The sequence below is a fragment of the Dromiciops gliroides genome, chromosome 6 (genome assembly GCF_019393635.1).
Source record: "Dromiciops gliroides isolate mDroGli1 chromosome 6, mDroGli1.pri, whole genome shotgun sequence".
In the NCBI taxonomy this organism is placed as follows: Eukaryota; Metazoa; Chordata; class Mammalia; order Microbiotheria; family Microbiotheriidae; genus Dromiciops; species Dromiciops gliroides.
The window spans coordinates 269,590,504-269,662,592 of record NC_057866.1 but is presented as its reverse complement, the minus strand read 5'-3'; the positions used below and the strand labels follow the sequence as shown (position 1 = coordinate 269,662,592).

At 37.9% G+C, this 72,089-nt stretch overlaps 1 protein-coding gene across 1 annotated transcript; it reads right to left on the bottom strand.

Annotated features, from left to right (window-relative positions):
- Positions 1-22,889: 22,889 nt before the first annotated feature.
- LOC122732308 (60S ribosomal protein L39-like) lies at positions 22,890-68,281 on the bottom strand. Its single transcript, XM_043972378.1, has 2 exons — positions 68,161-68,281; positions 22,890-23,056 (listed from the first exon to the last, which is right to left on the bottom strand). The coding sequence occupies exons 1-2, from the start codon at positions 68,279-68,281 to the stop codon at positions 22,890-22,892; spliced, it is 288 nt and encodes a 95-aa protein (XP_043828313.1).
- Between the last annotated feature and the right edge of the window lie 3,808 nt (positions 68,282-72,089).

Below are 72,089 nucleotides of genomic sequence, written 5' to 3'. Positions count from 1 at the left end.
TAATGGTACATTCCCTTTGACTGATGATATCGCATTTAGGCCTATAGCCCAACAACATCAAAGAGAGGAAAAAGAACCATATGTGCAAAAATATTTATAGCACCTTTTGTTGTTGTTATTGTTTTTGTTGAAGCAAAGAACTTGAAATGAAGGGAATGCCTATCAATTGGGGGATGGTTGAACAAAGTTGGTATGTGACTATGGGGGGATGGAAAATGCTAAGTCAGGTTAACTTACATGTGTAGCAAGCTGAAAGAAGAGAAAGTGTGATTAGAGCAGTCATCATAAGAACAATAGGCTAGGTGGCTCAGTGGATAGAATTCTGGACTTAGAACCAGGAATATTCATCTTTATGAGTTAAAATCTGGTTTCACACACTTTACAAGCTATGTGACCCTAAGTAAGTCACTTAACCCTGTTTGCCTCAGTTTCCTCATCTATAAAATGAGCTGGAGAAGGAAGTAGTGAACACTCCAGTATCTTTGCCAAGAAAACCCCAGTTGGGATCATGAAGAGTTAGACATGACTGAAATGACTGAACAACAACAAAAAGAGAAGGCACTAGGTGCTGTGGATACAAAGAGAGAAATGAAACTATCCATGATCTCAAGAAGCCATCTGGGAAAGGATATGGACACATATAAGTAAATATAAAATACACATATTTATACTAATGGGGAGGTACCAATAGATAGGAGGCATAAGAGAAGACTTCATGTAGGAGGTAGTAGATGATCTGAACTTTGAAGAAGGCTAAAGGTACTTTGAGGTGGGGGGTGACGAGGATGGGCATGGAGGAAAGTCTGTGCAAAGGCATCAGGACTAGAAATGGGATGTCATATGTGAGAGGCAGGAAGTAGACTGTTTTAGCTATACTGTGAGACAGGAAGTAATGTATAATAAGTCGGGAAAGGTAGGATGAAGCCAAATTGTGAAGGCCTTTAATTGCCTCATAGAAGCAGGGGTATTTGAATCCAAATCAGGGATTCTTAACCTACTTTGTGTCATAGATGCCTTTGCTAATCTGGTGAATCTTATAAACCACTTTTCAGAATAATGTCTTGAAATACACAAAGGAAAATGATTATATTGAAATAGTTCTTGAAATACGTTGTTGTCTGTCCTTCATTTTTGGAGAATACCGATGACATCATGAGGTGATGATATCATGGGATCTTCACTTTTGTGTGAATTGGATTTAAGTAAGGCAGAATTGCACAAAGTTGTCTGCCTCATTCTCTCTTCCAGTGGTATCAATGTCCAGCAGGAGGACAAAAGTCAGGATGACTGGAGGTGGCTCAGAATTCAGTGAATGACTTTGATGTCTTCCATGTCTGACCAAGCTCTAAGCACTCCCCACCATGTGCTTCAGCCTCCTTCATGACCTTTGGAACAAATCGTTCCCATCCACCCATTCCTCCAGAAGAAGTCTTCACATGCTTAGGTAGACATCCCCCTAACTCACTGATGGGTTTTGAGGTTTGTTGATTACCTTCAATATGGTTTAACTTATTGGCAGAGGTGGTTTACCGGGGTGTGGCCACTGTGCATGGTAGAGCTTCTTGGAGACACAAGCTAGAGTTGGGTTCCAGGTTGACTCCAAAGGTGGCTAAGCAGTCCTAAAAAGGGCTTGGCAAGCCCTTACAACAGAGGTGCCAGTCCTCCCTGAACACCCCATGTTGTACATGATACTTTAAAAGGGAGGAAAAAGTCAAACATTTCACTCATGCTCTTGAAGATCATATATTCTAGTGGGAAAGACTGTATTTAAATGAGAATTATGTGATTTATTAATAAATATTAATAATGACTAATAACAGCTGATTTTGTATATTGACTGTTTTCCTTTCCTATTATCTCATTTGAGTCTCAAAGAGACAATGTGAGGTAGGTAATAAGGTATTATTATCTCCACATTTTAAAGATGAGGAAATTGAGGCTAAGAGGGATGAAGTGACTAACTCAGGGTCACACAGCTAATTAATATATGAGGCAGTGCTCGAACTCAGGTCTTCCTCACTCTGCCCCACCCCATTCTACTGTCTATTCATACATATAACATCTAGAGCCTAATGGTAAGATAATATATAAAACATCACTCCTATGTAAGAGAACAACCAGAACAGCATGGAGATCTTGTCCTCTCCTCACCCCTACTCTTCTTCTTCTTCTTCTTCTTCTTCTTCTTCTTCTTCTTCTTCTTCTTCTTCTTCTTCTTCTTCTTCTTCTTCTTCTCCTTCTCCTTCTCCTTCTTCTTCTTCTTCTTCTTCTTCTTCTTCTTCTTCTTCTTTTGTGGGGCAATGAGGGTTAAGTGACTTGCCCAGGGTCACACAGCCAGGAAGTGTCAAGTGTCTGAGGTTGGATTTGAACTCAGGTCCTCCTGAATCCAAGGCTGGTGCTTTATTCACTGTGCCACCTAGCTGCCCCACCCCTACTCTTCTTATGAAAGTCTCTTAGGAAGACAGTAATTCTAGTGTGTGACTCATTCCATTATTTTTATTTATTGATTTCCACTCATTATTTATTTATTCCATCATATATATATTTTAAGCATTGAGAATGCCCACTGTTATGTCCCTTGTCAGTTGGCATAGATGCTTTCTTTTCCTAAAATTGTTTTCTTATAATTTTATAAAGAGCTCAAAGATTAGTCTTTGAATATTTTTTCCAAGTGGACAAAGGTCAAGATGAAAATTCTTCATATACCTCAAAATGTTTGCATTCTCATTGAGTCAGCCAAAAGAAAAAAAAAGTACGTATTCCATAGAAGGGTCTGGCTAAACAGTCTGCTGAGCTGTGGTCTTGGCTGGGTTGAAATTTCTACTGGGAAGATTTACTGTTTATAAGGGTAGACTTCCTATTTAACTTTCTTGGATCATGTCCTTTCTCACCCATATACACTTACCTGTCATTACCTCTTCCTGTTTACTGAAGACTCAGTGAAGCAACACTTCATTCCTCTTTTCAAACTAGTCCTTGTGTGAAATAAAGCAACATCTTAGAGCTGAAGGAAAACTCTTTTACTCTTCTCCCCCGCCCCAATTCTTCCATACGTAACAGCTGTTGGAATCATTGAACTCTTTGCTCTCAAATTGTGAATGAGAATTCAGATTCCTGGATGTTCCCTCCCCTGGGCATTGAGAATTAAGAAAATAGATTTCTTTGGTGACATCCATTTTGGTAAACACGGGATTTAATTCCATCTGGCAAAATTTTAATCCTACTTGACATGACCTGTGGTTTATTCTGTGGTCTATGTGGCCACTCTGCCTTTACTGCAAATGACAGTGCTTTAAGAATCTTGTCTTCATGTATTATTTCATACCCTAAGGTATTAGATGATTATGAATCACTAAAGCATGTTTCAAAGCTACCTGCCAGTCAGTATTTAGAGCTAAATTCTATCTTCAGATTTTTGCTGGAGAATGGTCAGGCCTGTGTATTTTTATCATTTCCAGGAGAACATTTCAGGTCTTGAATTATTTGAGCTAGAAGAGACCTTTGGCCTATCTTTTTTGCTTTGTTTTAGTCTTTTAACATGGTACATGGCAGTAGTGAGATCAAATCTTATCAGTTTGATGTAATGAATACAACATGGCAGAAAACCTGACACCAGAGGATAGAGATGACTCAAAACAGCTGACAGCCAATAATGACAACAGAATGAAAGTTCTACAATTATTTTATCCCTTTGCCTGCTTATAAAAGTCTTATTGATTTTTAAAGACCCATAATCATTTCTTATTTACTAAGTCCCTTTCCTCTTCTGAGGGCAAGGAGAGAGAGAGAGAGAGAGAGAGAGAGAGAGAGAGAGAGAGAGAGAGAGAGAGAGAGAGAGAGAGAGAGAGAGAGAGAGAATGAGATAGTGAAAGAGAGAGAGATGGAAGGAGAGATAGGGAGAGATAGGCAGGGAGAGAGAGATGGATAGACTGATGATAGATGGATAATTGGTAGATGGATGGATTGATGGATGGATAGAGCATTTGTTAAGTGTTTACTATGAGCCAGGCACTAAGTGTCTGGGAAACAAGACAGTTCCTACTTTCCAGCTTACATTCTAATGGGGATGACAAAACATAAAGAGGAATTGGAAAACATATGTGTGAATGAAGGGTATCTGTACAGGGATATGATGTGGAAGTGAACAGAGCAGAGAGTGATCAGGAAGTGAAGTATCAGCTGAGGCTCTTCAAGATAGGGTAGTACCAGGCAGGCATGTACTCATCATTTACAACCCCTCAGGTTAAGTTAGCCTGAGGTGGGCCAAAGCATTTGGCAAGGATGTGGAGCAAACTAGAGAGTGAGCAGGTTATGAAGGGAGAAAAAAAAAGCCTTTCTGGGATGAAATCTCTGCTTCTGTTTCTAGATATTCACTAACCATCCCTTTCCTAAGAGTTGTCTTTGTAACTCCTTGCATGTTATAGGATCTTCATAATCACATTATGCATCCTGGAGCTACTTTCCCAAAGTCTTCTTGTGGCAAAGCAACTTTTCTTTATTCCCTTTCCCCTGAGGGTTCCCTGAATGACTGGGTGTGGTTTTCAAGTGCTATCATCGTTCATAAGCCCCCACAACATATTTTCTCTATTATCTATCAATCAATATCAATTACCTAACTAAACTTATGTTTTAGAAACTGGTATTTACTAAGGTGGGGCAGCTAGGTGGCACAGTGGATAGAGTGCCAGGCCTGGAGGCAGGAAGACTTGTCTTCCTGAGTTGAAATCTAGTCTCAGACACTTACAAAATATATGACCCTGGATTTAACCTTGTTTGCCTCAGTTTCCTCATTTTTTAAATGAGCTGGAGAAGGAAATAAGCAAACTATTCCAGTATCATCACCAAGAAAACCCTAAATGGGGTCATGAAGAGTTGGGTATGAAAACAACTGAATGACAACAACAAACTTTATAAAGGTTTTAAGAATAAGCAAGATTAACCTGAAGGCATAGGGGAGTTAAGGAATTCATTTTCAAATGATTCAATTCTCATGTCTACATGGAGGAACCATAGAGAATCTGGTCAGAAAAATCTAAATTACTCTCCTCTGGGAAGGCTAGTGGGAGAGATTAGAACATAACTTTTTTTTTTCAACAGTGCCATGCATATAGAAAAGATCCTTAATAATTTTTGGTTGACTTAATTACTCCAAAATTCCATCTCTCTCTGTGAGGTAAGGATTGAGGAGTTTAAAAAGCTATAGAAACCCAAAGATTTGCAACCTGGCATGACAGATTCTGGGTTCATTTTCCAACTTTTTCACCGTTAGTTGATTTTATTCTTCTGTACCGTAAAACAATAAAAGATTTTCATCTTTCTCTAACTCTACTGCCTATTGGACTTCTTCCTTTTTAAATAAACCATATGAATAAATAAATGCTTAATTAAAATTGGGAGTCCGTGGAGTCTTATGCTGGATACTGGGGTACTTGTTAATAAATTAGGTCAACAAAAATTTATTAAGCACCTAATTCTTGGTACACAGTAAGTATATCCTTCTTATAAACTTTTTATTTTTTCAGGGCAATGAGGGTTAAGTGACTTGCCTAGGATCACACAACTAGTAAGTGTCAAGTGTTTGAGGCCAGATTTTAACTCAGGTTTTCCTGAATCCAGGGCTGGTAATTTATCTATTGCACCACCTAGCTGCCCCACTGTGCCACCTAGCTGCCCCCATATAAACTTATTGATTGATAGACTGACAGATCCATATGTTTCTGTCCTTAGTTATTTTCCTAATCAATGGATAGTAATTGTACATCTTATTTATGGAAAAGATTCAGAAGTACTGTGTAATGAAAAGAATAGAGGGTTTTGTCAGTTAATAAATGAACATTTATTAAGCACTCAGTTGTATTCCAAACATAGTGCTAAATATAGAGGATAGAAAGGCCTAAATGTTGTCACTAAACTCAAGAAGCTCATATTCTAATAGGGTAGAAAATATGCATACTTCATTCCATTGTGCTTCACAGATATTGTACTATTATTATTATTATTATTATTATTATTATTATTATTATTATTTTTGCAAACTGAAGGTTTGTATTGAGCAAATTTGTTGGCTGCATTTTTCCAACAGTATGTGCTCACATCACGTCTTTGTGTCAGATTTCGGTAATTCTCGCAATGTTCCAAACTTTTTCATGATTATTATATTTGTTATGGTGATGTGATCAATGATCTTTGATGTTATTATTGTCATTGTTTTGGGGTTCCATGAGCCTTCCCCATATAAGACAGAGAACTTAATTGATAAATGTTATGTGTTCAGACTGCTTCACTGACTGGCTGTTCCCATCCCTCTTTCTCTCCTCTTATTCCATGAGACACAACAATATTGAAATTGGGCCAGTTAATAACTCTACAATGGCCTCTGAGTGTCAAGTGAAAGGAAGAGTCAATCAAAGCTGTAAACTTTATTGCTGTTTTAATTTCAGATTTTGGCATAGCCACTCCAACCTTCCCCAGTCATCACCTCAATTAGTCAGCAGCCATCAACTTGAGACAAAACCCACCACCAGAAAAAAATTATGAATTTATGAATGCTTAGATGGCAGCATTTTTAGCAATTAAGTAACATTTTTGTGTGTGCACTTTTTTATTTTTAAATTTTATTTGTGATATATAATTAAATTTTATACATATAACAAACACAGACATAATATACACATACACATGTATATAACAATATAATATCTATTTTCTATGGCATTACATTTAGATATACCTAGATATATTCAGCACATATTGCTTAGTATTTTAAAATCCTTCCCCTTCCTTTTTTATAATAAAGTAACTTTTAACTAAGGCATGTATATTTTTAGACATAATGATATTGCACACTTAATAGACTACAGTGTAGTGTAAACATAACTTTTATTTACACTGGGAAGCCTAAAAATTCATGTGACTCACTTTATTATGATATTTGCCTTATTGCAGTAGTCTAGCATCAAACCCATGCTATCTCTGAGGCGTGTTTAATTATAGAGATACAAGATATATAAAGTATACACAGAAGGTGATCTCAGACAGGATCTGGGCTCAAATCTATCTGTTAATCTTTTGACAAGTTCCTTTGCCTGTATGAGTCTGTATCCTCAATCTACCAATCTGTAAAATGATAGTCAGACTAGGTGATCTGTGATGATTATGTACAACTTTATATCTTAGTCCTTGGTATACAGAAAGCGCTTAATAAATGCTTATTCAGTTATTCATTCATTCATTTGTTCATTAAATCATGGATGACACATCCTACTCCAGTTCAGGTGACAGAGAACTCTTTGATGTATTTTCCATGAGCATGGAAGAACTATGACTAGTAAATGCCTGTAACAGAACATCCAGCATTTCTATATACAAGTAAAAAAACCAGACCCTGAACCTGTACACTTCATTTTATTGAAATATCCATGCTGTATCAGAATCTCTCAGTCAAGAAACATCACCATTTGTCTAACTGTAGAGTTAGATGTGTGATTGAGACCTGTTCCTGACCCCACTGTGGGCATATCACGTAACCTCTCTGAATCTCAATCTCCTTATCTGTAAAAGAAATTTGACAATATATGTAGTATCAATATCATTAGGTTGTTGTAAAGCCCAAGGCAGCTAAGTGGCATAGTGAATAGAGCATTCAGCCTGAAATCATGTAGACCTGCATTCAAATTCTGCTTCAAACACTTACTAGCCATGTGATCTTAGGCAAGTCATCTAACTGCAGTTTCCTAAACTGTAAAATGGGGATAATAGTAGCCCCTACCTCCCAGGGTTGTTATGAAGATCAAATGAGATAATATTTGTAAAGCACTTAGCATAGTGCCCCGATGCATAGTAGGTGCTTAATAAGTGTTTATTTCTTCCTTCAAGTGAAATAAAGTATGTACTGTACCTTGCAAACTATGGAAATGAAAGCTACACAAATGATAATTATCATTTTATTTCATTGGTATTTGTTCCTCAATGCTTTCTCTCATAATGAATGGACATACATTTGATTCTTGCCAGTTGGCACACAATAACATCTGCCTGGAGGAAAATGGTTGGTGAAATCAGTGGCATCATGCCTGGTAAATGCCCAGTGATGGTGGTGTTGAAGTGCTTACATCTGGAAGGCATCGTCAATTTAGCCCAGAGTTGATGTGATTTCCCAACAGTCATATAGGTCCTCTGATTCCAATCCCAGCACATTCCCAGTACACACCACTGCCTCTTAGAGTTTGCTGATAAAATAGAAGCTTTTGAACAAGATGCGCCCACCTGTGCACACACACATGAGATACACACACACTCACACAACCTCCTGGGGCACTTATCCCACCTAGTGTTCACTCTGTTTTCATCTAAAGGTCTTTCCTCTTCCTCTCTAGGCTTTTTCAAATTCCTTCCTAACAGGTGCAGGAAACAAAACAAACCAAAAAACAAAACCTCAGCAGTGGGGATTAAGCATCCATGCTTGACAGCCTTGCTGGAAACGGACAAACCTTCTTTTCACTCCCCAAAGCCTAAAGCTGGATTAGAAGAGATTCTGTGCTACACTGGTGTTCACCCTATTACACAAAAGCAAACAGAAAAAAAATAATTCTATACAAGTGATGTCATGACCTTACTTTATATGGAAGGCCAGACTCCATGGAATCTTCCATTTGTGGACATAGGAGCCTTTTCAAAAATGCTGGACCAAGTGGGTCCTCTGACTCTGCTTCTCTTTCATAGCTGAGACTGAATCCATGCCTAGTGGGCCCAGATCCTACTAAATGTTTTTAAATGTACTTAAATGTTAAAAGTACTCAATGTACTTAAATGTTTTCACCCTCGGTCTGTACATGAGGATATGGTGCTTAATAGATGTTTATGAAATTGAATTGAATTATGGGAGCTAGAGAAAGTCTCTAGTCCACCATCTTGTCCCATGACCTGGAAGTCCCATATTGTTTTTATTTTTTAAGTTAAACAGATGAATTTAAAGCACACATTTATACGTGTTAATAGAACATCTATTTCTACTTAGTATGCAAAGTAACTCATAAAATCAAAGAATATTAAAGCTGGAAAGAACCTTAAAGATTATGTAATTCAACTCACTGATTTTTTTTTTTTGCATGGGACAACGAGCATTAAGTGACTTGCCAAGGGTCACACAGCTAGTAAGTGTCAAGTGTCTGAGGTTGGATTTAAACTCAGGCTCTCCTGAATCCGGGGCTTGTGCTTTATCCATTGTGCCACTTTGCTGCCCCACAACTCACTGATTTTTACAACTAAAGACCAGAAAAGATACAAGTCTGCATAATTAGTAATGGAATCAAAACCCAAACTCAGATCTTGTGATTCAAAGCCTAACTGCTCTCGATAGCATAAATAGGAAAATATCAACAAAGGGAAGTCACTGGAATTAAGAAGGGTTGGGAAAAGCTTCCTGTGGGATTTTGTTTGTTACTTAAAAGAAACCAGGGAGGCCAGTAGGCAGAGGGTAGGTGGGAGAGCATTCCAGGTATGGGGGACAGCAAGAGAAAATGACCAGACCTGAAAGAAGTAGAGTCTTGTTCATGGAACAGCCAGGAGGTCAATGTCACTCCATCAAATTGTATGTGTGAGGGAGGAAGGTGTTGTTATTGTTGGTCCAGTGGCAAGATATAGATCAGGTTGACCAGAGATGGTCCTGGGGAGTAAGGTCTAAGAAGACTGGAAATTTGGGAGTAGGCTAGGTAATGAAGGACTGTGAGTGTCCAACAGAACATATTTTATTTACTCTTGGAGGCAATAGGGACCTACTGGTGTTTGTTGAGTAGGGTAAAGTGTGTGTGTGTGTGTGTGTGTGTGTGTGTGTGTGAGAGAGAGAGAGAGAGAGAGAGAGACATGATCAAATGTGCATTTTGGGAAAACCACCTTAGTGACTGAATGGAAGGTGAATTGGAGTTGGGAGAGACTTAAGGCAGTCAGACTCACCAGCAGCTATTGCAGTAATTGAGTCATGGAGTGATGAGGGTCTTCACTAGAATGATTACAGTGTCAGAGAAAAGAAGAAAGTATATTTGGGAGATATTGCAAAGGTGAAATCAGCAGGCTATGGCAACAGCTTGGATGTGGGGGATGTGAAATAGTGAGGAATTCAGGGCTCCTAGTTTGAGAACTAAGGGATGGGAAGGTGGTGTTGTCCTCTCCCCGTCCATACCTTCCTCCCTTGTTCCCAAGAGAAATTATGCTCCAGATGAAGATCAGTAATAGGTGAATCCACAGGACAAAAAAATGAGGAAATACTGACCAGGTAAGACCCTTATAAATGAACCCTGGAGCATACTACTCACTCTTCACTCTGACCCCAGCCTTGATGTTACTAGCAACTGGGGCAAACTAATAAATAGACTGGTCCTCAGGCCCCATATTGAGATTTCCTTCTGAGGAGATTTATTCAGCAAATTCTAAACACTTTCTCAATCCTCTCCACCAGAAAAGCAGTAGACACCAATTCTGTCTAGCCTTTAGATGAGGAAGGGGGAGGGAAGCATGCTGTTTTCTGCCTGAGGCCACTTGTAGATTAGCAACTCCCAAGTCTGCAGAGACTGCCCAGAATACATTCCATACCCTCCCCTTACTCTGAGAAAAATGGAATAAACTGATTTGGTTCAGCCATAAAAAGAGAAGAAACAAAGAATGAAGGGTCAGGGGCACTCTGGGTATGGCTATGTCAGACCTGAAGGAAAAGATGACTAAAACCCAGATGAAGAATGTTCTGTTCTCTCCGAGAGTACTCATACCCCAAGAAGAAGCCTTGTGAACCCCAAGCACTCCCCTCACAGTGGAGAGCAGGCTGAAGAGGCTTTTCAGATGAGGGCTTGGGGAATAGACTCAAAGGAGGAAGTGTCAGAAAGTGATAGATAGAAGAAATAAAGAAAATAAAGAAAAATGATTATATTCTGACAACTACAGAAGGGAGAAATCTAAAAACAAAAGCAAAAAACCCCAAATTTCAAAACATAAAAACAAACTATCACACAAGTAAATAAATTAACAGAGAGAATCCAAAAAGTAGAAGGTAGTTAAATTTAAATCCTTAAAGAGATTACAAAGCTCTTTTGACTAATATTATTAAAAAAGGGAAAGTGAACAATTGCCTGTTGAAATACAGAATCCTGTGTACTACCAAGAGAGGAAGGAAAGAGAAATGAAATTCATAAAATTGCCAAAAAAGGGGGGGGGTGAATATAGGTCAGAATTTGAATAAAAATGGAGAATTCTTTAAAGAAGCAAAAGAAATAATAGCAAATAAAGAATACAAAAATACTGAAGTGACAGAAAATCTGACAGAATATAAAGAAAATGCAGGAATGTTGAATGAGCACACAATCTTTCTCCAAATCTAAGCAATTGACCTTAAAGACAGTATACCCAGATATAGGTTACAGAAAAGCACAAGAAATGAAAATACAAATGAAGACTCATTTGAAAAAATAATATAAGAATATTTTACAGAACTTCTGAATACAAAGAAATAAAACAGGAACTGGAAGAATCCATAAACCATCTCTATGAAAAACAAAAGCAAAATTCTAAAATAAAAACTCCATGACAGAGATTAAACTGAACAATTCCATCTACAAACAACCCAGGCTGCAAAGGCCGAGAGAAGCAGAGAGCGAGAGCGAGAGCGAGAGAGAGAGAGACAGAGAGAGAGAGAGAGAGAGAGAGAGAGAGAGAGACAGAGAGATAGAGAGACAGAGAGACAGAGAGACAGACAGAGACAGAGACAGAGAGACAGAGAGACAGAGAGAGACAGAGAGAGACACAGAGACACAGAGACAGAGAAAGACAGAGAGATAGAGACAGAGATAAGCAGAGACAGGTAGAAACAGGCAGAGACAGAGACAGAGACAGAGTCAAAGATAGGGACAGAAATAGAGACAGAGAGAAACAGAAAGAGAGAGACAGAAAGAGAGACACACACAGAGAGTCAGAGAAAGCCCTTCAAATATAAAGGAAAGGAAATTTGAATAGCACAAGACTATTATGCACTCATTAGAAACTGCAGAAGGAAATCAAATAATATATTCTGAAAGCAAAGGAGCTTGGACTCCAACCCCAAATGACATACTCTGCAAACCTGAGCTTAACCATTGACAACAAATATGGGCATTCAGAAAGAGAGGCATTTGAGGCATTCCTGAAAAGAATAAAATAAAAACAGATGTGAGTAGATTATTTAACTTACAAACATCTCCCAAAACAGAAACACAAGAAAGGTAAATAAGTACAGTTACTAAGGAAAAAATAACTCAATAATAATAACAAGACTAATAAAAATAAATAACTTTTAATAATCACTGTTCAGGGGATATATAAAAAGAAAGAAAGAAGAAAGACTCATCTATTGAGTAAAAACAAAACAAAAGGAAGAGGTTATTGAGAGACACATGAGGGGACAGAGATGTAAGCAAAGGTTTTTTGTTTCTTTTGGTGAGGCAATTGGGGTTAAGTGACTTGCCTAGGGTCACACAGCTAGTAAGTGTCAAGTGTCTGAGGCCGGATTTGAACTCAGGTCCTCCTGAATCCAGGGCTGGTGCTTTATCAACTGTGCCACCTAGCTGCCCCCATAAGCAAAGATTACAGAAGAGAGTGAAGGTGGGGAGGAGCCCTATTACATTGTGGACACAATGTAAAACAATGTATTGTGTAGGACTGAATTGCAGAACTGGAGGATTCATAACTAGGGAAACAGAAGGTGGAGGATGGGGGGGATGGGTGATATACTCTTAATAAGTTCATGAATGAACATTAAAGGGATGCTCTCATCAGAAAAAAGGAAGAGATTTTGCAGGGGTAGGGAAGAGGCAGCAGAATGGAGGGGTTGAATTTGGGGGACTGGAAGAGGGAGTGTCAACTTAGTGTGTGGGAAAAGGTGCCACTAAGTATAAGGTCTATGATGGGAGAAGTATAGGTATATGTTGTTGTCAATTGTTGTTGTTGTTGGTCCTTCATTCTTGAAGAGGACCATGACATCAGAGTGATGTCATTACTTGTAGTAAATTGGATTCAAGTGAGGGAGGGCTGTGCAAGGTCATCAACCTCATTCTCTCCTCCAGAGCCTTCTGAGTCCAGTGGCAAGATATATGTCAGGATGACTGGAGATGGCTTCAGATGCTTAAGGTAACTGGGGTTCAGTGACTTGCCCAGGGTGACACAGCTAGTAAGTGTCTGAGATTAGATTTGAACTCAAGTCCTCCCAGCTTCAGGGTCAGTGATCTGTCCACTGTGACACCTAGCTGCCCAAGGTATATGTAAAGGTATATGGGGGGAGTTGGTAATCTAGTATCAGAAAAATCAGAAATAAAAATTCATAATAGCAATTAAGATAAAGCAATTATATTATGTTTAATGAAACATTCATGGAATATAAATATTAAACATAAGAATTCATATATGAATAAATAATGCATCATTGGTGGAATTATAAATTGGTCCAAAAATTTTGGAAAGCAATTTGGAGTCATGGAAAAAAATAGATAAAATGCCCATATCTTTTGGCCCAGTGGTCAATGATAAAAAAAATTAGATATCAAAATATCTAAATTTATAAAGAAAAATAACTTATAATGATGGCTAATAATAATAGTAATAATAATAATAATGGAGTACTTTAATACTTCTTCCTTTAAAGATAAAACCTAACTGGAAGATAAACAAAAGGGAAAAATATGGAACTGAATTAGCATTTGGAAAATTGGAACTAAAAGATTTGTAACATCTTCTGAATGGGACCAATAAATTATGCATATTTTCCATCACCATTACTGGTGTATTAAGGCATAGAGAAATTCCAAATAAATGTAAAAAGGCAATGGAGAGGGGGCGGAGCCAAGATGGTGGAGAGGAAGCAGCAAGCTGCTTGAGCTCTCCTTCTGTTCCCTCAAAACGAGCATTAAATCAAGCCTCTGGACAGATTCTGAAACTAAAGAACCTACAAAGAGACAGAGAGACACAGTCCTCCAACCAGAGATAATTTAGAAGACTTCAGGAAAAGATCGGTCTGACTCGGGCAAAAGGGAGGCCCAGCAGAGGGCAGCAACCCAGCGCCAAGGGGGTCGGGGTAAGTCAGCAGGAGCTGCGGGCCACAGCCGGACAACTGAGGCTCCCGGAACCTGGCTCAAAAATCTGGTGGCCAAGAAGGACAGTGGAAAAACCTACCTGCACCGGCCGGGAGGGAGACGAACGGGTCAGGTGGGATCAGACGCCGGGGTCTGGCGCCTGGCTGGCAGCGCAAACAGACAGGAAGTGCAGGGCGGGGGATCTCCACACACCATAAAGGCCTCAGAGTAAAAGCCCGGTCGGTCACACAGCACCTATACCCCTGCACAAGAAGCCCAAAACAGGGACCCTGGTGCCCCCAGAGCAGACCTCAACTTAAAGAATAAATAAATAAGCTGCAATAATGAGTAAGAAGCAAAAAAGAGCCCTCTCCATTGAGAGCTTCTGTATCAATAGGGAAGAAGCCAACACAAACTCAGATGAGCCTCAAATTGTCTACATCTGAAGCCTCACAAGGGAAGGTGAATTGGTCGCAAAAACAAAAAGCCTTCATGGAAGAGCTCAAAAAGGATTTTAAAAATCAATTGCAAGAGGTAGAAGAAAAAATGGGGAGAGAAATGAAAGCAAAACAAAAAAACTATGAAAAAAGAATCAGCAGCTTGGAAAAGGAAGCTGAAGAAAACAAAGCCTTAAAAAATTCATTCGGCCAAATGGAAAAAAAACTGCATAATCTCACTGAAGAAAACAATATCTTAAAAAATTCACTTAGCCAAATGGAAAAAAAGGTACATAATCTCACTGAAGAAAACAATGCCTTAAAAATTAAAGTGGGACAGTTGGAAGATAAGGAATCCATGAGACACCAAGAATCAGTCAAGCAGAATAAAAAAAATGAAAAAATAGAAGAAAATGTGAAATACCTCATTGGAAAGACAACTGATCTGGAAAACAGATCGAGGAGGGTATAAATATAAATTGTCTTTGATGTGATGATACAAAAGGATTAAGGGGTTAAAAAGGGAGTCTATGGGGAGGAGAGGAAAGGGGAGGTGGAATGGGATGAATTATATCATATGAAGAGGTGGAAAAAAACCTATTACAATAGAGGGAAAGAAAGGAGGGGGGAACATTGTTTCAACCCTATTCTCATTAGATTTGATTCAAAGAGGGAATAACATATATGTTCATTGGGATAAAGAAACTTAACTCATTCTTTAGGGAAACAAAAGGGGAAGGGAAAGGGGGGGACTGATAGAAGGGAGGACAAAAGCAAAGGAGAAAAGGGTAAAGAAAAGAGAGGGGGGTGATAAAAAGGGAGGGCAGATCGGGGGAGGCAGGGGTAAGAAGTAAAACGTCAGTGAGGAGGAATAGGGTGAAAGAAGGGGGGAAAAGTACAAAGGGGGTAAATAGAATGGAGGGGAATAGACAGTCAGTAATAATAACTGTGAATGTGAATGGGATGAACTCTGCTATAAAACAGAAGTGAATTGCAGAGTGGATTAAAAACCAGAACCCTACAATATGCTGTTTACAAGAAACACATTTGAAGCAGAGAGATACACACAGAGTAAAGGTAAAAGGCTGGAGCAGAATATATTATGCCTCAGCTAAAGTAAAAAAGGCAGGGGTAGCAATCCTTATCTCAGACAAAGTGCAGGCAAAAATAGATCTCATTAAAAGAGATAAGGAAGGAAATTACATCTTACTTAAAGGTACTATAGATAATGAAGTAATAACAATATTAAATATGTATGTGCCAAGTGGTATAGCATCCAAGTTCTTAGAGGAGAAGTTAAATGAGTTACAAGAGGAATTAGACAGTAATACTGTACTAGTGGGGGATCTGAATCTCCCCCTCTCAGAATTAGATAAATCTAGCCACAAAATAAATAAGAAAGAAGTGAAAGAGGTGAATAGATTACTAGAAAAGTTAGACATGATAGATGTCTGGAGAAAATTGAATGGGGATAGAAAGGAATATACCTTTTTCTCAGCAGTACATGGCACATTTTCAAAAATTGACCATGTATTAGGGCACAAAAACATCATAGTCAAATGTAGAAAGGCAGAAATAGTAAATGCATCCTTCTCAGATCATGATGCAATAAAAATTAAATGTAAGAAAGAGCCAGGGAAAAGTAGAATGAAAATCAATTGGAAACTAAATAATTTCATTCTAAAGAATGAATGGGCCAAACAAGAAATCATAGAAACAATCAATAACTTTATCGAAGAGAATGACAATAATGAGACAACATACCAAAATCTATGGGATGCAGCCAAAGCAGTGCTTAGGGGAAAATTTATAGCTCTAAATGCTTACATGAATAAGAAAGAGAAAGAGGAGATTAATGAATTGGGCATGCAACTTAAAAAGCTAGAAAAAGAACAAATTAGAAATCCCCAATTAGACACTAAATTAGAGATCCTGAAAATTAAAGGAGAAATCAATAAGATTGAAAGCAAAAAAACTATAGAATTAATCAATAAAACTAAGAGCTGGTTTTATGAAAAAACCAATAAAATAGATAAAATACTGGTTAATTTGATTAAAAAAAAGAAAGAAGAAAACCAAATTACCAGTATCAAAAATGAAAAGGGTGATGTTACCACCAATGAAGTGGAAATTAAAGCAATAATTAGGAAATATTTTGCCCAACTGTATGCCAATAAATTTGACAATCTAATGAAATGGATGAATATTTACAAAAATACAAACTGCCCAGGTTAACTGAAGAGGAAATAACATCCTTAAATAAACCCATATTAGAAAAAGAAATTGAACAAGCTATTAATGAACTCCCTAAGAAAAAATCCCCAGGGCCAGATGGGTTTATGGGTGAATTTTACCAAACATTTAAAGAACAATTAATTCCAATATTATACAAATTATTTGGAAAAATAGGTGAAGAAGGAGTTCTACCAAATTCGTTTTATGACACAAATATGGTGGTGATACCAAAACCAGGCAAAGCAAAAACAGAGAAAGAAAATTATAGACCAATCTCCCTAATGAATATTGATGCTAAAATCTTAAATAAGATATTAGCAAGGAGATTACAGCAAGTGATCACCAGGATAATACACTATGACCAGGTGGGATTTATACCAGGAATGCAGGGCTGGTTCACATTAGGAAAACTATTAACATAATCAACCACATCAATAAGAAAACCAACCAAAATCATATGATTATCTCAATAGATGCAGAGAAAGCTTTTGACAAAGTACAGCACCCATTCCTAATAAAAACACTAGAGAGTTTAGGAATAGGGGGAGCTTTCCTTAGAATAATAAACAGTATCTACCTAAAGCCATCAGCAAGTATTATATGCAATGGAGATAAATTAGGGGCCTTCCCAATAAGATCAGGGGTGAAACAGGGATGTCCATTATCACCCCTATTATTTAATATTGTCCTAGAAATGTTAGCTTTAGCAATCAGAGAAGAGAAAGGAATGAAAGGAATTAGAATAGGCAAGGAGGAAACAAAACTATCACTCTTTGCAGATGTTATGATGGTATACTTAAGGAATCCTCGAGAATCAAGTCAAAAATTACTTGAAACAATTAACAACTTTAGCAAAGTAGCAGGATATAAAATAAATCCACATAAATCATCAGCATTTCTATACATGACCAACAAAGTCCAGCAGCAAGAGATAGAAAGAGAAATTCCATTTAAAGTAACGGTAGATAATATAAAATACTTGGGAGTCTACTTGCCAAGACAAACCCAGGAACTCTATGAACACAACTACCAAACACTCTTCACACAAATCAAATCAGATCTAAATAATTGGAAAGATATCAATTGCTCATGGATAGGCAGAGCTAATATAGTAAAAATGACAATACTGCCTAAATTAATTTACTTATTCAGTGCCATACCAATCAGACTACCTAAAAATTATTTTATACAGCTAGAAAAAATAATAACAAAATTCATCTGGAAAAACAAAAAATCAAGAATATCCAGGGAAATAATGAAAAAAAATTCATAGGAAGGTGGGTTAGTGGTACCAAACCTGGAGCTTTACTATAAAGCGGCAGTCATCAAAACTATCTGCTACTGGCTAAAAAATAGAGTGGTAGATCAATGGAATAGGCTAGGCTCAGGAAATGCAGTAGTAAATGACACTAGTAATGTAGTGTTTGATAAACCCAAAGACTCCAGCTTCTGGGATAGGAACTCAGTATTTGACAAAAACTGCTGGGAAAACTGGAAGATAGTATGGCAGAAATTAGGCATAAACCAACATCTTACACCTTATACTAAAATAAGGTCAAAATGGCTACATGATTTAGACATAAGAGGTGATACCATAGGTAAATTAGGAGAGAAAGGAATAGTGTACCTATCAGATCTTTGGAAAGGAGAACAGTTTTTGACCAAACAAGAGATAGAGTATATTATAAAATGCAAAATGGATGATTTTGATTATATTAAATTAAAAAATTTTTGTACAAACAGAAGCAATGCATCCAAAATTGGAAGGGAGGCAGAAAACTGGGAAACAATTTTTGAGGCCAGTGCTTCTGATAAAGGCCTCATCTCTAAAATATGTAGGGAATTAAATCAAATTTATAAGAATCCAAGTCATTCCCCAATTGAGAAATGGTCAAAGGATATGAACAGGCAGTTTTCTGATGAAGAAACCAAAGCTATCTATTCCCATATGAAAAAATGCTCTAAATCTCTAATGATTAGAGAGATGCAAATTAAAACAACTCTGAGGTACCACCTGACACCTATCAGATTGGCTAAAATGACAAAAAAAGGAAGATAATAAATGTTGGAGAGGCTGTGGGAAAATTGGAACACTAATGCATTGTTGGTGGAGCTGTGAGCTGATCCAACCATTCTGGAGAGCAATTTGGAATTATGCCCAAAGGGCGATAAATCTGTGCATACCCTTTGACCCAGAAATCCCACTTTTAGGTCTTTTGCCCAAAGAAATCATGGAAGGGGGAAAGGGACCCACATGTACAAAAATATTTATAGCTGCTCTTTACGTGGTAGCAAGGAATTGGAAGTTAAGGGGGTGCCCATCAATTGGGGAATGGCTGGACAAGTTGTGGTATATGAATACAATGGAATACTATTGTGCTGTAAGAAATGATGAGCAGGAAGAGTTCAGAGAAACCTGGAGGGTCTTACGTGAGCTGATGATGAGTGAGATGAGCAGAACCAGAAGAACATTGTACACAGTATCATCAACATTGAGTGTTGACCTATGCAATGGTACAGAAGAGTCCCAGGGAACTCATGATAGAAGAGGATCTCCAAATCCAAGAAAAAAAAAAGAAAGAAAGAACTGTGGAGTATAGATGCTGATTGAACCATATTATTTCTTTTGTTTTGGGTTCTGTTGTTTTTTTTTTTTTCTATTTTGAGGTTTTGCATCACTGCTCTGGTTTTTTCTCTTGTAACAGGATTAATGCAGAAATAGGATTAATGTTATTATGTGTATATATATGTGTGTGTATATATCTATATCTATATGTATAGAGATATATAGACATAACCTATATGAGATTACCTGCTGTCTAGGGGAGGGGGGGAGGGAGGGGAGGGAGGGAGAAAAATCTGAAATTGTAAAGCTTGTATAAACAGAAGTTGAGAACTTTTACATGTAATGGAAAAAATAAAATACCTTATACACCAAAAAAAAATATATTTTATTTAAAAAGAAACAAAAAAAAGGCAATGGAAACATATTAAATACATTCTTTATGGACATCAAGGCAATAAATATATCAATCAATATAGGCACTATATGCAAAAGACACTGACCAAATGGACAGAATAATGAAATGCTAAAAAATGAGTGAGGTAAAGAATAAACAATAGAATTAATAACTATGTGAAAAGCAATGATAACAATGAGACTCCGTGCCCAAATTGGTGTATGCCCAGACCATCTGCATTGGCATGTCCCTGTGGAGGCTTTTATAAGTCATTAAAATTCTGAGAGTAACTCCTTTGAGTCCTCCACAAAGAGATACCATTTCTGGTTTTGCACATGCACCAGAAGCCCATTACCCTAGCAATAAGACAATAACATAAGTGAAAGAAATAAAAAGCATATAGACAAAGCAAAAGTAAAACTAATTTTTTTTCTGATGACATATAGTGGTTTTACTTCAAAAATCCTAGGGAATCTGCAAAGAAATTAATTGAGGCAACATCTTAAGTAAAGTTTTAGCCTACGAAATAAACCCATAAAAGTAAATAGTTTTTCTATGTAGCAAATAAAATAAAATAAATCCAAGAGTCAATAGTTGAAAGGGAAGTCACATTTAAAACAACTACTAATTATATAAAATATCTAGGGGTTAATATATACCAAAGCAATTCAACAGTTGTACAGATGCAATTAAAAATTCTTTAAAGACATAAAGATAACCAGAGGAATATTTAGTTTTCATGGCTAGGGTGTGCTAGAAAAATGAAATGACAATGCTACTGAAATTAATTTGAAGAACTTACTGTCATTTCATTCAAACTACCAGATGATTATCCTATAGACAATTCATTTAGAGGAACATGAAATCTAGAATATTGAGAGAAATAATGAAAAAGGGAGGAATAAAGGGGAAATTACACTTCCAGACCTCAAGCTATGTTATAAAATGGTAATTAGTACTAATTTAAAACCAAAACAAAACAGAAAAGCAGATTAATGGAAGAGACTAAACAAGGCAAACAGACTCTGACAATCAGTAAAGGCCAGATTGTTCTCATATCCCAGACTAGACAAGAAAGAAGCACAAATAATAGAACTCAATAAACTCTGTGTTTGATAAATTTAGAGCAATAAATTACCTAGGAAAGAACATCTTCTATGACAGGAATTATTGGGAAAACTGGAAGCCAATCTGGGGGAAATTAAGTTTAGACTAATAGTTTACACAATATGCCACAAGAAATTTTAAATGGACACATGACCTGAATATTCAAGATCATATCATACAAATTGAAAAGAGAGGCAGATCATATGTCTTTCACACTATGGGTGCTGATTTCTTAACTAAGCATGGTGTAGAGGATATGAAAAAAGACCAAAGAGATAATTTTGATCATGTTAAATTGAAAAGCTTTTGCCTGACCAAATTAATGCAACTAGGATAAGAAGGGAAGACATTGACTAGGAAAAATATTTTTGCATTGACTATCATTGACGAGGGTCTAATTTAAGATATATTGACAACTATGTACATATATGCATACATACATATATACATACATAGATATATATGTGCATACACACATATACACACACACATATATATAAAATATAGCCAAAAGCCACTCTCCCATAAGTACTTGTTCAAACAACATGAAAAACAGTTCTTAAAGTTGCAAATAAATAACACTGAGGTTTCTTCTCATTGGCAAAGATGACAAAAAGTGATAATAGTCAATGTGGGAGGAGTTGTGACAAGATAGCCACACTAATGTATCATTGGTGGAATTGGTCCAACAATTCTGGAAAGCAATTTAGAATCATGGGAAAAATAGCTAAAATACTCATACTTTTTGGTCCAGTGGTCAATGATGAAAGAACTAAGGAAAGAAAGAAAGAAAGAAAGAAAGAAAGAAAGAAAGAAAGAAAGAAAGAAAGAAAGAAAGAAAGAAAGAGAGGGAGGGAGAGAGGGAGGGAGGGAGGAAGGAAAGATGGAAGACCTCATACAAATGAAAAAATTTATAATACAACTTCTAAAAATGCTTAATATTTTTAATTGAATAGTCACATGCATAATTAGCATAATTATCACATCTCACTCAATGGCTGTGACAGTACAGGTGGCAAAATGTAGCAATTGCTTTACATAAACATTCTGTGATGTCAACTAAGTTGATGGACAAGAAATATACATGGACTTTTAAAGCTAGAGGCTTTAGTGACTAAGTGAACAGAAGAACAGACCCTCCAAATCATCTAAAACATTTTACAAATATGCACATTGTTATCTGACTCTTTATGTTTGATAGGTGGCTCAGAGCAGTCTGAAAAACTGTTCCAAATTGAGTATTAACAGTTTAGATGCTACATATAACAAGAACCACACAGTGAAGAAAGGTAGATCAGAACAAGAATGGGTGAGGAACAGAGCAGCTGAACATTTCAATCCTTAGCTTCACTGACCAAGGAAAATCCATTTATCCAAATAGGATGAGATGTTAGAGTCAAGAGTTGGTGTCTGAATGCAAACAGGAAATCTTAGCCTTCTAGTGATAAATACCCAAGGAGGTTAAAGGAAACGAAGAACATTTAGCCAAGAAATAGTGATCTCAATTCTGGCTCTGTATCATTTAGTGCCTCTAGAGCAGGGGTCCTCATTGTAAAACCCACTTACTCTTTGAGTACTCTGTATTAGTTGCTCTCTCTTTTTTTTTTAAATCTCTGGTATATATTGTTGAATCTTCTGATGCATTTCCTTCACCTCTTGTATACATTGTGACATTTCTAGATACATCTCTTTCCAGGATTATTTTTTGTTGAAGCACATTAGGTGTTCTCAGTTTTCTAGTAGCTCGTTACTAATTTTCATATATTTCTATCTATGTGCTCTGCTTTATTCAGTGACATTATTCTTGCTGAGAAGGAATCTGAAGACCAGGGACATTAAATTATTTGTTCAGGTTTATGAATGGTGGCAGGCAGAATTTGACCTTAGTTTAAATCTGACTTGGGTGAAAATGGATGATATCCTCTCTGCACAGTCTTTCTTTTTTTCTTTCTGAATAATAAGATTTTTTTATGTCTGCACCTTCAGAATTTCCAAAATTAGGGTGGCATTGTAAGGTGTTTTGGACTTGGTAAAGAGTAAATCTAAGCTACCATGGTGGCAGTTCTTTATAAATCCAGCTTGGTTCTTCTCCAGTGCCTCCTCTTGGAGTTGTTCCTGATCTTATTGCCAGTTTTCATGTGAAGCCACTGAGGAATTGGACAGTTTTGTTTCTGCTTCTTTGCAAGGAACCCCTTGATTCTGAAGGTCTTGTGGGAAGACAATGGTGAGGTCTCTGCAGGGCAGCCAGAAAATAGCACAACCAAGGTTCCAGCGGCAGCAAATTCTGAGTCTTATGGCAGGAAGCATCTCAGTGCTTACAGGAAGATGAGGAAAAGAAATGCACAGTTTTTCTTAATCATATTACCTATAAAGCTTTATTTAAGTCTTACTATAAGTTGCATAACATTTTACTTCCGACAAATATTTATTTAAATCTTTCCCACAATGAAGAAATCACTGTGAAAGATTGCTTAAAAGATTTTTTTCCTCTATCATGTCCAATACTCTTTGCAGTTGTTTAGTTTTGGCTAATTCAAACCATACATTTCTGAGTAGGAGTTGACCTGGAGAAGAGAAAAATTGGGATGAGTATGCGGGTTGGGAGCATAGCAGTTGGTAGAGCTGTCCCATATAACAAGAACTAAACTAGGTCTATTTGGCTCCAAAAAGAAGAATTGCAAGCTATGTGTAGAAGATGCAAAGAGGTAAATTTAAATAATAAAATATTTTAAAACAAATAGAGCCATTTTCAAGTGGAATAGACTGCCTTAGAAAAGTGATTGAGTTCCCTGTCACTAATAGTTGTTTATAAACACAGCAGTGTTTAGATGAATGATTTTTGGCTATGGTATCAAGAGATGCTGTATTTTCATGATATTGTGGCTGAATCACCAAACCCTAATTGGTTTGAGTTGAACATTTACTTTATGTCTTTTTGAAGAATATGTAACATGTCTGATACTAGCCTCAGGTTTAGCCTTTCATCTCTCCAGAAAAATCCTTTGACAGTCATTTCCTACAAAGCCTCTCATGTTGTCCCAGCTAACTGTCTTCTCTTCTTCCCTTTGCATCTGTGACATCAGGCTTGAAGATCTAATGAGCCAATTGTATAGCTTCACTTTTTTCTACGCACTTGAAGGCTTATGAGGCAGTTGAAATGTTTTCACCTCTCAGCTCAACAAGCCTGTTTCTCCTGCCTTTGTTCTTTAACTTTTTGGGGAACCCAACAGCATAGATGACCTTGAAAAAAGGGAAGGAATTTCTCCACGAATTGACAACTTTCCAACTCAGGTATCAGTTCAGTTCAGCTCAGTTTAGTTCAATTCAACAAGCATTTATCTAGGGGTTACTATGCCCTCATTAAAGAATGTGCTGTGTTCTATGAGCAAAGCAGAATTGAAGTAGCTCAAAAGAAACAGAAGATATGCAGATTAAGAGAATCCATTCCAGCCATTCACATGAAATACTTGTGCCCAACCTGTGGTGGAGCATTCTGGGATTGCTGGCATTAGTCTGATCAGCCACGGTTGGACAAACAGTGACTTGACTCTAACATGGTAAAGTCATTTTGGTCCTCTTCAGAACAACATACAACATGGTGGTATGCTGATATATATTTAACAGCTAGCTCTGCTCACACCCCCAAAAATGTAGAAAACACTTTTAAATTTAGTATGAATTATTAAAATTCCATCACCTTAAGTCTAGTTGTTGTATGTTACTATGTGCTGAGACTGTATCAGTGTTGGCATACTGAAGTGGAGTAAGAAACAGCCTTGGAGTTATGAAGACCAGCACTCAGGTCCCACTGTCTTCATATAGCCTGACTATAGGATTGTGAGACATGGGAGACATTGGCACAGCATACCTCTACCTGGCTGCCACTTAATCTCTCACAGAACAATTGATGACCTGAATTGGTAGATTGAGTCTCCTGAAAGTTCCCTACAGCATTGAAATCACAGGTAGCACCATAGGAAAAAAGGAAAGGCATGAGGAATACAAAGGAAAAGAGTGGAACAATCCCTGTCTCTGATCAAAATGGGGGATACAACGCACACATGTCTATAAAATACATACGATAAGAAATATGTACAGAATCAATACTGCATCAAGTGATTTCAGGGTGAGGGGAAGAACAAGAAACAACAGAAGGAATTGCCTAAGGCCTCTTGTAAAAGGTAAGACCTGAGCTGTGACTAGGAGGATCCAGTTTTCTTGAGGCAGAGGGAAGGAGAAAAACCATTTTAGGCATTCGGGGAAGCAGTGCTGCTGAATGAATAAATGAAGTGTCTATTAAGCATTTACTATGTGCAAAGCTCTGGGCTAAGTAAGCCCTGGTGATACAAATAGAACAGTAAGACCATCGCTGATCTCAAGTATCTCATTCTCGTGGGACAGATAATGCATATAGAAAAGGTTTCAGGGGCAAGTCAGATGGAAGGGGTCCTATTGGCAAAGCAGATGTTTCTTTCTCTCTCTCTCTCTCTCTCTCTCTCTCTCTCTCTCTCTCTCTCTCTCTCTCTCTCTCTCTCTCTTTCTCTGCAGGGCAATAAGGGTTAAGTGACTTGCCCAGGGTTACACAGCTAGTAAGTGTCAAGTGTTGGAAACTGGATTTGAACTCAGGTCCTCTTGAATCCAAGGCTGGTGCTCTATCCACTGCACCACCTAGCTGGCCCGTTTATGTCTCTTTTTAATGGTGTTTTCACTGATAAAATAATATCGTTTCTGATGTTTTACCATTTGACAATACCATGGAGATAGGCAACAAGAATTTTCCTTTCTGGGTCTTCAGTAGGTATGGGTGTAGCCCCTGCAGATGCAGTGGCCAGGCTGCATCTCCAACAGGGGTTATTTACTCCTCCCCTGTTTGGCTGTCTGTGGGATTCTCATCTTGGTCATTGTAAAGAGGACACCTCCAGCCCTCCTTTACAGCCCGGAATCTCTGCATTTTTTCCCTTAGTACTGTAGCATTATTTCGAGCAAAGATCGCATCTTGAAAACGTTAAATAGCTACATGATGAGGCAACGTGTTGGGAAAGAAAAATGTAGCTAAAATCACACCAGGTACTTCCTGCCTCCAAGCTTGTCTTTGAAACTGATCTAAGCCAGAACAGAAGTAAAGTTTTAATCACTCACCAAACTGCAACCAATGAGTTTTTCTTATAAAATTCTGCCCTTAAATCCATAGGAAATGAGGGGATAAGGAGGGAGGAAAGATGAAGGGAGGGAGAGGGACAGGGAGGGAAGGAGAAAGAATCTATCTTCTTTTGTTAAGCTCTAGTTCAGGGATTCTTAACCTGGGATCCACAGAGCTCCATGGAGTTTCTGGATAGACGTCAAAGGCTCTATAATTTTAGATGGGAAAAATACAACTTGATTTTCACTTACCCTAATTGAATTTCAGTATTTCTTTCAGTTAGGAACATAGGCAACAATCATCCTTCTGAGGAGGGATTTACAGGCTTTCCCAGATTGACAAAGGACTCCATGACACCAAAAAAGATCAAATCTCCCTGCTCAAGTTCCTTATCCAGCTATGTAAATAGTGTAATAGACTTAGAAATAGAAGGGACACCAGAGAACAAATGAGGAAACTAAGGCAGCATAAGCGTCACACAGACCAGAAGTCACAAGGCTGAGATACAGATATAGGTTTTCTAACCTCAAATGCTAGGTCATTTTCCACATATGATTAAACAAAAAAAGCAGTTTTTTTCGAGGGGGCAGCTAAAACATCATTATAAGGGATTTATTGGTTATTATGTGAAGAAAGGAATAGTTAAAGGAAGTGAATAGATTTAGCTTGGAGAATATAAAATTGTTGGGAGGAGGATGGATAATACCAGTATTTATTTGAAGGATTGTTTTTTGAAAGAAGATTGAGTCTATTCTGTTTAGCCCCACCGGGCAGATGCAAAGTTGCACCTGAACAGGTGTTTTCTACCTTCCCTAGGCAAGACATTGCACTATCTAAACTTCAGTTTCCTTACCTGAAAAAAGTAGGAAAAAATTACAGATCTTTGAATAGTGCTTTATGGTAAAGATCTATCATGTTGCCTGGGCTTATCTATTGATGTACTTAAAGGTCTACCCTCTGAAGCAGGGTTCTGACCATTTAAGTCTTTTTCTCTACAAGCTCCAGTGGCTCCCTATTACCTGTAAGTATAAAATACAAATCCATGTTTAAATTCCTTCATGATCTGGCTCCAGCTTAGCTCTCTAGATTTATTGTCCATTCTTCATCATTACATACTTTGCATTCCAGCCAAATTGTCCTTCTTCCTGTATAGGCTGATGCTATGACTGGAATGCACTTCCTCCTCCCTCTGCCTTTGTAGAATCAACCATTTACTTCAAAAGCCAGCTCAAGCATCACTTCATAAATGAGACCTTTCCTAATTCCTCCAGTTGGTAGTTCCCCTCTCCACATATTACTTTGAATCTTGTACACGTTATTTCTTTGAGAGGTAATATAGTGTAGTGGTTAGAAAGTTGGCCATGGAGCCAGCAAGGACTGAGTCAAGTGCCACGTCTCATAAGTCCTGTCCTGGTGGGTGAGACTTTGGATAGGTCCCATAGGCTTTCATCATCCCATACCACTCTTTAAGGTTCTCCATTGAAGATAAATTATTGGTTTGAATTGATAAAGGGAATTTCCTCATTTGGGAGTTCCCCACGGCAATAAAATCACACATCTAGTTCCATGCCCTATGTTTTGTAATTACTTTGCTGCATAAATGTTACATCCAAGAGAATGTATGCTTCTTTAGAGGACAGGTTCTTTCCTTTTTTGTCTCTTTATCTTGAGTCCTGCAGAGTAGGCAAGGCAACAAGCATTTATATTCTGTTCATTTCAGTTGTGCCTGACTCTTCATGGCCCCATTTGAGCTTTTTTTTTTTTTTTTTTTTGCAAAGATACTAGAGTGGTTTGCCATTTCCTTCTCTAGCTCATTTTTTACAGATGAGGAACTAAGGCAAACAGTGTTAAGTGACTTGCCCCAGAGACACACAGCTAGCAAATGTCTGAGATTAGATTTGAACTCACGAAGATGCATCCACCTGATTCCAGACTTTATCCGCTATTAAACACCTACAATGTGGCAGGCAATGAGTTAAACATAGGGAAAGGCAAAAAGAATCTCCACTCTCAAAGATCTCACAGTCTAATAAGGGTTGGAGGTGGGGAAGAGACATCTTGCAAACAACTATGAAGGAGCAAGATAGATACAGGATAAATCTGATATAATCTCAGAGAGAGGGCATTATTAACATTAAAGGCACTCACAAATGATTATTGAATAAATGAATGGATGAATGATTCTTGAACTGACTTGGCCAGGTTCACACATGTAATAAATGTCAGGGACTTCAACCCAGGTCTTTCTGACTCAAGGTTCAGCATTCTGACAGCTACACTGTGCTGCCTTTTTTTCTCCATAGCTTGTGATCAAGTACACTTTCTTTCTCTCGTGGTGGTTGTGAGGGAAGTGCTAGCAAGATGTAGGTTAAGGACGCCATTTATTTTGGTTAATATCATTGTCATTGTTATTAGGTAAGCCATGATGGAAAGAAAAATGATCCCCATTTTACAGATGAGGAAATCAAAACCCTGATCCCTGACTCCACTGTTGGCATCTACATGAATAGACATTCTCTGCCTGCCAATGTTTGGGGTTTCTCCATTTTACAGCCTGCCAAACCCTCTGTCGGATGGCTTTTAAAAGGCACACTTAAGAACACAATTTGAACCTAGCAAAACCATTTTTAAACACTGTTAGGCAGTGGGCTCCTCCTAATTGCCAAAATACAGAAGGACTTTCTGGGAAGGGGGGGGCATTCAAGAGGCAGGAAGGAACACAGAAATGGGAAGAACATCTGGTTTGGCCCAGGGATCCAAACTGAAAATTGCTCAGGACAAATATAATTCATACTGGTGATATTTTTCCTAAGTCCCCAAAGCTCCCCTCCTGCCCATTCGGCTTTCCTTTCTGGAAATTTCTCTGTGCCAAAGCCTCCAAACTCTGTCTTCCTCCCTTAGGCTCCATTGGAGTTGGAGGAGCTGGGTATGCTCAGTAGCTAAAGCCAGTTTTGGCTGCAAGAAAATATTGTATGCAGTTCCTTTTCATTGTTCAAAAACTGTCTCTTCTTTCTCTCACATTTTATCAACTAGCATTGAAAGAAGGGGTTTTAGAAAGAGCTTGTGAAGCTAGACTCTTGGACACACTACTCACTCTTTTGTAAGTATATCTTTTTCCTCCAAGAATTTGAGTCAATTAAAAAAAAGCATTAATTGAGTACCTACTGAGTTCTAGATACTGTGATATGCTCTAAGGCTAGAGGTAGACACTGGACTTGTGGTTTTATTGGACTAGGGCCTAAAGCTGCATAGACCCCAAAAAAGTTATCTCTGACCTCAAAGAGCCTGCATTTTATTTTTATTTGGATAGGAGGAGGGACAATATATTAAAGACATAAATTAAATGTAAAATGTATAGAAAGGAAGTTCTGGGTGGAGAGTGAGAGAAACTGGGAGCATTAGATCTTATAGAAAGTAGAATCTGAGATGAGTAGGAAGGTAGGGTTTACATGAGGTATAAGTGAGGAGCAAAGCATTTCAGTGATGAGGGACAGCCTCTAGGAAGAAATGAAAATGGGAAATGGAATGTTGTGTACTGGAAACAGGAAAATATCCAGTTTATCTGAATTCTAAAGTGTGAGAAAAGAAGCAATGTATATTATGTGTGTGTGTGTGTGTGTCTGGGAAAGTAGGCTAGATCTATTTTGGTTTTAAATGCTAATCTGGAGTTTGTATTTGATCCTAGAGGTCATAGGGAAATACTAGGATTTAATGACCAGGAAAGGGTCATGGTCAGATCTGTTTTTAGGCATGTCACTTTGACAGTTCTTTGGAACCATGGATCAGAAAGCTGAGAAACCAATTAGGAGATTATTATGATTGCCCAGAAGAATGGTGATGTGGTCTTGAACTAGGGTGGTCACCATGTGAATGGAGGAATGGGGATAGGTGTGAGAGATTTCACTGAGGCAAAATCAATAGAATTTGCCAAGTCATTAGATATAGTGGAGTGTGAGGAAGAGGGAAGAGTCAGGAATGACTTTGAAGTGACTGAATGCATGATGATACCCTCAACAGAAATCAGGGAGTTCAGAAGATTGCTTATTTAGGGGAGAAAGATAGTGACTTTTTGTTCTGGATATGTTGAGATGCCCTTGAGACAATCTCACTGTTGATGTCCAATAGGCAGTTGGTGATGCAGGACTGTCTGTACCTGAAGAGAGACTTGAATTTTATCTATATCTTTAGACACTCATATATAGAATGTAGAGAAAGAAGAAGTGAGGGTCCAGAGCAGATCCTGGGGATGGAGACTGAGAACAAGTGTCCGGACAGATAGGATGATAATCAGAAATGTCATGAAAATGTAGGGAAGGGTGTCTAGGAAAAGGGGGTGGTAACCAGTATCAAATACAGTAAAGAGTTCAAGACAGATAAGGACTGAGGAAATAGTATTGGGTTCGGCAATTAAGGAGTGACTGGTAATTTTGGAAAGAGTATAGTGATCAAGATATAGTGAGGATAAATGGAATTTTGGTCTGCTCTAGAAATGGTATTATCAGTAATTTCCCTTTTCTGAGTAGAGGACCTTTCAGAATGATATGGAATGGCTAGAGTGCTGGGTTCTGAGTAAAACAGAGGAGCACCAAATGCTGGCTTCTGATATTAGCTGTTTGACTATAGCCATCACCTAACTTTGCCAGGCTTCAGTTTTCCTGTTATGTGAAATGGGAAAAATCACAATCATAGTATTTACCTTCAGAGATGGCATGACAGAGTGGACAGGGAACAGGCCTTGTAGCCAAGAAGCCCTAGGTTCAAGTTTTGCCTCTGATACAAATTGGCTGTGTTACCTTCAATAATTCACTTACTCAATAGTTCCATGTAATACAATAACTCTATAGCTAGATAGCTATAGCTATATCTATAGATATAGATAGATATACAAATAGATTAGATATTGATATAGATATTAATATAGATGTAGACGTAGATATATATATATATATGGACAAAGACATAAACATAGACATAGATACAGATATAGATATCCATTGTTACTGCGCTGTATATATATGTATACATATACATATATACATACATATATATATTATATATATGATAAATTGGGGATAATCGCAGAGGAAAGGAACGAAGAAGAAGGGAAAGGCTTCTTGTAGAAGATGAGACTTAAGCTGAGGCTTGAAGGAAGCTAGGGAGGAATGAAGAGAGAGATGATTCCAGGCATGGTGGAGAACAAGTGAAACTGTATGGAGCTGAGAGATAGAATGTCATGTTCAAGAAATCACAAGGGTCACAAAGTACATGGGGGAAAATAAGGCATAAATGACTGAAAAAGTAGGAAGGGCCCAGATTAGATGGATTTTGAAATCCAAACAGAAGATTTTTTTGAATTCTGGAGGTAATAGAAAGTCATTGGAATTAACTGAGGAAGTACAATTTAATAGCTGAGTGGAGGATGATGCAGAGTAGATAGAGAGAAGTGAGGCAGTGAGATTATACAGGAGATTATTTTTAAGGGTCAAGGACAAGGAGGATAGGCACCAGGATGATTACAGGATCAGGGGAGAGAAGGGAGCATATATAAGGCATGCTACAAACGTCTTCTCAGGGATTGACCATTGATTGAATATAAGAGGTGAGTGGGAGGAATCAAAAGATGGCACCTAGGTTGTGAGCCTGGGAATACAGTACAGTATATAAAGTAACAGAGAAGTTAAAAAAGGGGAAAAAATGGGGTGGAAAGATAATGAGTTGAGATTTAGACATGTTGAATTTAAGATGTCTATAGGTCATCCAGTTGGAGATGTCTGAGAGGCAATCTGGGTGGCTAGGTGACTCAGTGGATACAGTGCCACATCTAGAATAAGGAAAACTCATCTTCCCTAGTTCAAACCTGACTTCAGACACTTACTAGTTGTTTGTCCCTGAGCAAGTCACTGAACCCTGTTTACCTCAGTTCCTTATCTATAAAATGAGCTGGAGAAGGAAATGGTAAACCACTCCAGCATCTTTGTTAAGAAAACCCCAAATAGGGTCATGAAGAGTTGGATACTAGTTACAACAGCAAACTTAATCTGGTGAAGGAAATGGTGAACCATTCCAGTATCTTTGCCAAGAAAACCCCAAATGGGATCACTAATAGTTGGACACAATTTAAATGACCAAACAACAAGAGGCAATTAGAGATATGAGAGTAAAGGTCAGGAGAGAGGTTAGGGCTGGACACCAAGATCTGAGAATTTTTGCATACCAATGAGAATTGAAACCATGAGAGCTTATTAGATCACCAAACAAAATTATATAGAAGAGTACAGAAGAGGACCCAGGATAGAGTCTTATGGGCCCCATGCTGATAGTGGGCATGATGGGAATGAGGATCCAGCAATGGAGATAAATAAGGAGAGGAAAGATAGGCAGGAGGAGAACCAGAAGAGAGTAGAATCACAAAGACATAGAGAGAAAAAAGAGTGAGCAACAGTGTCAAAGACTGCAGAGAAGTCAAGGAGAATGATGATTGAGAAAAGGTCATTAGTTTTGACAATTAACATATCACTGGTAACTTTATAGAGAGAAGTTTTGGTTGAATGGTATTGGAAGCCAGACTCCAAAAAGTGTGAGAGAAAAGAAGCGGAGGCACCCATTTTAAGAGGTATTCTTAGGGAGTGTAGCCCCCAAATATAGGAGCAAATATAGGATGATAGGTAGTGGAGATGGTGGGAGGGAGTAAGGATTAAAAAATATTATTGTTTATTTTTAGTATTCTTTTCTTTTTAAAATTTGAGTTCCAATTTCTCTCCCTTCCTCAGCCATCAGAAAAGCAAGCAGAATGATATCAATTATACATGTGAAATAATGGAAAACATATTTTCATATCAGCCATATCACAAAAAAGCAAAACAGAGAGAAAACTATAGTCATTCCTCAGCATTCCCAACATTCCCAGAGGTTGGGGTGCCAGACCCCCGGGAATGTAAAAGACCACAAATGACTCTAGGACCCATTCCAAACCTTCGGTTTTTAATCATTTTGATCATATTTATTTAACACACAAAACAAGCAAAACAACACAGTGCACCCATTTAAAAAGGTGCAGTTTCTACAAAGAAAGATTAGTATTGCTCACAATATGTAGTCTTCACAGCAGGTGGCATAGCTGCAGCAACTGCTACAAGGATTTCCTTCAAAAGCACAAAATACAATGAGCACTGAGGGAGGAAGTCATGTGACTGAGTCTGGATGGTAGACAAAGAAGAGGCATTCCCAAAGAGAATGCATAGCTCATAGTTCTTCATCATGCTGAAACTTTGAACAAAATTTAACTACTTAGAATATATTTAATGTATATTTACAAAATTATAGCATAAATAGGTGAATATGGAATTAAATAAATTAATAGACCCAAATTGTGGTGATTAATGGATTGATATCAATCTGGATAAAGATGAATGCATGAATTGATTGACTAATTAATTAATCAAAAAACATTTTTATGCATTTGTAATGTGTCAGGCATTGTGCTAGACATGTGCTAGACATCTGCTAGACAAAAAGAAAGTAAAACAGTCCCTGCCCTTTTAATCAATTACTGTTATACGTTGGGGAAACAAATATGCAAAGCAATATAGTTCCTGTCTTCAAGAAACTTGTATTTCAATACATGGAGACACACCATATATAGGTAATGGTGCTGAGGAAAGAAAATTTTGATCTAGGAAGTTACAGAAATAGTGAATTGACCCATAGGTCAATTGTCCATTTGAAATTGTCCATTTTATTTTTTCCCAATTACATGTAAAAGCAATTTTTAACATTTATTAAAAAAATTGAGTTCCAAATTCTCTCCCTCCTGTTGAGAAAGCAAGCAATTTGATATAGGTTATTCATGTGGAGTCATGAAAAACATATTTCTATATTAGTCATGTTGTGAAAGAAAACACAGACCAGGAAAAAAAAACCAAGAAAAATAAAGGAAGTTAAAAAAAACATTTTCTTTGATCTTCATTCAGACTCCATTAGTTAATTCTGCAGAGATGGATAACATTTGTCATCATAAGTCTTTTGGAATTACCTTGGATAATTTTATTGCTAGGAATAGCTAGGTCTATCACAGTTGATCATCACACCATTTAGCTGTTACTGTGTATACTCTTTTCCTGGTTCTGCTCACTTTACTTTGCATTAGTTCATGTAAGTCTTTACAAGTTTTTTTTTTGTTTGTTTGTTTTTTTCTGAGAGCATACTGCTCATCATTTCTTATGACACAATAATATTCCATTGCAATCATATAACACAACTTGTTCAACCATTCCCCCAATTGATGGGCATCTTCCAATTCTTTGGCATCACAAAAAGGGCTACTATAAATATTTTCGTTTATATTGGTCTTTAAAAAAAATCTCTCCAGAGACATAATAATGGTATTATTTATTAAAAGGGTATGCATGGGGGGCAGCTAGGTGGTGCAGTGGATAAAACACTGACCCTGGATTTAGGAGAACCTGAATTCAAATCCAGCCTCAGACGCTTGACACTTACTAGCCGTGTGACCCTGGGCAAGTCACTTAACCCTCATTGTCCTACAAACAAACAAACAAACAAACAAACAAAAAGGGTATGTATGGTTTTATATCCATTTGGTCATAGTTCCAAATTGCCTTCCAAATGGTTGGATCAGTTCACAACTCCAACGGTTCATTAGTGTCCCAATTTTCCTACATTCACTCCAACATTTGTCTATTTTCCTTTTCTGTCATATTAGACAATCTGATAGGTATGAGGTGGTACCTCAGATATTTTTCTTTTTGCAGGGCAATGATGGTTAAGTGCCTTGCCCATGGTCACACAGCTAGTAAGTGTCAAGTGTCTGAAGCCAGATTTGAACTGAGGTCTTCCTGAATCCAGGGCCTGCGCTTTATCCACTGCACCACCTAGCTGCCCCCTCAGATCTGTTTTAATTTACATTTCTCTAATCAATAGTAATTTAGAACATTTTTTCATATGACTATATATAGCTTTGATTTCTTCATCTGAAAACTACCTGTTCAAATCCTTTGACCAATTATCAATTGGGGAAAAACTTGTATATGAATGACTCAGTTCTCTCTATATTTGAGAAATGAAGCCTTTATCAGAGAAACTTGCTGTAATTTTTTCCTACATTTATGATTACTATGTATTTTCCTCCATTTAATTTTCCCATTTATTTTTTCTCTCTCATTCTTTCCTTCCTCAAAAGTGTTTTGTTTCTGACTGCCACCCACCATTCATGTTCCCTTCTCCCTTTTAGCAAAATATAGTTGCCCCAATTATTTCTTTCAATTAGGTGGAATTTTGCTTTTGCTTCGTCTGAGAACATGATTACTAGTTGAGTCCTTTTTACTTCACCCAAAGCATAATCAATTCTCCTTCAGTCCTTTATTTTAACTGTGTCTGTGTTTCTGTTTCAAGTGCCTCTGTTATAAACAATATATTGTTGGATTCTGGTTTCTAATCCATTATGCTATTTCTATTTATGGATGAACTTATCCCATTGAAATTCACAGTTAGGATTAATAACTATATATTTCCCTCAATCCCATTTTCTTCTGTCTCTCTCTTCTCTTTGTCTCTCTGCCCTTCTCTGCCCATTTCTGTCTCTGTCTCAGTCTGTCTCTCAACCTGTCCCACCTCAAAAGAATGTTTTGCCTGTTTGCTGCTTCCCCTAATCTGTCCTCTCTTTTATTATCCCCCATATCTCTTATCCCCTTCAACTACAAACTATCCATTGAGTTAGATAGATTTCTATACCCAACTGAGGGTGTATATATATTCTTCTCTCTTTTAACCAATTTTGATGAGAGCAAGGTTCAAGTATTGCTGCTACCCCACTCTCATTTTCCCCTCCACTGTGAAAGCTCTTTCTTGTATGCATAGGGGGTCTAAGAAAATTACAGACCAAATTATAAAGAGCTTTAAAAACTAAACAGAGGAATAGACATTTAATCCTAGATACAATAGGGAGTTCTTGGATATGATCAAGTAGGGGAGACTCATGCTCAAGGAACATTACTTTCTTGGCTGTATGGGAGACAGATTGGACTGGGGAGAGTATAGAGGCAAGGAGATCAATTAGGAGGTCACTGCCCTAATCTATTCAATTGGCCATGAGGGTGGTTGAGAGAAAGGGCCAGATGGAGGAGATGTTGAGGCAGCAACTGCAAGATTTGGCAACCAATTGGACATGTGGCTTGACTGAATTGAGGAGTCAAAGACAGTACAATTGAGAGTTGAAATCCTGTTTTCTGTCTTAAATCAGTTATGTTTGTGAACTCAGAAGAATGCAGGTGATCATTCTGCTAGGAAGGGGGAAACAGGTATTGTATGTCACATTGAAGGGGAGGGGAAGAGGGTCTAAACCTGTAATTTCATTTCTCAGTGTGTGAACTCCCTTTATCTAGGAAATCTGACAGTTATCCTACGGTTCATAGTGTAAGAGACTTGCCTCAAGAAGTGAGAGAGTAAGTGATTACTCAGGGTCACACAGCTAAGAGGTGATACTCCTTGAATCTGGGTCTTCCAGCATTTATAGACTCAGACATATTCCCTCTGAGAAGAAAAGACTTTGCCTCTCCTCCCTTCCCTGGTCCTAACATCAAGGGATTGATGAGAAGTAGTGTGCCATAACAGATGAAGATCCTGCTTCAGAAACAGAAAAATGTGGGTTCAGGTCCTGCCACTAACATATGGCTACTACATAGGTCCTGGTCAAGTCACTTAACATCTTGGTCCTCAGAACTAAGTCTATGATTTGCAGAACAGTTGGTAATGTGTACTTCCAGAGGGAGTTTGCTCTCTGGGATTTCCCTTTGCCAATGATATCAGATGTGAGGGAGGGAGAGGAAAGGGAGACAGAGACGAGAGATGTGTGTGTGTGTGTGTGTGTGTGTGTGTGTGTGTGTGTGTGTGTGTGTGTGTGTGTGTGAGAGAGAGAGAGAGAGAGAGAGAGAGAGAGAGAGAGATATGGACAGAGACAGAGACAGAGAGCCGAGGCAGGCACAGGGAGAGACCTAGGGAGATAGAGAGAGGGGCTAAAAGTTGGCACTACTGTGCCTTTTCTATTGTCTATGTATGAGCTTGTCCTCCAGTTCTTAGATTTATGGCCTTTAACATTTTGAGTTCATTCATGGGGTTGGCAACTCCAAGGAGTCATTTCTTAAATATTTGTATTAGGATCACCAGATTTGGAGCTTAAAGGGACCTTGAGTGTCCTCTTGTCCATCCCTCTCATTGTACAGATGAGTAGACTGAGGGCAAAAAAGGGAATGTGCCTTAATCAAGATAACAAACCCAGTAAGAAACAGAGTGGGGACTGGAACCCACACCTGAATCTTTTGCTCCCAAGGCTGCCACGTTTTGTTTCTTCCCATGAAAGGACCTTAGCTAGGGATTTATATCAGCATTAATCCTATTCACTAGAGCTAATGTAACAGCCTTTATCATTTGTCAACTCAATGCTTGAAAAGACTATCCTGCTGGGTGCAGAGTAATATGTCAGGTTAAAGTTTATATTGGATAAAATCATGGAAATGCAAGCCAGAAACGCCACTGGGGTTATCTAAGCAGACTCTTACTTTTATAAATAAGGGTACCACAACCCTTGATTTACTCAAGGTCACACAAGTAGCTAATGGGCTTTAAACTTAGTACCTCTGGCTCAAAATCCAATGTTCTGTCTGTAGTCATGTGCTATTCCTGCTCCTTTGGAATTTATAGTCTAGTAGAAGAGTACATTATGCACACAGGTAACTCTTTTGGAGGCAGAATGGTGGAATGATGTGAAAGTTCAAGACAGCATGATGCAGTGGTTAGAGAACTCTCCTTGGACTTAGGAAGAGCTAAAATTGAATCCTGTCTCTGAGAAATACTAGCTATGCAAAGATGGCCATATCACTTCACTTTTGGTGCCCCAGACAACTCCTTAAGATTATGAGTCACTCATACATCACATATCAGCATGAGTGCAATGGAATTCTGTACCAGTAATTCTCTACATAAATGAAATCACAGAACAGTGTCAAAGTGAGGAAGTATAGGAAGTCAGAGGTCATCAAATAGGTAGTCAGGGCAAGCCCTGCCCACTGCCCTGTGCTCCACCCTGATTCTTAGACCTGAGCTAACAAGGGGATCTATATAGCAGGAGGAAGAAGGCAAAGAGTGTTGTCGACCTCCACAGGACAGTCTCACACATTTTATGTTTGGGGTTTCTGTTGGCTCTTTTTTCCTTGACCTTCTGGGACTTCTGTATTTTTAAGATTTAAAAAACTCTTCCTGGGCCTTCAGGGTGGGCCTTCAAATGAATCTCTTCTCCTTGGCCCCTCTGCCCCATCTCGTGGATAGATTACAGTGTGGCACAACAGAGAGCCCTGAAGCAGGCCATGCTTGGTTTCAGAAGTGGATTCCTTCAGCCTGACTGCCACTTGGACTCAGCACCAATTGCGTGAGACAGTTTACAAAACCACATAATAGGAGGGATTAGAAAGGAACAGAACAATTCTTAGCTTATTTATAGAATCATTGTGGTGGGATGAAAAGCTGTAAGACAGCCTCACCCGGGTGTGGACTTGCAATAATCCACTCCAAACTCTGATTGTTCCCTCTACTTTTCTCTGTAAAAGCTTCTGTGGCTCCTGTGGGTTATTACTGTATGACGCTTGGACAAGCATCAATTAGCATCCATCAGAATGGCCCCATTTGTGTCCCCCTGTGAAGTGAGGAAGCCCCAAAGACATGCTTCCCTCAGAAACAGATCCAGATGAGGTTAAAGTCATCTAGGCAGTCTCCATCCCCCATGACACAGTTGTGGGGATGGAGATTTATTGGGACAATTGATTCTTTTCAAAGGCTGGAGTGGTTAAGAAAGCAGAGAGCTCCAGCAAGGAGCATATCCCATCAGTTTTCTGGGATGGAACTTGGTCATTGAAATAGATCAGACTTCAACTGCCTTTTAGTACTATTTTTGTTTCCATGATTATAGTTATTGCATACATTGTTCTCCTAGTTCTGCCAATTTCACTTCACAGAAATTCATATGAGTCCTCCCTCATTTCTCTAAATATCTTATATTTGTCATTTCATACAGCACAATGGTATTCAATTACATTTATAATCTATAATTTGTTAGCCAGTCCTCAATAATGAACATACACTTTGCTTCCAATTCCTTCCTTCCTTCCTTCCTTCCTTCCTTCCTTCCTTCCTTCTACTACAAATAATACTTCTATGAATATTTTGGCATATATGACAATTTTTATTCTGTCTTTTCACATGCTTGGGGGGTCTATGCCAACTATTGAGAATGCTGAATCAAATGGTATGGACAACTTAGTGACTTTTCTCACAATGTCTCATCTTTTCATTGTGCTATTTGTACCTGGAGTATGGAGACCTGGGTTCCGTTCCAAGCTGTGACATTTATTAGCTGTGTGGCTCTGATCTAGCCAATAGTCTCTCTGAGTCTCTTTCCTCAACTTCAAAATGAGAATAATAGTTATATTCATTTTCTGACAGGATTGCTGTAGGGAAAGAGTGTATTGCAAATCCTGATATGCTAGAGAAACATGATCTGGGTCATATTCTTTCTTGCTCTTTTGAAAGTTCCTCAAAGAGAGTTTTATACACATCATTCCTTTGATGGCCTGAATAGTAGGGTTATATTGTTGTGCAGGTTTTAGGGCTACTATATGGACTCCCACTTGAAGTTTGCAGTTTGGGTCCATAGAGTTAAGACACTATGTCTCTTCTCAGTGTTTTAAGGCTAACCCTCAAGGGTTAGGGATGTCTAATACTGTTGGTCATGAGCTCCCATTAGATCTATAAAACAATAACATCAATTAAATTTTTACAAAGGGATATTTACTGAGAAGATATAGCAAGGACTGAAGTAATAGAAAACCCTAAACTGGTAGATCACTCTCCTCTTCACATATTTACTTGATATCTGGGGAGAGTAGATTTATACTTAAATGGAGCTGCTACAAAACATTTGCCAATTAAGAGTCCTTTTTTCCTTTGATCAAGCGACCACCAGATTCACTTCTGGGTCTGGGATACTCAATGTATGAATCACAACATATTTCCCAGAACAAGGTATCTCACCTTCCAGGTTGATTCACTCCTGTTCTGGGTCAAGCAGTTCTTAGGTCTGGATCCTTACCAAATTCTGTTGTTATTATCACTGGCTCCTGTTGCTTAAGGAATTGTTGACTCTGCTGGAATTTTGAAGCTCACAGAGTCATCATTTATCTCTAATAATCATTCACCTAAGATCTGGAATAAATGAATATAACAAAGGTAGAAGGACAAATGTACCATGTATTCATGGCCACTTGGTAGCCAAGTGGGGAGATAAGACAGCAGGTAGTAGGCAAATGACAGTACACCATTGTTACTTCTACCACTGATACCTCTTCTCCTACCCATGGGCTTACAAAATTTCTTACTTCATTCACCACTAGGGAAGAGAAGGAACAGTCATCCATACAAGTCATTCAATTCTAGATCAGCAACCTATTAAAATCTTTTCATCACCACATAGGGCAGCTAGATGGCACAATCCCAGTCCCTAGAATCAGGACAACCTCAGTTCAAATCCAGTGTGACCTTGAGCAACTTAAAAAAAAATTTTTTTTACCTCACTTTATTCAACAGTAAAACAGGGAGAGAACCTATCTCACAGGGTTGTTGTGAGAATCAAATGAGATATTTTGTAAAGTGAATATTACACTGCCTGGCACATAATAGATGCTATATATGTGTTAGCTATGATGATGATGTAGAAAGTCAACAAGAAACAGAAAAAAACCTGGCTATGCTACAGAATAAGCAGGGAAAATCCCCCTCAATTACATATTTTTGGATGCCAGTTGATGAAGCTTCCATATGGATATATAGGAGGAAGAGAGTATTATGCATAAGGACTAAACATTCAATGGTCTGGCCCCTCTTTAAATATTTAATATAAAGTCTGACAAACATCTGTCCTATTCAATGTTTTTAAAATACATTAACGAGATATCTTGCAATCATGGATAGAAGTTGGACTTGGAGTCAGGAAAAGAAGTTTGCTTGTGAACGCTGACATTTTATTGGCTATGTAACCCTGGCCAAGTCACTCAACATTTCTCAATGCTACTACTACAAATTGTAGGTAAGTAGCCAATGTGCACCTCTGGATGTTTAGGTATATGCCAAATAAACATACAGAGGAACAACTTGCAATCAATTACAAAACACTATTCACATAAAAATTGATCTAAGTAATTGGAGAAATGTTAATTGCTTATGAGGAGGCCAAGCAATACAATAAAATGACAATTCTACTTAAATTAATTTGTTTATTCAGTGCTATGCCAATCAAATATGAAAGAATTACTTTATAGAGCTAAAAGAATTAAAAAATAAATCATCTAAAGAAAAAAATCAAGAAAATCAAGAGAATTATCTAACTACCTGAAAGTTATGATAAAAAAGGAATCTGAGGCAGCTAAGTGGCACAGTGGATAAAGCATCGGCCCTGGATTCAGGAGGACCTGAGTTCAAATCTGGCTTCTGATACTTACTAGCTGTGTGACCTTGGGCAAGTCACTTAAACCTCATTCTCTCCCTCCCCCGGGGATACAATATTTCAAGAAACTATTAAGAATTGCCTTGAAGTTCTAGCAAAAGAGGTTAAAGTAGAAATTAAAAAAAAAATCTCCCATTTGCCACCTGAAAGAGATCCCAGTAAAAAAAATTTATAGAAATGTCATAGTCAAGTTTCAAAATCCCCAGGTTAAGGAGAAAATATTTCAAGTAGTAAGAAAAAAACACAATTTAAATATTGTGGGAAAACAGTAAGGTTTTCACAAGACCTTCAATTTCTACATTAAAAGACCATAGATCTTGGAACATTATATTTCAAAGAACAAAGGAGCTGGGGTTGTATCCAGCAAAGTTGAGTATAATCCTGAATGAAAAAAAAATTAGGACATTTGATACACTGAAAGACTTTCAGGTGCTTCTAACAAAAAAAATCTCCGAGAATTCAATGGAAAATTTGATATAAAAGATCCAGAAAAAAATATAAGGAAATCATTAAAGGCCAATTACAAGATAATGGTTATGGTCAAACTGTTTATTTTTGATATATGAAAATGTTATTAATATTAGTAATTATTGGTTATTATGAATAACAGTATTTTAAAAACTGTTATCACTAAAAAAGTACTTTGAAAAAAAGATTGAGGCTGAATTGTGTATGATGAGGTGATTGTAAAAAACAAAATTGGATAGGAAAAGGTTAAAAGGAGAAATTATCTCATAAAAACAGGGTATGACAAAGTGAAATGCACTGTATACAAAATGACAGCAATATTGTAAGATGATCTGTGAATGACTTAGTTACTTTCAGCAATGCAATGATCCAAGACAACTTTGAAGGACTTATGAAAAATGCAATCCATCTACAGGGAAAGAACTGATGGTATCTGAACACAGATGGAAGTATATTTTGTTCTTGTTGTTAGTTCCTTTCTATAAAGTTTTTTTTCTCTGCTATGTTTTGCATGACTGAACATATATAACTTATATTGAATTGCTTGAGTTCTTAAGGGGGCAATAGGAAGGAAGGAAGAGAATTTGGAACACAAAGTTTTAAAAATTGATGTTACATGTTTTTACAAGTAAGGTGGGGAAAATTCTAAACAAACAAACAAACAAATAAAAATAAATTAACGAATGAATAGCTAAATAGATTAAATAAACAAAGGAATGAATAAGTAAATAGATAAATAAATGGATGTATGAATGAATTAATGAATAGAAAAATAAATGAATAAACAAACAAGCAAACGAATAAATGAATATGTAAATAAATAAATAAACAAACAGATAGACAGATAGACAAACAAACAAATAAATAAATAGCAATGAAAACAGGGCATGAAAGAAAGAACTAATACAGAGGAAACAGGTTGGGGTGGAGGGCTGGTAATATTGGAAACACTCATTGGAATTGAAGAGGAAACAACCTATATATATATGAAGAGGTTTAGAAGTCTTTAGAAGAAAACTGGGGGATAGAGTTGAGGAGGAAATTTTAAAAGCATATATAGTTTAAGATTGGGAGTATAGTGGGAGAAAATAAGGGAGGGCTTTTAGAGGAGTGGGTGAAATAATGAATAAGAGGGTAAAGGGAGAAGATAAGGTAAGAGAAATAGGGTTCAAAGAGGATGTGAATGAAATAGGTAGTAAAAATAATATGAAGGGACATTCACAAATGGTAATTATAACTTTGAATGTGAAAAATGTATAAAAATACAAGGTATTCCCCAGTTGATGAGCTGCCAAAATATATGTACATGCAATTTTCCAATGAAGAAATCAAAACAATGTATAGTCAAATTTTAAAATGCTCTAAATCATTATTGATTAAAGGAATGCAGATTAAAAATAACCTTGAGATACCATTTTACACCTACCAGATTAGCTAAAATGATAGAAGGGGAAAGTAACAAACGTTAGCAAGGATGTGGTTGGGACACTAACTAATTCATTGTTGGTGAAATTGGGAAATGATCCATTGGAGAGCAATATGGAATTATGCTCAAAGAGTTATTAAATTACCTGTAATCTTTGATCAAGCAATAGCACTACGAGGTATATTTTCAAAGATAATTAGAGGAAAAGGAGAAGAACTATATTTTCTAAAATGTTTATAGCAGCTCTCTTTGTGGTGGCAAAGAGGGATATCCATCAATCGATGAATGGCTTAACAAGTTGTGGTCCATGATTGTGATGGATTATGAGTTCAATGATTTTAGAAAAACATGGAAAGACTTGCACTAACTAATAAAAAGTGAAATAAGCAGAACCAAGGGAAAATTGTATACAGTACAATTTTTTTTTTTTTTTGCAGGGCAATGAGGATTAAGGGACTTACCCAGGGTCAAACAACTAGTAAGTGGCAAGTATCTGAGGTCAGATTTGAACTCAAGTCCTCCTGAATCCAGGGCTGGTGTTTTATCCACTGTGCCACCTAGCTGTCCCCATCATCAAATTTTAAAAGCAAGTTGTAAGTATTGTTGCCCTAGGCCTCAGGTCCTCTTTATGGTGGCTATTTTCTGAATTCTGTCTGGGGATTCAACCTCAGGGACTTCTTTGCTCCTCCTCTAATACACAGTCAGGGCCCTAGCCATATTTCCCCAAAATGTTGTTGCTCCCTGTGATACTGATACTATACTCATTGGGCATGTGCCAGGATCATATCTGGTCAGCACTGCTGGCCTGGCTTCTGAAAACATCAGGGGATCCTTTAATCTTACCCCCACTCAGATCTGCTGTTTCTTAGGTGAGTTTATGAGGCAAAAGTTCCTGAGGTGAATGTTCCTGAGGTGAAATTTCTTGAGGCCAAGCATGAGGTGCAAATTGAGGTGAAATTTCCTGAGGCCTAGTCTGCTATGAGAAATGATGAGCTCAATGATCTTAGAATAAACATGAAAAGACTTGAATGAAATAATGAAGAGCAAAATGAGCAAAACCAAGAGAACATTGTACATAGTAACAGCAATGTCGTTTAGAGAATGATTTTGAGTGAATGAGCTATTTTGACTATTCTAAATACCCAAATTAACTATAAAGGACATATGAAGAAAGATGCTACCTGCATCCAGAGAGAGAGACTAATAAATAGAAATATGTATAGAATAATTTTACATACACACACATATATATACACATACATACATACACACCGGCATACGCACACACAAACACATATATATGTATGTATATATGTATGTGTGTGTGTGTATATATATATACATATATACATACATATATATATATAATATTTATACCTAATGGTAGCCATCTCTAGAGTAGGGGGGTTAGGGAAGAAAAAAAAGGAAAAAAAGAAATTTACATGATAATTCTGTTGCATATTTGAAAGAAACAACAAATTGTGCATAGTAGATTTGCAATCATTTTTTTATTTTACTATGTTATGAATATGCTTATTTTATCTCATGAATGAAAGATAAAATAAATAAATGAAAGAATACCATCTTCAAGGTAGTTTTATGTATTATGTTTTTAAAATTCTTAGATATGAGGGAAGGAAAGAAGGAAGGAAGGAAGGAAGGAAGGAAGGAAGGAAGGAAGGAAGGAAGGAAGGAAGGAAGGAAGGAAGGAAGGAAATAAGCATTTATATGGCTGGAGATAGCAATTGCTGGTGGCAATCCATAGTTTATTTAGAAAGCAATGAGCGGCAATGGCATAATGGGCCAAAGAACTTGGGGGTCACAAGCAGTGTGATATTGAGTTCATTAATCAAGGGGTCAAGATTTCAAAGAGATAAATGTGAGGTAGGGGTATGGCCTGGGAAAACAGGGAGGGATGGACAAAGGATTGAAGTGAGAACAAAGGACAGGTTTAGGAGAGGTTAGACACAGGGAGATGTAGAAGGATGAAAATTTATGATCAGATGGTATACATGCAGAAAGACTATATAACGCTTGAAGTCCTAAGGTAAGGAATTTGTGTTTTATCCTAGAGGCTGTAGGGAAGGCAGTAAGGATTCTGGAACAAGGAAAGAGCATGATCAGAATTGAAATTTAGGAAGCTATATTTGGATAGGGAAGAGACTGGAAATAAGGAGACAACATAGGATACTAGTTACGGGGAGACATGGTAGATTATGAACCAGGGTGATATTTGTGCAAGAAAGGGATTGACACATGAGATATTATGCAATTAAAATTTACAAGACTTGGTCACTGAGTAGATATGAGAAGAAAGGTAAAGGGAAGAACCAAGGATGAATGAGGTTGCAAAAACTGGTGATAGAAAATAGAAGTCAAGAATTCAGTAACTAGTTGGCATTCTAGATCCCTAGGCTTGGAGTCAAGAAAACTCGAGCTCAAATTTCTGTCTCAGAAATTTATTAGCTGTGTGACCATAGGAAATTAATTTAGCTTTCAGACTTGTTCTGTATAAGGGGGATATGAATAGGACCTATTTCACATGGTTGTTGTGGAGATCCAATGAGGTGAAATATCGTGAGTGTTTTGCAAATCTTAAAGCACTGTATAAATGCTGGGCGTTGTCATCAGCATCGTCGTCGTCATCATCATTGCTTCCCCTCTGAGTTCTAGTTTCCTCATCTATAAAAAGAAAAGTTAGACTCAATGACCTTTAAGGTATTTCCCATTTCTATATACATTTAGAGGATGATTTGTTATACTAAGTTCTCTTCTGAGAAGTTGAAACAGTTGAAACTTCCTCCCATCTACTAGTTTTCCTTTCTTTAAAACAACCTTCCATTTATTCTATATCCTGTATGTACCTATAAATGTTGCATGAAGAGACATGTTGTCTCATCCAACAGAATGTAAGTCCCTACAGGGCAGGGACTCTGCTTTTTCTGTTGTAAAAGAAGAAACAGACCAAAAGAAAAAAAAAACCTGTGAAAAATAGTATGATTTATCTGTATTCAGCCTCCATCAATTTTTTTCTCTGGAGGTTGTTAGCATTTTCCATCATGAATCCTTTGAAAGTGTCTTGGATCCTTGTATTGCTGAGAAGAACTAAGCCATCCATAGCTGATCATTGAACAATGTTGCTGTTACTGTGTACAATCTTCAAGATTGGAGAAAATTCTTACACCACAAACTCGCAGAGGTCTTAGGAGAAAAGCACTTTGAAAATCTTCAGGTACAAATTAGCTGTTATTCTTTGACTATGAGTTTCTTGAAGGCTATTTAAGAATCTTGAGTACAATGGAGAGAAAGCTGAATATAGAATCATATCTTCCTTCCTTCCTTCCTTCCTTCCTTCCTTCCTTCCTTCCTTCCTTCCTTCCTTCCTTCCTTCCTTCCTGTATTTCTTTCTTTTTTGCAGGGCAATGAGGGTTGAGTGACTTGTCCAGGGTCACACAGCTAGTAAGCAGCAAGTGTCTGAGGCTGGGTTTGAACTCAGGTCCTCCTGACTCCAGGGCCGGTGCTTTATCCACTGCACCACCTAGCTGCTCCTGAAAGCTGAATATAGAGTTAGAGGACCTGGGCTTCCACTGTGTCTCTATCACTTGTTAACTGGGATAATTACCTTGGTTAACAAGGAGAGTCACTTCCCCTTTCAGGGTCTCAGTTTCTTCCTCTGTAAAATGATATGGTTGAACTCCATGACCTCTAAATCCTCTTTGAATTGCAAATAAGTGATCTTCTGATAATCTTTGTGGGTATTGAAGGGAGATGAATAAGGAGAAGAGCCTTAAGAGAATGGAAAAGGTGATAGAGTAGTAGAGAGGAAAGTGACTTATCAGAATCAAAGCCATTTGTTCACTCAGTAAAGGTTCTTAGAGGGCATGGATTGCAAGTGACTTTCAAAATTTGGTATTGCTGACACCTTCTTCCATTTTTTTTCTATGTTAGCTTTGCATGGTGTAATGGAATGGGGGTAGGAATTTGGAATAAGAAGATTTGGGTTCAAATTCTCCTTCTGCCCCATACTAACTTTCAGACTTTGGGCAAGACCCTTCACTGTTTGGACCTTTGTTTTCTTGTCTGTGAGATGAGGGGATTGGACAAGAAATTCTCTAAGCTAAGTTAAAATTTTATGATCTGGTGGAAGATATGTTCTCATAAGGCTGAAAATCAAGTGTGCATTGTTGAACCATAGAACCATTGATTTAAATCTGGAAAGGATTTCAGAGATCATTTAGATCAACTCTATGATTTTAAAAATGAGGAAATTGAGGCTCATAAAAGTTAAGTGACTTGCTCATATAGCTGCAACTATTAAGTATCAAAGGCGGAATTTGAACCCAAGTCTTACTGACTTTGACACACCACCCATTAAATCATATGGCTTCTAGATGATTGGTCTATTTTTATAAGATGTTGTTGTTCAGTTATTTCAGTTGTGTTTGACTCTTTGTGACCCCATTTGGGGTATTATTGGCAAGATACTGGAGGGGTTTGCCATTTCCTTCTCCAGATCATTTTAGAGATAAGGAAACTGAGACAAAGTTAAGTGATTTGCCCATTATCATATAGCTAATAAGTGTCTGAGGCCAGATCTAAACTCACAAAGATGAGTCATGTTTCTGTAAGGCTGTTGTGTGTCCTCTTGGAACAAAGGTCTATTGATTTAATGCTGGTAAGGACCTTAGAGGTCATTTAGACCAACTCCCTAATTTTGCATCTGGGGAAACTGAGACTCAGAGAGGTGATGTGCTAGATCTGAACTTCCAATCTAACTTTGTCCCTAACTCCAGTAGTTTTTCTACTGTGCCATGATGCATCCCAAATGGGGGAAGGTAGCCATGAATGGGAACAATTTGATGCTTAATTGATTTTGTTCTGAATAGATTAAAAAAGATATTAGATTCCCATGTCCTTTTCCCCACCAGCTGACTTTTTTTGGTTTCCTATCCCATGACTGTATCACTTTTAGACACCAAATGAAAAGCATGTGTAACAGAGATCAGAAATGCACTCTCATTCCCTGTTACCATGGGAAATGCCCCATGTGAAATATGGGTTTTCGTGAAGTCTGCACACATTACTTTAATTATGACATTCAGTTTGGAAACATGAATGTTTATACAATTAGAACCTTGGACGTGTTGCTCAAATTCTTCTAAGTTGGATGGCTACATGCACATTTTCCCCGCAATTTGGTCTATAAATGTAGACTGAAAGATGGAACACCAGGACAGGCTTCAACTCTTTGGTGCTGGAAAATCACGCTATAGAATTGGCCACATATGATAGATTTTTGTTTTGTAGTGGGAGCTCCAAGTTTCCTTTCTTGCACTTCTCAGGGCCAGGTTGCACCTGAAAGGATAGGATTGCTTTTGTAGGGTATGTAACTTTGATTATGCATGGCTCTGTGTGTTGAAAATGAAACTGATCTTTTCAAAAAGGGTGTAAAATATTGGAACATTGGAACAGCACACTCAAGGTTGTAAATCAGTCCTCATTATAATCCCCCCTTAATTAGTTTTCTCTTTTATTTTCCCTCTGGGCTCAAACTTTTCAGTACAAAGAAAATCATTTTGTTTTTGACTTGTGAAGGAGAATAAAACCTACCCTATTCACTTGAAAATACCATAAAAAACCCCACTTAAAATGACTAAAAATGAGCACATGAATGGTTCATAGAATGAACAAATTGTCCACTATAATTAGTCTTGGTAAAAAGAAATCCATTTGGTAAGAACTTTTTTTAAATCAAATTTTAAAAGATTATAGAAGTTCAATATAATTAAAGTGTGTAAGAACTAGAAGGGACCTTAATGATTTTCGAGTCCAACCCTTTCATTTGGTTGAGGTCAAGAAAAGGGAAGTGACTTGCCCTGAATCAAATTACAGAACAATGCATAGGACTCAGGTCATTGGGATCTTCTTATTCCCAGTTTGATGCATTTCCCACTATTTCTATGCTGCTTAAATATATTTATGTATATATGTACATAGTATATATATGTATATAAACCTGTATATCATATATAGTTTTATATGTACCTTACACACATATCTGATAATATCAATACATTTTGGAAATCAATTTGAAATTAGGTTTTAAAAAGTGACTAATATATATGTTCCCTTCACCTTAATACTTCCAAGGCAATCAAAGACAGAAAAAAGGTCCCAGGTAAGACAAAATGTTCAGAGCAGCACTTTTTTTGTGGTAGCCAACAAGTGGAATAAAAGAATATGTCTATAAGTTGGAATATGATTAAGCAAATTATAGTACACTAGTGTGGTGGAATCTTCCTGAAATATATGAAACAATGAATATGTAGGATTCAATGAATCAAGGGAAGATATATATATATATACACACATATGTATATATATATATATATATACACACATATAAACATACATATACATATACACATATGCATACATATACATACACATACACATACACATACACATAAACTGATGCAGAGTGAAGTAAGAAGAACCACAAAAACAATATAAACAATGACTACAAGAATGCAAATAGAAAGAACTGTGATATTAAACTGTATGATGACTATATTGGCATGAGAAAAGATGAGAAAGGGCTTTTTTCTCTCCTTCAGTACCAAGGTGGGAGAGACTTGATGTATGGACTATTGCATTTATTAGCAGCAGTGGTCAATGTGTTTCTTCCAAAATAAAAACAAAATAAATGTTTAATTCAAAATTATAGAATTTTGAAAGTAGTTAAAATCTATAAAAGATGGGAATCATGACTGGAACTATGAGATGAATGTGATACAAGTGATTGAGGGAATATCAATGCTATAAACATATAAAACATGTTTCAACTGAAAAACTGTAACTGTCCTTCCTATTTTCTACCTTTTCTTTGAAAATTTTTGTTACAAAGGAAGGCATTTTTTAGAGAGGAGAGGGTTATATATTCATCAATTAATATGCTATAAAGACTAGAGGTATCAACTTTAAAAATAGGAACACGCCATTTTGACTGATATAGTCATTTAGTGGAGAAGAAACATGGAGAAGAGGAGACTCAGGGATATGTTATCTTTCTGCAATCATTTGGAGGACTTTCATCAATAAAAAGAATTGTTATGTTTTATCCCCACGAGCAGAATGAGGAGAAAGTGATAGAAGTGAAAAAAAAGGTCGATTTTCATTTGATATGAGTAAAATACATAGGTTAGAACCCCTGAAACTACCAGCCATTTCTCCTTAGCCACCTTAGTTCTTGGCCATCACTGGGCTCAGACTTAAAATGGTGACTCCCAACAGAACCCTGCCCCACCCCCATCCCAAAGTTCACTTCTGACTATGACATGGACAATATACCTACAAGTCGATCTTGTTCTCATAGGATAGGAGCAGGGCTATCTCCAGTTATTCTAACCTATATCTTGCCACTATACTCTGATGACTTGGGAGGAGAGAGGTAGGCTGATGACTTTGCATAGCCCTGCCTCACTAAAATCCAATTCACTTGCAAGTCATGACATCACTCTTCTTATGGCATTGGTCCTCTTGAAGAAGGAAGGATGAGCAACAACAATAGGATGGGATATCTAAGCTGTCAGTCTCCCTATGGACTGGATCAAACAGGTTGCTCCTCAGGCCAAGAGCATCACTGGCCCCAACAACTGCCTATATCAGAAGACTCTGTTATGGACTCATTGCTGACAGCTCTTTTGACCTTTTTTAACTCATGAGAGCATAATCTTCTCTATTCTCTCTCTAATATTCATTTAGTTAAGAGCAGGACAGAATAGACACAACAAAGACAGAGTAGCCTTGCCATTGCCACATGATTGTTGAGTGAGAGACAGAGGGACCAAGGCCCTTCCCTAGTGATACAACTTGTACCAGCTTGTGAAGGTCAATTGTCAAATTTTCAATGTGTGCATTTATATCTTAAAAATTAGAAAATGTTACAAATCAAGACTTATTGTTTTGTTGATTTTTAGATTTTAAAAAGTAATGGAAATAATGTTGTAGATTAAAATTAAAAGTGTGTTATGCATACAACTTTTCTCCCAGAGACCTGAATTACTTTCTTAAATACACCTGTCCTCCCACCTGGCTGCCTAAAATAGCTCTTGCCTCTCTGATCACCAGGAAAGAGGGCTCTTCTGTTCCTTTGAACCTTCTGTGTGCACACTCAGTTCCATCTCAGCAACCAGTCAGAAGGCTGCCACTACATAGCAAACAGTCCTAGGACACCCTAGAATTCTTTGAAAGGGGAAGAACATCTCCACCACATATTTCCTGGACCAGAGTCACTAGACCTTCACAATGGATGAAGGCAGAGCTCATTGTGAACTGGGTTCTCATTGGCCCAATCCTCCATTTTTGTTGTTTCATAATTTTTCCATTGTGTTTTACTTTTTCTGACTTCTTTTGGGGTTTTCTTGGCAGAGATACAAGAATGGTTTGCCAGGTGCTTCTCCAGCTCATTTTATAGATGAGGAAACTGAGACAACAGGGGTTAAGTGCCTTGCCCAGGGTCATGCAGCTAGTAAATGCCTGAGGCCAGATATGAACTCAGGTTTTCCTGACTCCAGGCTCAGCATTCTATCCACTGCATCACATAGCTGCCTTAACCCTCCATTACTTAAAGAAAAACTTCCTGACAATCAAGTTATCTAGAAATGGAAAGGGTTTCTTCTGGAGGTAGTTGATTTCCTCTAGTGGGATAGCTTTGGGTAGACACAGGATGGCCACTTGCCAGTGGGAGAAATGATTCTCTTTTTTTTCTCTTTTTTCTTTTTCTTTTTCTTTTTTTGCAGGGCAATGAGGGTTAAGTGACTTGCCCAGGGTCACATAGCTAGTAAGTGTCAAGTGTCTGAGACCGGATTTGAACTCAGATCCTCCTGAATCCAGGGCCAGTGCTTTATCCACTTTGCCACCTAGCTGCCCTCTAAGAAATGATTCTTAATAACCAATATCTTGGGGAGGTTCAGAACTCTCCCCTTCTTCCAAAAGCCTGACTTTTAGAGGTCCAGGTTCTCCCTGGTAATAAGATTGCATTGAACTTCTTCATCTTGCTCAAACCTATCTTAAGTTTGCATGAAATCTAGGGTAGAGAAGCTTATAGTGTTCTATTCAATCTTGGGTAGAGACAGATTCATTTGTCTAGATATTCTTATGGCCTCACCATCCAGGAAGGGGTCACTCAAGGCTCTCTACCCCCATTGAAGAAGAATACATTCTTTGAATTGACAACCCAAGGCTGGAGACAATCTCTTTGTGCAGGGGTCAATTTGCCCACTGACCACCTACTGTTTCAGGGGTATATAAGCTCTGTGCCACACCACTATGATTCTCTTTAGTCTGAAAGATACATACAAATGACCATGGTTTTAACAACCTGCTGGCCTTATTAATAAAATGATTAAATTAAGCAGAAATTGTGTTTCTAATTTTTAATCATCACACCAGGTATGTTGTGGTAGGAATTCTTGGTCAGAAAGTATTGGATTTGATAACCTCATTGCTCCCTTCCAACTATGGCATTCTGTGTTTTGTAACACCAGGGAGTTGAAAGTAAGGGTTTCAGTTGTCTGGTTGGTACTACATCCTTTCTGCTCACTCCTCCCTACTGAATCAGGGCATAGCTGAATCCTTCTGAGGCCTTTCTATATTAATTGCTGAAAACATCATCATATTATTTCTTTTTTTTTTTTTTGGCGGGGCAATGGGGGTTAAGTGACTTGCCCAGGGTCACACAGCTAGTAAGTGTCAGGTGTCTGAGGCTGGATTTGAACTCAGGTGCTCCTGAATCCAGGGCCAGTGCTTTATCCACTGTGCCACCTGGTCACCCTGCATCCATATTATTTCAAATGCCAATGACAGGGCATCAGTCCTATTTTATTTTTTCAGAGGGAGGAGTTGCTTAGTCCACAGCACCTAGTCTCTAATATAATGGAAGGAGAAGAAAAATCCTGATGACTTCAGACTAGTGATGATAATGTCCATTTGCCTGGTAGCCCTCATGGTGGCTGTAAGAATGAGATTGATAGTCAGAGCAATCCCCACCACCTCCAGGATTTCTTTCACAATATCACAGTGTTCTTTGTAATCATGTTTCCTCTAGAGTTTTCTTTGTTTTTCTTTCTCTCTCTCTTTCTTTCTTTTTAAAGTTTTATTGATATGTGTTATTTGTTATGTATATTTACAGGTTACTCCCATTTTGTGAGAGATCTAGTACAAGAAAGGAAAACATTTAATTAAACCAATAATAGTGACCTTATCTCATACCTTATAGCACATTTTATGTTTATAGCAACTTTTTACTTTTCCATTTGAAAAAAAAAATTCTCCTTCCCAGCTGCTACTTAATTGAAGCCAATTAGAGGAAAAAAAAATAAAAGCTAATTGGAGGGAAAAAATATAGATAGGTATGTGACACTGAGTTGGTAATTTTACTTCATGGTGATTCAGGCTATTCTCTAAGATAATAGATTGCAAAAGAGGTTCAGGTTTATTCTGACAGGAATAGAGTCCATTTATTATACATAGCTTAGGAGTGAAAGATGATCAGAATGCATTAGCAGGTCATTAGAATATCTTCAGAGATGCCTAATTATACACACACAGACACAGACACACGGACACACACACACACACATATATACATATATATGTATACACACACATATATGCATATATATGTGTGTGTGTGCGTGCGTGTGTGTGTGTGTGTGTGTGTGTGTATGTGTGTGTGTGTCTTTTGCACTGACTGGGTGTGGCTGGGGCTTGACTAATAAAAGAGTTAGAGATGTGTTGACTAGCCTGAAGGCAGGTTGATCCAATCTCATTCAAAATTAAATTCAACAACAGAGCCAAGATGGCAAAGGAAAGGCAGTAAATTGCTGGAGCTCCCCACAGGATCCATCCACATATTTCCAAATAATGCCATAAGAAAACTGCTAGAGCTGTAGAACTCACAAAAGAACAGAGGAAAACTGGCCAAAGATGGCTTAAAAGGGTGGCAGGGAAGGTCTGTTATACTGGGGTGAGAGGGGAACACAGCCATGCCTCAAAGATCCAGCCCCAGGCACGTTGCACCTCCAGAGTCTCAGGAATCATCAGTGTCAGCAGCCACTTCTGAAAGTCAACTTACAGACTGGTAAGAGGGTCAAGCTGTTGGTTGGGGGGGGGTGGGGGGTGGGGGGAGATAGCAGGGGTCTCTGCTGGAGCTGGAAATTTGAATCCACTGATCACCTCCTGAAAGAGATCCCCAAAAGAAAACTTCCAGGAATATTATAGAAAATTCCAGAGCTCCCAGGTCAAGGAGAAAATATTGCAAGTAGCTATAAAGAAACAATCCAAGTACTATGGAGCTACAGTCAGGATAACACAAGATCTAGCAGCTTCTATATTAAAGGACCAGAAGGCATGGAATATGATATTCTGTAGGGCAAAGCAACTGGGATTACAATCAAGAATCACCTACCTAGAAAAACTGATTATAATCTTTCAAGGAAAAAAATGGGAATTCAGTGAAAAAGAGGACTTTTAGGCATTTGTGATGAATAAACCTGAACTGAATAGAAAATTTGACTTTCAAATACAAGACCCTAGAGAAGCATAAATAGATAAACAGGAAAAAGAATTCATGAGGGATGTTAAAAGGTTAAACTGTTTACATTCCTACATGGGAAGATGATACTTCTAACTCATAAGAACTTTCTCAGTATTAGGACAACTTAAAGAAATATACATAGACAGAGGGCACAGGTGTGACTTGAATATGAAGGGATGATATCTGTAAAACATTTATTTTTTTTGTTTATCCTTTTTTTGTGGGGCAATCATGCTATCGTGGCTTATATCTGGGGCCAAATTTGGGCTTGGGGCCTCCTGGGTCCAGGGCTAGTGCTTTGTCCACTATGTCACCAAGCTGCGCCATAATGACATCTTTAAAATAAAATTAAGGGGTGAGAGGAATGCACTGGGAGAAAGGGAAAGGGAGAGGTGTAATGTGGTAAATTAGCTCACATAAAAGAAATAAGCAAAAGCTTATGGAGGGAAGGGAAAGATGGCTCAAAGAGGGAATAACATATACACTCAAGTAGGTATGGTAATATATCTTGCCCTGAGGGAAAGTGGGAGGGGAAGGGGATAAGGGGGGAGGGGTGAAGAAAGGGAGGGCAGAATGCAGAAGGGGGAAGTAAGAAGCAAAATACTTTTGAAGAAGAATAGGGTGAAAGAAGATAAAAAACAGAGTAAATATCAATGGGAGGGAATAGGATGGAGGATAATATAGTAAGCAATAGTAACTGTGAAATAAATGATGAGCAGGATGCTATCAGAAGGACTTATACAAAATGCAATCCACCTACAGAGAAAGAACTAATGGTATCTGAATACAGATTAAAGTATAATTTTATTTGTTAATTCCTCTTTCTAAAGTTATTTTGTCTGTTTTCTTTCACAACCTGACTAATGTGGAGATGTTTTGCATTACTGTACATGCATAACTTACATTGAATTGCTTGAGCTCTTAGGGAGGGTTGGGGAGGGAGGGAGGGAGGGAGGGAGGAAGAGAATTTGAAACACAAAGTTTTAAAAAATCGATATGAAAATTTGTTTTTACATCTAACTTGGGGAAAATTCTAAATAAATAAATGTACTACTAAGAAAAAAATAAATTCAACAGTAACCTGAAGAAGTAGTAGTAGCAGCAATACAATTGTATGACATTAGTTCTGTTGGCTGCAGATGGAAGCAGTAGGTGCTAGTGTAATGTTTGGAATGATGCCACCTACTGGAGACTTACTATAGGAAAGCTCCACCATGAGGAAAATGCCTCAGAGGGCAAGGCCATGTGGCTTTTCCTTGGTGTCAGGAAGTGACATTTGCTCATGGGTGCTGTCTATCAAGGCTACCCAGCCAATCAACTTGAGGAGCCTCCTATTTTCTGGGAGAAGACAGGAAGGAGGAAAGAGGGCCTGCACGGAGAGCTCTCTCTCTCTCTCTTTTTTGGGTTCTTGACTTGATGGTGGTGGCGGTGGCAGAGGATTTCAAAGGAAATTTGAGGAAAGATAGGAATACCAGGCTGTTGGAATTCTGTTCTCATTCTTTTTCTTTCTATTTTTCAATAAACCCTTAAAAACCTAAACTCGTTTTATCAGTGATTTTAGTCAGTTTCCCCCAAAACTGGGGGAACAGATTAGAATCCACATTTAGAATCTTAAATTACACACTAGGCAGAATAACATTTTTAGTGACAAGGTAGTGAGGAATTCTGGGGCCAAGCAAAGAAATTCTTTGACTAAGCCAACGATCTGCTTCAAGTCTGAAACTGCAGGATATAGAAGAAAAGAACAACAAGGTAGAAGAAGAGAAAAGCAAGGTCTTTTTTATTTCTACTATAATCCTAGGGGACAGTAGTCAGTATTCTTATATTGGAGGTGTTGGCAACCCTGGGTGCAAGTGTAAATCTGAAGATATAGTATAGTTCTTGCCTGGGTAAAGTGGGAGTCCGTAGAGGGAAGAATTGCTTGATTTTTTAGAAACTGACTTTTACCTCCCATTGGGGGTGGGGGAACTACCTGAGTTCACCCCTCAATTTTATAATGTATCTAGCTAAGTATCTCAGGAAAGAGAGAGATGCAACAGAAAGGAAAGGGGAACTTTTCTTTCTATTTTTATCATCTATAAGCTTAAGAAGGAGTCCATCCTATATTTATGTCTGTGCACAATGAACTCAATTTATGTTCTTTCTTTGCAAACTTGGTGATTGCAAGGGAATTGAGGTTTCATGTTGAAATGAGAGCCAGATACACACCAAATCCAGATGTTCCCAAGTCCAAGCTTCCTTAGGTGAGAGTATAAACCATACATAGATGGTATTATTGATGTGATAAATATCCATGATTAAAACTTTAGTCTGTCCTCAGTTGACACATTTGTTCTTAAGTCCTGTTTGCCCTCTTTATTTTCTTCATCATTTTGAGAGCTGATGTGGTTAATGTGTATTCAGGCAATTGCTACAAAAAAGATTGGTGACTGAGAGAAATTTAATAGAAACTTTGCTGACTGAAGAAACTCCTGATATAAACTAGTTTGTGGAGCATTATGCCTCAAATCTTTCCCCACTCTTTCTATCCTCTCCATAGCTGCCAAAGTGATTTAACTTAAGACTAGATCTAACCCTGTCTCTCCCCTACCCAGTAAACTCCAGTGGCTCCCAATTGCCTTTAGGGTCAAATAAAAATTCCTGTTTGGCATTTAAAGTTCTCAACAACTGGGTTCAAAGCTACCTTTCCGGATTCATATATTACTCCCCCTCCTGTACAATGTGATCCTGCCAAACTGGCCTTCTTCCTGTTTTTCACACACGGTACTCCATCTCCTATCCCTGGGGCTTTACCCTGGCTGTCCCCAGTATCTGAATGTCCTCTGTCCTCACATCCAGCTCATAAAATCCCTCTCTTCCTTTAAAACACAGTTCAGGTGGTAGCTAGGTGGCTCAGTGGATAGAGCATTGGCCTAGAGTCAGCAGGACTTGAGTTCAAATTTGATTTCAGATCCTTAGTAGTGGTGTGACCTTGGACTTAACCCTGATTGCTTTCCAAAATAATAAAAAAAAATCTTAAAAAACCACACAGTTCAAGCACCATCTTGAAGCTTTTCTGGATCTCCCCCAATTTCTAGAACTCTCCCTCTGAAACCATATCATATTTAACTAATTTGTATTTATTCTTTTTATATTTGTTTGGCATAGACATACATGTACTTTTTGTATCCTCCACTAAAATGTAGTCTTCTTGAGAGCAGGGGTTGTTTCAGTCTTTGTATTTATGATCCCAGAACTGAAGAGAGTACTTGACATTTAATAGGCATTTAGTAAATAATTGTTAATTGGTTGATTCAAATGGTTGAGTGATGGGAGGAAAGAGACTTGGTACTGGGAAGTCAGAAACTCCAAGGCAGTAAGAAGAATAGGGGAAAGGATGTGGGGTGTGGATTAGGGATCATGAATTCCTCTGAAGTTAAGCTTCATTCCTTTCTCTACCTGTGATCAGTGGGAGTAGAGAAAAGTTGCTCTTTATCCTGACCATTCTTTTATATATTCAGACTTTTCCTGAGAATAACCCCAATTCCTTTGGTCTTTCACCACACTCTCTCTTATTTTCTTGTTTTCCTTAACATTCCCTCCCAAGTTCTGCACATCCCTATTCAGACAGAAGGCCCCCAAAGGATAAACTCCTTGAATGGTGTCCTGAGCAATGTTCAGCATGATGGAAGGATGACTAATATCATCCCTGAGACATTTCTCCATGGATGCAGCCAGCTTTCTGCACTGTGTTAATGTGTTTACTGTATGGTCTGATTCAGTTGCTGGTCTTGTGGAGTTGGTCCAAATAAAGGAAAGTCATCTGTCTTTATTGATTTCTCCCACTTCAGAAAGGAAAATACTGAGAAACATCAGGATTGTTCTATATTTGTCTCCTCTGCATTTCCCCTGCTCTACCAATGTGATGCTTATGCCCATTTTCAGGGGAAAGTCTCCTATGGTCTTCTACAATGAGCATTTGTACAAAGAAGAATAACAGCTCACATTAAGTTGGCAGTTGACTTCTAGAAACCTTGGGATGTAGGTCATGCAATTTTTTTTTTTGCTGGGCAATGGGGGTTAAGTGACTTGCCCAGGGTCACACAGCTAGTAAGTGTTAAGTGTCTGAGGCTGGACTTGAACTCAGGTACTCCTGAATCCGGGGCCGGTGCTTTATCCACTGCGCCACCTAGCCGCTCCAGTCATGCAATTTTAATTCCCTGTTTTACAGATAAGGAAACACACTCAGCATGGTATAATTACCTTACCAAGATGATATCGTTTTTGAGTGGCAGAGGCTCAACTCAGACCTGGGTCTTTGGTTCTAAGATCAGGGATTATTCTGCCACAGGGTAGTTGCTTTCTAAAGAACCTGAGGTAACAACCACAAAAAGAAGTTACATGATGATTTAAAGTTTGCAAAGTATTTTACAAATATTATTTCATGTTATCCTCACAACAGCCCTGGGAGGTAAATAGTGAAATTATCATCACCATAGAGAAACTGAAGCAAATTGAAATTTATTGACTTTTCCATTCACAAAGCTACTAAGTGTCTGAAGTCTGATTTGAATTCAAATCTTCCTGAATTTTGGTCCAGTGCTCTTTCCACTGTGCTACCAAGCTCACATGCCTTGCAACCTTTTAGGGCTTCCCTTCCACCCCGTCCCCCCCCCCCTTTAGGAAGAGAAATTCATCACTCTTTTGGTGCCTCCTAAAGTAAATCCTCCAGTTGTGACTCCTCACCTAAGCTATATCCCCTTTCTTCCAGGCCTAACCACATGAGTCTTCATCTGTAGAATCTTATTCAAGCAAAATTCCAAAGTGAATCATTTGTCTTTGTCCCACACCTCCTCTTTATGGATGAGTTTTACTCCATCTTTCTATGCCCCCTGCCAACTGCCCTAATACTGCTCCCTTCTACCCCATGCACAGGTGAAAGCAATCTGGTAAATTGAGGTATTAGACTTTTTCAACTGGGCACAAGAGGGTAGAAGCAGTAGCAATTTGTGGGAGTGGCAGAGACATAAGATTAAGGATCAGTGAAATGAAAAACGTCCTAATCATTAAATATATCCATTAGAGGAACTGGTTTCTCTAGAAGGTAATAATTTCTTCCTCATTAAAGGAAGCAAAAGTCAAATACTTACTTCTTTAGGGACATGATAGAGAGGGAAAAGAAGCATGTGTGTGAACATGTGTGAATGTGTGTGTGTGTGAATGCATTCAGCCAAACTAACCAATAGAGTCTGATGGCATATGCTGTATCCCAAAGCTGCAGTTCGCTACCTTTACCAAGCATGATCATTTTGACTATACAGTTCAGTTTCAATTTTGGTTTTGTATCTTTCTCCCATTTGCATTGTTGAAACCATCATGAATATTATTTTCCTAATTCTACTTACTTCACATTATATCAATTCATATCAATCTCCCCATGCTTCTATGCATGAAGATGGAGCTTCACACCCACATTACAATTAATGTAATCACAGGAAGCTTAGACAGCTTGTTTGAATCAATCAATAAATCAAGAGTGTAGAATCTATGTTGGGAACAAGCCTTCAATCAATCTGAGAGGATTAAAATACTTCCATCATTGGACGAAGACAGATGGTGCCTCCAGAGACTAGAGGGCATGTGTAGGCCTGTTTACTCCTATACCACATGTCCTCGGACTGTTGCTTTCTGGGGGAGTTATTTGCTTTCTACAAACTTTCTATTTTCCCTCTTGCCTGAACCTGTCATCTGTAATTTAAAGCTTATTATTTTTATTGTGAATCTAATAAACATAAACAAAAATGACAATTTCAATATATAAAGAACAATAAAGAAAAATAGTGTTTATGAAAAAATGAATGTCTGTTACATAGAGTTGTCTTTGTTTTAAGGGCCATAATGAATAAAGAATAGGTTGAAGTCAGGAAGAATTGGTTTCAGATCTTTCAAGTGTCCAACCTACAATGGTTTTGAGTTCTTAGGGAATTCACTTAAGCTCTTAGACTAAGTTGCAAGGAAAGTTCTGTCCATAGTAGTTGGGACAGTTCTTCACTGAGTATTTCACATTCAAATCATTGTTCTGGCACACACACACACTTGTACATATACACAGAAATATATATGCACCTATACATACATATCTACACATATATATATATACAGGATATCCTTAAAAACTTAGTAGCTCACCCTATATGTATATTTAAGAGAACAATAATGTAATTGCTTCTTGGTTTGAATTCCTTTCTGAAATTTGTGTTTTCAGTGTATTTTAAACATTTTATTAATGTTTTCCCCCCATCTCTTTCACTATCCAGTAAGTCCTACTTTTTCCACCCTTACACCAATGGAGGTCCTTTCTTGTAACAAATATGTATTGCTAAGCAATGAAATCAACCCATGTGCCATGCCTGAAAATATCTGCCTCATTCTGCATTGTTTGTCCCCTTTCTGCCAAGCATTGGGAGTCATACTTCATCATTAGCATTGAAAAATTCTGGTTAGTCACTGCTTTAATCAGGGTTTTGAAGACTGTAAGAGTTGTTTTTTCCCTTTTGCATTTCTTTCTTTTCAAGTTTTCTTTCTTTTCTTTCTAATTTATGGAATAAAACAAGCATTTTTGTAACAGTAGAACAACAAAAAAAGATGAGTAGGGGAAACTCAACAAAAACTATTCAACTTGAAATGATGGAAGACTGAGGCCAAAGAGACCACAACAGTATAATATAAGAGTACCTCCTGCAGGATTCAATAAGGAAGACAGAAGTATCTTTTGTTAAAGGTATGAACTAGATGGCTGTGTACATGATTGATGTACTTGAGAGGAGAGTTATGACTTGGTTCATCTGAAGATGATGTAATTGGTGCTAGCAAAAGGAAATAGAGATAGGGCCAAGTGTGGGAGGGTGGGGAGTAATCTCCTACCTTGAAAATTCTGAGAATTTCTGCATCAGCTACTCCTTCTGAGTCTATGATATCTGTGAGGGCCAAAATTTGATATACAGAGCATTATTTGGGTGACTTACCTTAGTATTGGGGTCCCGGAAATATGAGGGACTCTTTTAGGTTTAATCTCCCCTTTGAACTTTCCTTTTTATATATTCCTCCCAGGCCAATAAGAAAAGGAGCCTCTGAGCTTTAGTTCATAAAGGATCAGGTTTTATTACTTGGGAATTAATTAAACCACAAAGGTGAAACCAATTAATGAAATAAGGAAGTAGAAATACAGATAGTCTTAACTCTAAGCTTAGCCTTTGCAATACCAGAGCTTTCCCAATTAAGCTAGTTCAAAGGAATTTAGGGTTAAACTCACCAACCCTGATCAGTCTAGTTACTCATTAGAAACACAGTTGCCCAAAGCAGAGCAAAACATGTGCCTCTGCCAGGTCCAGGACGCCACAGAATGATCTGCCAGGCCACAAAATCGAGAACTCTTGAACACGCCCCGCCTCCTAGAAGTTGCCTCCGTTCTGGTGGCGTTCAGTTTTTCCTACCCCAAAAGGGGAGGTCCTTCTCAGTAGCATACGTAATCTCAGGGTGGGCTAGGTATGGCCCTTCCTAAATGATTCAGCTAAAACTTTCGATATTAATCTTTACCACAAATAATTTTTACCACATATCTGAGCTCATAGGACACTACACAGAGGTAATGGTAAGGCCTGAGAATCAATCAAGCAATCACCAATTATTTATTAAATACCGACTATATGCCAGGAACTGTTCTAAGCACTAAAGAAACAGATACAAAGAATGAAATAGTTCCTATTCTTAAGGAGCATATAGTATAGTTCAAGTGGCCATTATTTTTTAATAATTCTAAGACAAAAATATGAGGCAAATAACTTCATTGTTGTTTGGTTATTCAGTCATATCTAATTCTTCATTATCCCATATACTATGTGAAGCCAGGCCCCTGTATCCTCTACCACCTCCTGAAGTCTGTCCAAGTCTGTCATGTTTATTGCTTCCATAATACTATCTAACCATCTCATCCTATGCTATCCCATTTTTCTTTTGCCTTCAATCTTTCCCAACATCAGAGCCTTTTCCAAAGAGTTCTGTCTTCTCTTTACATGGCTGATGTATTTTTTGTGAGGCAATTGGGGTTAAGTGACTTGCCCAGGGTCACACAGCTAGTAAGTATTAAGTGTCTGAGGCCATATTTGAATTCAGGTCCTCCTGACTCCAGGGCCAGTGCTCTATCCACTGTACCACCTAGCTGCTCCATGGCTGATGTATTTAAGCTTCAGCTCCAATATTTGACCTTCTAGTGAACAGTCTGAATTAATTTCTTTAAGTATTGACTGATTTGATCTCCTTGATATCCAAAGGACTCTCAAAAGTCTTTTCTAGCACCACAATTCAAGAGTGAATTCTGAAGCACTCAGTTTTCCTTACAGTCCAGCTATCACTGGAAAAGATATAACTTTAACATATAGACCTTTGTCAGCAAAGTGATGGCTCTGCTTTTTTATTATGCTATCCAGATTTACCATTTCTTTCCTTCCAATGAGTGTCTTTGAATTTCATGGCTGCAGTCACCATATGCAGTGATCTTTGAGCCCAAGAATATAAAATCTGACATTGCTTGCAATTCTTCTCCCTCTATTTCCAGGAAGTGATGGAACCAGTTGCCAGGATCTTTGTTTTTTTATGCTAAGCTTCAAGCCAGCTTTTACACTCTCCTTTTGCACCCTCATCAAGGGGATTCTTACTTCTTCACCTTCTGCTATCAGAGTGGTATCAGCTGCATATTTGAGATCATTGATATTTTTTCTGGCAACCTTAATTCCAGTATTTTATTCATTCAGCCAGATATTTTGCATGATGTACTCTGCATATAAGTTAAATAAATAAGGGACATTATACAGTCTTGCCATACTTCTTTTCCAATCTTAAACCAATCAGTTATTACATGCTTGGTTCTAACTGTTGCTTCTTGACCTGCATACAGGCTCCGTAGAAGATAGGTAAGATGATCTAATACTCCCATCTCTTTGAAGACTTGCCACATTGACAAACAGAGTCAAAGGCTTTAATGTAGTTAATAAAAGAGGCATAGATGTTTGTTTGTTTGTTTGTTTCTGGAACTTCCTTGCTTTCTTCATAGTCCAGCAAAGGTTGGCAATTTGGTCTCTAGTTCCTCTGTCTCTTTGAAAATCAGCCTGCTCTTCTGGTAATTCTTGGTTTACCTATTGCTGAAGCCTTGCTTGCAGAATCTTAAATGTAATGTTGGATATATGTGAAATGAGCACACTTGTTCTGTAATTTCAACATTCTTTGCCATTGCCTTTCTTTAGAACTGGGAGATAAGTTGATCTTTTCCAATCCAGTGGCCACTGTTGAGATTTCCAAATTTGTTGGCATATTGAGTGCAACACTTTAACAGCATTATCTTTAAGGATTTTAAATGGCTCAGCTGGATTTCTTTCACTTCCATTAACCTTATTGTTACCAATTCTTCCTCAAGTCTACTTGACATCATTCTCCAGGATGTCTGGCTCTAGGTTAGTAACCACGCCATTATCGTTATCAGTGATGTTAAGATCTTTCTTGTATGGTTCTTCTGTGTACTCTTGCCACTTCTTATTAATATCATCTACTTCTGATAAGTCCCTACCATTATTTATCATGCTCATTTTTTTCATGAAATATTCCCTTGATATCTCTAATTTGCTTGAACAGATCTCTTGTCTTTTCCATTCTATTCTTTTCTATCTCTTTTCATTGCCTGTTTAAGACAATTTTATCTTTCCTTGCTATTTTCTAGGATTTTGCTTTCAGTTGGATATTATCCTTCCCTTTCTCCTTTGCCTTTCACTTTCCCTCTTTCCTCAGCTATTTGTAAAGCTTCATCAGACAGACATTTTGCTTTTCTGCTCTTTTATTTTTTCTTTTTGAATGTTTTTTGTTACTGCCTCTGTCCATAGTTCTTCAGGCACTCTATCTATGAGATTTAATCTCTTAAACATATTCATGACATTACTTCATATTCATATGAGATATTACTTATGTTGTACCTATAAAGTCTGATGATTTTCCCTACTTTCTTCAATGTAAGTCTGAATTTTGCAATAAGCTCATGATCTGAGCCATAGCCAGCTCCGGGTCTTGTTTTAACTGAATGTATAGAGCTTCTGGCTACAAAGTATATAATCAATCTGATTTTAATATTGACCATCTTGTGATGTCCATAAGTAGAGTCATCTTTGGGGTTGTTGAAAAAGAGTGTTTTCTATGACCAGTGAGCTATCTTGACAAAAGTTCTATTAGTTTATTAGTCTCTTCCCTGCTTCATTTTATGCTTCAAGGCCAAACTTCCCTGTTATTCCAATTACCTCAATTTTGATTTCCTAATTTAGCATTCCAATTCCTTATGATTAATGTGGCATCTTTTTTTGGGGGGGGGTGTTATTTCTAGAAGATGCTGTATGTGTAGGTGACAAGGCAGTGATCCAGGATGGGGTAAATACTTTTACAGTCTATGAAAGGACAAGAACTTCATGCACTGAATTACAAGGCTATTCATATTTAGTAAGCTTGAATTTTCCTGAGAAAGTTGTTGGTGTCAAGGGGAAAGTGGATCCTATTATTCTGGTATGTCCCAATTGACCAGCTCTTGGTGGAGTATAAGTATTACTTGGCACTATTTTCAATTTGTTCAAAGCACTACTGTTAGGCACTTCACATAAGGATTAGAAGATCATTTGAGGTAGAGGTTCAGTAGGAGGACAGGTGTATTCTCATTTCCAGAGTGGGATTGGATACCTGTCTGAAGAGCAACTCTATCACTTATTTGCTTATGTACTAGTATCAAGTAATCAGTTTCATATCTACATGATACTAGCATTTACATCTCTCTGTTATCCATGACTTAGTTTTCTGTTTTTTATCTGAATATACATTAATTATTGTGCATGTGTTGGTAATTTATTGGAATTATTCTGTATGGTTTTTAAATTGTTTTTCTTTCTGTATGTGATTATTTGTTTCTATATTTGCTAGCAAAATATTGATATACATGTATATTTCATAATGTGTACATGTAATATATACTGCATGTAATTTGGAAATTTAGTCATGTGGTAAAAATTATTTGTGGTAAAGATTAATATCAGAAGTTTTAGCTGAATCATTTGAGATATTGCGTATGCTACTGAAGCAGCTTTTGAAGGACCTCCCCTTTTGGGAGGAGAACTCGAGGAACTTCCCCGACACAAACTTAAAAGTGAGGGTGGGAAAGGAAGCTCACGCTCTCTGGCTGTTAAACTTAGCCGTGGTGGTACACTGGGGAGAGGAGTTCAAAAACACATGGTTGGTGTTCGGCTTTGGATGTGCTGGTTCATGGCCTGGTGGACAGTTTGGGATTCAGTGAGTTTTATAAAGGAAAATAGACTAAGCTTAGATCTAAGACTATCCATCTGTATTCCTACTTCCCTGTTTCCCTAATTGGTCTCACTTTTTGTTGCCTAATTAATTCTCAAGCAATAAAAATTAATACCTCACAGATTAAAGCTCAGAGGCTCCTTTTTCTTATTGGTCTGGGAGATATATATAAAAGGGAAAAGTTAAAGGAGCAGATTAATGTTCCATATATCCAATTTTGAATTTCACAGTCATTACAAATCCTGTGAAGTGGTACTTTGTAAAGATTCATATCTAAAACATGCAATGCTAAATTGGGCTTGATTTATATATTACTATGGAATAATTACCTGTGTTATTTGGATGATCATTCTAGCTATATGAGCTTTGGTGCATATTTGTAGACATGAAGTATGTCTTAAATGATTTTGTCAGGATGGCAAATATTTGGCTGCCAGAGGAATGTTGTTGCTCCTTCCAGAAATTTTGCCATGAAAATGTTGGATCAAGGGAAGGTCTTCCTATGCTATTTGAAATTTCCATTAAAGAATATGAAAATTTACCACTTTTTAAATATGAGTAATATATTCAATTCAAGATTGAAAAAACACTGTTAGGCTTTAGGAATCCAAATACAAAAAGGAAGGAGTCTTTGCTTTCCAAGAGGCAACCTTCTCCTTCATTTTATATAAGTTGGGTGTGGCAATATTGACCACATAAGTCAATATAAAATAGATATAAAGTATTCTGGGAGATAGAGAGGACTCTGATAATTAGGAGTCTTAGAAAATGCCCAATGTATTTGATGTAGCTTGAACTAGGCTTTGAAGAGAGGTGAGAATTGGAAAGAGTAGGATTTGGATTATCCTGGTAATATTTGACTGACAGACTGTCTAAGAAACATATATGGTTAAATAGAAAGGTATCTGTTAGAGCATGGGTTCTTAATATGAGGTCCATGAACCTGAAAAAATATATTTCAATAACTGTATTTTGATATAATAGGCTTCCTTTGTAATCTCATGTATTTTATTTTATGCTTTAAAAGACATCATTTTGAGAAGGGATTCATAGACTTCACTGTAGTTCCAAAGAGGGTCTACAATACAAAGGTTAAGAACTCTTGCTGTAGAGGGACCTGCTAAGGCAGCCAAAGTAATACAGTGGATAGAGTATCAGAGCTATAGTTAGGAAGTCTTGATTTCAAATCTTGCTTTGGATGCTTACTAAGTCATATAACCCTGAGCAAGTCCTTTAGATTCTGTCTGCCTTAGTTTCTTCATTCATAAAATGGGCATAATAATAACTACCTCCCAGACTTTTTGTGAAGAACAAATGAGATAACATATGTAAAGTACTTTGTAAACCTTAAGTTGATATATAAATGCTAGCTACTATTACATATCTTTACCAGCATCAGAAGTTATAGGGATTGTGAGATTTAAAATCGGATGTATGAGCATTAAACCCCCCCCTTTAACTTTTCCCTTATATATCTCCCAGACCACTAAGAAAAAGAAGCCTCTGAGCTTTAATCAGTGAGGGATTAGCTTTTATTGTTCAGGAGTTAATTAGATAACAAAAAGGTGATTCTGATTAGGGAAATAGGAAAGTAAAAATACAAATGAATAATCTTAGATTTAAGCTTAGTCTATATTCTTTTATAAAACTCACTGAATCCCAAAACTTCCTGCCAGGCCGAGAACCAGAGCCAAACGCATGTGCTGCCACCGCTAAGCTGAGAAGCCAGAGTCAGCGAGACAGAGAGCAAACTTCTGTTCCACTCTCAGTTTTACGTTGGTGTCCCAGAAGTACGGCGTGCTTTGCCATGGCTCTCTGGGCAGCATCAGGTGCACTGCTGTTCATCGGGGTCTCCTCCCCAAAAGGGTAGTCCTTCAAATGCCGCTTCAATAGCATGTGCTCAACTCTCAAATGATTAAGCTAAAACTTCTATTTTTTTACCACAGGATCAAGCAAGGTCTTTTGGATTATATGATGTCTGTAGATATGTCAACCCCAAAAAGAATTTCAGACCAAAAATTCAAGATCAGGGATTCTGAGTTCCAGAAATCCATCAGACATTCAATTATTTCCAATTGAATATCAGGAATATAGATCCTAATTTTTAAAAAATGTTTCTTTCTGGGAGGGGGGCGCTTTCTTTATATCTTCAGTGATTAACACAAGGCCTGACACACAGCAAGGGTTTAATAAATGCTAGCTTATTGATTTTGAACTCTTTTCCTCTAAAAACCATCCTTCTCTTATTGTTTCTCTCCTAACAAAAGAAAGTTGTTGACTAAAATCCCTTCCTCCCGGTCCCACCCTCCTATCATGAGCACAGAAAAATGGTGAGGAGTTTAAGCCAAGGACTAAAAAGGGAAAACGCATGACTTGAATGAAATTTCTGTTTAAGAAAAAGGTGTCTCTAGAAATCATGACTAAATTTATTGTGACTCTTCAATTAGTAAGAGCATTTAGGCACACTGGGGATTGTTGCACTTCTTAATCACTCAAGGCTGCTAAAAATGAATGACTAAAAAATAAATACATACATAAATGATAATCTGAGTTACTCAATGTCCTGTTCTTGTGCCTCACTACTAAAAATCACTCACTTGTTTTCACTCCCATTCCTTTTTTTTTCCTTTTCCCATCTCAGTTTCTCTGTGGTGGATGTTGTCCACAAAACTCAGCAATAAGGAATGCCTGACAGCCATGTGAATGGAATGGTGATAGCACCCCAGCCAGAGTGTGTGAAATGGGGCATCAGGAGAGGGAGGGAGGAAGACAGAAGGGGGAAAGGGAAGAGGGAAGAGGGGAGAGAGAAAAAGATAAACAGATAAATAGAGAGAGAGAATGTTGAGGCAGAGAGGCAGAGAGGAGACAGAAGAGAGGTACACAGAGACAGAAATGATGAGAAAGATAAATTCACATAGGGAAATACCTAGATAAAGAAGGGAAGAGAAAAATATGGAGAGAGAGAGAAACAAAGAAGAGAGAGACACACACACAAAGACCAAGCACAGAGACACAGAGTCAGAGACAGACACAGAGCGATGCAGAGAGGTTGAGACAGAGAGAGAGAGAAAGACACAGAGAAGAGAGACAGAGAGATAGGAAGAAGAGACAGAGATAGAGGCACAGAAAGAGAAAGACACAGAGAGACAGGAAGAAGAGACAGAGACAGATAAAAAGGAGAAAGGGAGGAAAGGATAAAAAATAATGAGGGAGAGGACAATGGTGCCTGTCCAGTCATTCCCAAGTCTGAATAGCTTCCAAATCTCCTACATTCACAGGCAGCTCTTAGCCAAGGTCCACAGCTGTCATGCATTTTCAACAGATTCCATAGGGCCTAGATGAGGTTGGAAGACATTCCTTTGCTCTTACACATTAGCTAAAAGGAATTACCGTAACATCTGATATTGTGGAAGTGGGAAATTTGCCATCCTGACCTTGCCCAAAGCATTCCGGAACTAGGAGTCCAAGGATTTATGAGCTCAGACGGCCTCTAAGGGTCACCAGGGCCCCTTCCTTGGCATTTCAGCAAAGCTCCAGCAGACCAATGTGCTCTTAATTTGGAGGAGCTGTGATGCAGTATGGTCCAGATAAAGTGGCTGGACACATGCTCCCTCAGCCCTTTGGAGGTCCATCATCGGAAAGGCATGTTCTGCTGGAGGCCTTCCCAGCTGTCAGTAATGTGCTGATACACCACAGCCAATCACTGGAGACCAGGCCAAATAAACAGGATGTTCACAATGTCTGCCATGGCTCGAGTGGCTAACAAACCTTCGACATATTTCACAGTCTCCTAATGGGATTGACATGCATTGCTTCATCTACATCTGTCTGTTTAGGGGAGAAACACAAACACCATGGAAACAATGCATTAGAAAGGGCCTTCCTTTTGGACTGTGTTGGGGGCTGAGATGATGGGAAAAAATCTGGGATCCATTGGGGACCAATCCCACTTTGACGCTATGAGCTGACTTGCTGGGAAGGACCTACATACAAGTCACCCCCAGCACAGAGGAAGGAGCCTATTTATTGAATCCATGGTTTTTGTCTGCTGGCAAAAAAGGGTTGACCCTAGGGAACTATTTCTACATGCCAGAGAGCTAACTATAGATTTGCTTTTTATAAAACTCTCAATAATAGAGACATTTATATACATGGTAAGAAACTTGTCAAAGCTATGTCTGTTTTTTGTTCAGAGATGTCACTACAGGTTATTTTGTCCTTGTTGTTATCTATTTTCAATATCACATCTTCATGTCTTTGTACACATTGTCCTCTTGTACCTGGAACATATCCTTTCATTTGTGCATTTGAGAATGCTTAACCTCTTTCAAAGCTTAACTCAAGTGTCATTTTCTTCATGCCCTCAGGTATGTCCTGAGCACCTGTCCCACCGTGTTAGGAGTGATCTCCCACCTTCTTTGTAGTGCTGTGTATCTTTTGTATCCATCTCTTGGTGCACGCATTGTAAGCAGAGATTATTTTGTTCTGTGGTTTGTATGCTGAGAGTCCAGCATGGTATCTTCGATTTGCCTATTAGGAATTTAATAAATGTTTTTTTTTTTTAATGAACGAATGAATGAATGAATGCCACAGTGATGGTCATGCCCTCAGCATCTCTCACATAGACTACTGAAACAGCTTACTGATTGGTCTCCCTGCTTTTATTCTCTCCTCTCTCCAATGTATCTTCCATTTACCTGCCAACGAAATCTTCCCTGTGTTCCATTATGAAGAATAATATGTGATTTTATCAGCCTGGTATTTAAAGTCCTCCACAATATGACTCCACCTACCAGGATCAGAAATCTAGAACTATAAGAGAACTTAGTGCAGTTTAAGTGACTTGTCCAAGGTCACACAAGTAGATAAGTGCAGAACTTAAAAGCACCCCTGAACACTGTGCTCTTACAGCTTTATTTCATGCTATCTTCTAGTCTTGTTTCATCTTAACACCCTTTCATAAGCTCTTTGTTTTAGTTTAGATCCTGGACATTCCCTGAAACATTTCATCTATTGCTTGATAACTTGGAACAAGTGGTGGCCCTTATCTCTACTTATTCCCACTTTCCTTTTTTGTGCTTTCTCCCTTTTAAATTATTTTGTATCACTCATCTGTGTGCATGTAGAATCCCATTTGGCTTTGTGACTGTGGACAGGTCCCTTCCCCTCTCTGGAATTGAGTTTCCTCATGTAGAAGGAAGAGTGTGGAATAGGTAGTCCTTTCTGGTTCTAAATCTGACAGAGTCACTTAGCCCCAAATAGGCTTGTTTCATCATCTATACATGAAAGGTGGGAACTAGATGAACTCTAAGGTCCCTGACAACTCTCTCAACCTGTAGCATGTGGACATCTTCAAAGCTTGAATGTAAAACATAAATTTTATATTCTAGCAGATTGGACGGCATCCCAATTTCCCTAACCTCCCAATGCATTTATATTCTAGTGCATTGATCTTGTAACATTCTTGCCTTGTAATTTTGGGTCATAGAATTATCTTTATTGGTGCCTTGTCTCCATACTGGACTGCTCTCCGTGGGGGTAGTGACAGAAATTTCTCTAATTTTGTATCTTCCCTGATACCAGCATAATATTCTGTATACAGCAGGCACTCAATAAAGATTCAAGTAGAAAATTCAATAGCAACTAGGCTTAGTAGACTCTGCCTCTGTCACCTATTGGCTCAGTGATCCTATGTAGTCACTTA

Excerpts from the sequence above, each read along its gene's own strand:
- LOC122732308 (XM_043972378.1), bottom strand. The coding sequence starts at position 68,281 with ATGCTATTGAAGCGGCATTTGAAGGACTACCCTTTTGGGGAGGAGACC. Across the intron at positions 23,057-68,160 it reads CGTACTTCTGGGACACCAAC|AGACCTCACCATTGTCTTCC; the intron begins GTAAAACTGAGA and ends GCTGCCCTGCAG.